The sequence below is a fragment of the Erpetoichthys calabaricus genome, chromosome 4 (genome assembly GCF_900747795.2).
Source record: "Erpetoichthys calabaricus chromosome 4, fErpCal1.3, whole genome shotgun sequence".
Lineage (NCBI taxonomy): Eukaryota > Metazoa > Chordata > Cladistia > Polypteriformes > Polypteridae > Erpetoichthys > Erpetoichthys calabaricus.
In genome coordinates this window covers 127,300,487-127,361,434 of record NC_041397.2, presented here as the reverse complement: position 1 = coordinate 127,361,434, position 60,948 = coordinate 127,300,487, and the positions used below count along the sequence as shown (strand labels likewise).

At 39.9% G+C, this 60,948-nt stretch overlaps 1 protein-coding gene across 1 annotated transcript; it reads left to right on the top strand.

The window, feature by feature from the left end:
* The first annotated feature begins 7,887 nt into the window (after positions 1–7,887).
* nyx (nyctalopin) lies at positions 7,888–55,769 on the top strand. The gene is made up of 2 exons (XM_028801091.2): positions 7,888–7,968; positions 54,267–55,769. Exons 1-2 carry the CDS (start codon positions 7,947–7,949, stop codon positions 55,655–55,657), a joined length of 1,413 nt encoding a protein of 470 aa, XP_028656924.2. The 5' UTR covers positions 7,888–7,946; the 3' UTR covers positions 55,658–55,769.
* Positions 55,770–60,948: the final 5,179 nt, after the last annotated feature.

Below are 60,948 nucleotides of genomic sequence, written 5' to 3'. Positions count from 1 at the left end.
TCTAACATAAATGTTCTTAAATCAAACCTCTTAGTTTTCATGCTTCACATGATAGGAATGAGATGAAGTTAGACATGTGTATAGCTGAGACACCTGCCTTCATTCCATGATCTTGGGGCTGCATTGTATCAGATCATCACCACAGAAGAACCTGGAAAAAACAACAGAGAATAGTGGGGATTAGTACGGATTGCAGATCCCTGAAGAATTTAATAATTATATGCCCATACAGTCTTTTATAAATACAACTAAAATGTACAGTAGCTACATAAAAATGGCATATTAAAATAACAATTTTTTACCAGTTTTTTTTTTAAATTTTTCTACAGTACAGTATTAGCCCACCAAATTTCTATAGGTAAATATTCCAGATTTTAGATTCATAACAGCAAAATGCCATCTCACCATTTCTTTTCAGGTTGGCTCTTGGAACTATAAGCAAGATTGTTTAAAGTTTTATAAACCATTAGTAGTATTTTAAAGTCAATTCTGAACGGCATTCTGCACTAATTGCAAGCGTTTGATGATTTTCTTTAGGTAGTAATGTACTGTACTCCTTACCTCTGTTTATGTACCACTTGTTCACAGCTGCTCTCAGTGCCTGCAACTTTGTGGAAAAAATTGTGAGAAAAAAACTATGGTTACAGTACTGTTCTGTGGTGTGCAGAAGTGAGCCCAGGCCCATAAAACTGCAAAGCAGCATAGTGTATGACCTAGTATTTGAACAGACACAGACATGGATGCTGATCAATTATCTGAAAACATTGTCACCAGCTAGATTAGAATAACACTACCCAACAGAAGCAGATGGCCACTTTCATGGCTTGAGTGATTTCAAAATGGAGAATACACAGGCAAATATAATTGACAGGATGGACATCAGCTTTCAAACCCCCTTAATTCAGTTCAGGCTTGCCAGACAGCACAGAGCACAATCAATCAAATACGGCTATATTAAAGAACATTACCTGCATGCCTTTGAAATGTGGAAGAAAAACTGAAGATAAAATCCACACGGACACGAGAAGAATGTGCTGAGTTCACAAAGACTATGCCTGGGCCAGATTTCAATCCCAGTCTCCTAGATCCGTGATGTAGCCATCCTGTGCAACAATGCTATCCCAATTATTACTGCTCCTGTGAGGAAAAGCAAGTCATCAATTAACCTGTGAGACAAAACACAGTTGTGGGTTTGCTCAATGAGAAGAGGTTCTTTCATTGGACAATGAAGTAATGACAATTTACAAACCTTTTTTATATTTACAGTGTACACAGGGGTGGCCCAGTGGTTGTTGCTGCTGTCTCACTACTCTTAAAACAGTTACTTGCATGTCCAACCAACACTGCACTGCAGATACAAAACTACTACTCCAGGAGATGGGCCTTGAATCCCTGTCTGGTCACTGCCTCTCTGGTGTCTGTAACTTATCTTTAAGTCTGTGTGGGTTTTCCTCCCACATTCTAAACAGGAGGCTCTAAATCAGACAACAAACCTAGGACTGGCACCTCATTCATTGCTGGCCACTGCCTTCTCCCTGATAGTACTAGGGTAGCTTCCAACTTCCTGGATTAAGTGATTCTGAAAATGGGATGATGATTGATTAGGCATCAAAGATTCAATAAACGTACATTTTATCATCCATCTTCAGTCCCACTTTGACGCAAGCCACAACCCTGGGTGGATAACCAAAGTGTCCCAGGCCACAGTCGTTTACTCACCTTGACACTTGTACATAGCCAGTTTAGACCTGCTAATCAGCCTATCACACTCATCTTTAGGATGTGGAAGGAAAACCAGAATACCTGAAGAAAAAAACACACATGTCCTGGAGAGAACAGGAAATCTCCATACTGGCTGGCTGGGAACTGACACTACATAACAGTACACGAGATCCAGATATGCAAAGTCTAATTAAACAGGAGTATATAAATAATACTCATTTTAAAATATTATAGTTGTCCTTAGCAGTAGAAATGCAAGCTGCTTCTTGTGTGCAATGTAATCACAGGCGCACTGACGTCTTATCAGTCGGTGTTATTCATAAGTACAGCTTAGTGTTATCAGCATTTGAGTGAATATTACAGATTTACAGCATCATTACTGTCACATGTACACAATACAGTAAAAGTCTTATTTGCATGTGCTAATCAACAAGTGACATGTAGCCATCCTCTGCTGCCATGATTAGTGAGTATGGTTATTTTACCTCAAATCGTCTGCCATCTCAGAACTGAGGAATCCAGATGTCACTGTGTGTCAAACCTCGAATGTCTCATATGCCACTTAATGTCAAACATCTTCAATTTCCAGTGCCTCTGACCTTACGATATGCCAGATAGTGATGTAAACTGCATTATGAGTTTGTTCAGATACAAAAGATGGAAATTTTGTGGTAAAGTAGCTATTTAAGGTAAGGAAGATAGATGTTTTGGGCGGCACGGTGGCGCAGTGGGTAGCGCTGCTGCCTCGCAGTTGGGAGATCTGGGGACCTGGGTTCAATTCCCGGGTCCTCCCTGCGTGGAGTTTGCATGTTCTCCCCGTGTCTGTGTGGGTTTCCTCCGGGTGCTCCGGTTTCCTCCCACAGTCCAAAGACATGCAGGTTAGGTGGATTGGCGATTCTAAATTGGCCCTAGTGTGTGCTTGGTGTGTGGGTGTGTTTGTGTGTGTCCTGCGGTGGGTTGGCACCCTGCCCAGGATTGTTTCCTGCCTTGTGCCCTGTGTTGGCTGGGATTGGCTCCAGCAGACCCCCGTGACCCTGTGTTCGGATTCAGCGGGTTGGAAAATGGATGGATGGAAGATAGATGTTTTGAGTTAAGGCTGCTAATCATGACACTGGAGAGTGACAATGTGCTGCACGATGATTTCACTGTACACTATGAATATGTGAGAATAAACGTATAACATAGCTGTACAGTGTTGAAAACAAGCCATAATAAAGGCTTCTTTAATAAATGTTTAAACTCACTATACTGAACTGTCCATTAAATAATGCAATAAAATATCAAGTTTAAAGTTAAAGAAACTGTAGTACCTAGCTACTACAAAAACTGTGACCCTTAAGTAGCTGCAATAAAGATAAGTTACACGGATGTTTTCTTTCAAACAAGGCCTGCTAACAATGGCTTGCTCAAACTCAAGCTAGTATTTTAGCTGTTGAAATGTTTAATTGATATCTTGCACTTTTTAACTGATACTGCAAAGTGATAGCTATTGATTTAAACTCTGAAACTTTGTAAATAGAACTTTGAATTTTTTATTCAGTCCATTTAGAATCCAAAAAAGAACAAACCACTCGGTGTATCAGTTAATATTTTTGAACTGTTAAACAACTTGCTGTATGAGCTTCAGCCTGGGAAAAAGAAAATAATTTAGTTATAAGATTATTGATTATTAATGTAATCTTGTTAACACCACATGGACAGAGGCCTTTAAGTTTAGAATGCACGCTGGACAGAAATAACACAAGAAGAAAAGAGAAGATTGTCAGCATCACTTACACTAGACATCTGCATTCCCACTGAGATTGGCAACATAAAAGAACTCTGCGGACTGAAGAAACGTTTAAGCAGCCATACACTCAGGCTTGAGGGACTCATGTTCCTCATCATTTTTATTCTTACTTATCTTTCAATAAAATACATTTTGTTACAAATATATTTTCTACTTTTTGCTACTATTGGTTTTGCTGTGTTTTACTAATTTGGCTTTATCATGAGAGCAAGTTTATTGTTTGGTTCAGCCAAGGTATAGTGTTAAGATCACCTGGTGTGAGTGATAACCATATTCCCAAATATAAAAATGCGGGACACCTTTGAAAGAAGCAGCACGCTGAGCAGGCACCTGTTTTGGTAAGTGGCACAGGTGTTGAGTGACGCTCTGAAGATGACCGTTTGGTCTGCTCAAGTCAGCATCAATACAATCTTAACTTTATAACAGGAAAATCACCTGAAGCTAAGCGTATTTGTGCCTCTACATTACTTGGATGGGAGACCAACCAGGCAAGGTAGTGTTGCTGCTGGGATGTGATTTTTTGGGGCAGTCTGGTGCTGACCCTGTGGTAAGTGTGTGGATTATGATGCCAGAGTGCAGTGACATTGCCACTGTGCTGTAAAATTGTCACCATACTTGGGATGAAAGGTAACACTGAGGTCTTGACTCTCTGTGGTCAAAAAAGATCCCTGGGCATTTCTCAAAAAGAGCAGGATCATTCCCGACGTCCTCACTAAATTGCCCACCATGGTTTTACCCATTCCAGCCCCCTAATCATCCATCCATCCATCCATTTTCCAACCCGCTGAATCCGAACACAGGGTCACGGGGGTCTGCTGGAGCCAATCCCAGCCAACACAGGGCACAAGGCAGGAAACAATCCTGGGCAGGGTGCCAACCCACTGCAGGACACACACAAACACACCCACACACCAAGCACACACTAGGGCCAAATTAGAATCGCCAATCCACCTAACCTGCATGTCTTTGGACTGTGGGAGGAAACCGGAGCACCCGGAGGAAACCCACGCAGACACGGGGAGAACATGCAAACTCCACACAGGGAGGACCCGGGAATCGAACCCAGGTCCACAGACCCCCTAATCATCCCCTGTCTATTTCATCTGTTCACCAGGAATGGCTGCCATGACATCATCTATCTATCTATCTATCATCCAGCAGGATGCTGCACAATGGTGGTGGATGAAGTGGTTCACCACTGTATGTATAATGTGCTTTAAGTAGGTTAGAAATGTGCTATGTAAATTTAATTAATTATTGATTATTAGTAAGTCTCCTCACTTGAGGCACCTGTCCATGTGCAGATGAAGATGTATGTATGGGATGCTGTAAAGCAGCTAGTAAGGAGATCATGGGTTTGTGTCCCGGGTCCTTCCTGCATGAAGAGCACTTTGAGTATTGAGAAAAGCGCTATATAAATGTGAACAATTATTATTAATATTATGTTGAAGTTTCATATTCTATTTCTCATCCCGGTGCCACAGCTCTACTAACAAGCTGATTTCCTGAATATGGAAAATTCATCTCACACAAAGGACTGTTAGAATCACTGGATGGAACAACTCTCTTATCAAACTGTACGACCAGAACAGGCTCCACTATAGAAAGCCCAAGAGGGGGTGAGCAGACAGTTGGCCAAGGTCTTCGTGACTTTGGCTGTGTATGACTTTGTTTTTGACTTTCCTTTTTATAATTTTAACTTTGTCCAATATCAACTTTCCACATTTGATCAATTAATTAATAGAGATATTGTTTTTATTTATGTTAATCAGTTTCTGCTTCTGTGTATTTTAACACATCTGTATATTTATACTGTATGCACTAATTCTGTATTTAGTCATTTGTGTAATCTATACTTGTATTTTACCTAAGAATTTCTTCATAGCCTATACATATAGAGGGTCCGCAGCTTCAAAAAAAAAGGCCAGATTTTAAATCCATAGAGCCGTGTCGCTCTCCGTGAGCTCGATTGCATGACCACGGGGAGTTAATTGAGGTAGTTGGAGCAAGTCGCACCTGCACATGTGGGTGCACTCGTTCTCAATTGCTTCATTGGCTTCCTGCGGCGTGTGCTTAAGGTGCGGTGCCCATGGAGACGGGGGTGTATATATACGGGTTGGCACCAGAAAAGGGGGGATGGGTCGAGAAAAAAAAAGAAGGTTAACGGACATGAAAGGCAGTCTTGGAATGGACGATCTGGCCACCTGGAAGGAGGAGACAGCACGACCTGGGCCCCGCGAAGTAGCGTTTGACTGTGGCGCTCTAGGGGCTAGTCCACCCCACTGAATGTTCAGGTGGAGTGGGGTGAGCAAGGCAGGTGTCCTCCCAATGGATCTGAGGAGAAACTACGTGATCGCGAAGGAAGAAGGGAGGAGAGCCGACCTTGAACGGTCTGGCGGTGATGCCTGGAGGCAGCCAAGACGAAGGTTGGCCGAAAGGAGCTTGTTGCTGTTTGGTCTCCGCTGGGTCTCCACGAGCAATGGGTGAGCCTCGGAGAATGACAGATGGAGGTGTGATGAGATTGACTGCATTTTAACTTCTGATTTTAACTGATTTATTTATTGCTTTTTATCCCAACGTTTCACTGTTTTCGTGGATTTATTTATTGGAACTGTGGAGTACTGCACTTTCTGTTTAGACACAACTGTTTGTTTTAATAAAAGCACCTTGGCACTTTTTGCACTACCCCCTGGCCTCATTTGTGAATTGTCCTCATTTGTCGGCTCATCTCGGTGACATTACCGACAGTGTCGGGTTCAAGAGCTCCCAGAAGTCAGATGGGAGCATAGCGCTCCGTGCCTACATTCAGTGAGGAAAGTATACAAATATAAGTTGCATTGCATTTTATATCGCTTGAAGCAGCTGTTCACTTCTGGGTAAGCTGTACATGTGAGGCGTCACAGAGCAGCTACAGAGATGTCTCAGTTTGCTTAAGGTGGCTGTAGTTGTGCAGAAAAAAACATACATGTGAGATTCTATAAAATGGATATACCTAGCATTCATACACACACTTTAGTTATGTAAAACTACATGGCACTGGTAAACCAAAATAACCAATGGAGGAATGTCTATGGTAATACAGTAGCATAACATCCTCTAAACCCCACTTCATCCAAATCAAGGGGTGAGGGCTTGTCCAGGCAACACTGCGGACAATAAAATATATTTATGAGAGACTGAGTGACTAAAACAAAGTATAACGTGAGATGGTTGAGTAGCAGGTGCTTGGGATGGATGTTAGCTTCACTTTGTCCAAATCCCTACACGAGGTGCCTGTGTGATGCTGGCATGTTCTCCCCATGTTACTGTAGATTTTGCACTTGCTGCTTCGCTTTTCACATCAGTTGTGCTTCACTGATCCCGTGTGTTTGCAGGGTGTGCACGTGAGTGCGCTCCGCTCTGCTCTGGCCTCCTGTCCGGGATTGGTTCCAACCTTGCGCCTTCTTCTCGAGGGACACTGAACTGGACTGAGGGGGTTCAGTGAAGGATTCTAAACATAAACACTGAATATACTTAAACATTGTTGGTGGGCTTCAAACCGGACTGCGCGGAGACTCAGGTAGCTTATTGACGCCGTGCGCATCCGTACAAGACTGATGTGTCAATGTCCTTGACGAGCGCACGGCTTCAATCCGAAAAGAAGCAAATTCGTTTCACACACAACCGATTATTCTGTTAGCTTTTCATTTACTGATATTTTTACATAAAGCTAAGGTTTGCACACATGCTGTGATAAACTTGAAACGTTAATGTTACTCTAGTAGATGAGAAAGCTGCATGCCGCTGCATCCCTTGGGGTTTGGCATCTCCTCTGCGGCTGCCCCGTCCTCTACAGCCTGGCGCGCAGCCAAATAGCGCGGGATCAACTAAAGGAGATTTGCCGGCGTGGTAATCCCGGGTAGCGGCAGCAGCCTTGCTCGCTCACAGCCCTGATCTGGGACCAGCACTTTTACTCTGTTCACCTTTAATCCTTCGTCTGATCCATGCGATTTTGGGGCCATTAAGCGATAGGTTTTTGTGGACTAGAAAAAAATCAACAGGCAAAGAGCAAACGTCAAACTTCTTCAAACGAAAACAGACACCAGCCTTGTGGACATGGGCGACGAGAAGGACTGGCAGGTAGGACAAGTAGGTGAGCTGGACGCATTCGCAAGACAATACGTGGACTTGTCCTCTGCTGTCTCACCTGTGTGCGTTTTTATTGGAGCATCCTACAAAAATAATAGTATTTGAAATGTGCTGCTTGCTCGGTTTGGTCACGAAGAAAACGGTGATTATGATTATTATTACTATTATGTTGCTCTGCATTTTGTATTTTCATTTTTCGTTACACGCGATACATGTAACATTGTGCGTGTCTTTTCTGTTTGCAGATTTTCTTCCGTTTTACCAACGCCATTGGGCTTTGAAATGCCACAAGCGAAGAGCCACCGGGATGCTCCTCTTAATTCTGCACGGTGAGTTTCAGCTCGCGCATCTTTTCAGTGAAGTCTAAATACGGTGATTATTTCCATAAAAAATAAAGAAATTTGGACTTTGTGTGATTACTACTACTGTGGAGTTCACGTCACCTCCTCACCTAGCAGTTTTCTTTTTTGTGTTGTGTTTCGCGTGATTTTCAATGCTCCGCCTGTGCAGCCAAGTTGCTAAGCATTTTAGTGTGGACAGGAACACTCGTTACCTTGAGCCACCTGCTGCTAGGTCCGGGAGCCCGGGTAATGGAAAATGTAGACGTTCATGGGTGTCTCGCAGTACTATTAACTAAAGTAGCAAGGGAGGCGTTTTCTTTTTCTGAGATCATGTAATTATTGTCAGTGGCGTGGCTAGAGTTTTTGTCGACCGGGGCGATCTTTAAGTTTCCAATAGATGATACTTCTCTTTGAGTTTGCCGCCCCTCAAACGCAGCTAGAAAATAAAACATAATACAAAAAATGAAAACGACCAAAGTTTTAGCTGCATTTTTAATCAATATTCACGATCGAGTTTTTTCAATAATGCCCCTTTATTCTTTTTTTTTTAATACTTCTTCCCTCGCCTTTTTCTTTTTTCCAAAAGCATCACCGCTCTCTTTTTGTTCGCTTCATTGTAAGATTGAGAGAATAATAAAATAATAATGACATTGAAGGGTTCGTGCATTTCGGTTGTAGTAAGTCGGTGAACTGGTCAAGATTCGGATTTGTAAAATATAACTTTGCAACATACAGTGCATCCGGAAAGTATTCACAGCACATCACTTTTTCCACATTTTGTTATGTTACAGCCTTATTCCAAAATGGATTAAATTCATTTTTTTCCTCAGAATTCTACACACAACACCCCATAATGACAACGTGAAAAAAGTTTACTTGAGGTTTTTGAAAATTTATTAAAAATAAAAAAACTGAGAAATCACATGTACATAAGTATTCACAGCCTTTGCTCAATACTTTGTCGATGTACCTTTGGCAGCAATTACAGCCTCAAGTCTTTTTGAATATGATGCCACAAGCTTGGCACACCTATCCTTGGCAAGTTTCGCCCATTCCTCTTTGCAGCACCTCTCAAGCTCCATCAGGTTGGATGGGAAGCGTCGGTGCACAGCCATTTTAAGATCTCTCCAGAGATGTTCAATGGGATTCAAGTCTGGGCTCTGGTTGGGCCACTCATGGACATTCACAGAGTTGTCCTGAAGCCACTCCTTTGATATCTTGGCTGTGTGCTTAGGGTCGTTGTCCTGCTGAAAGATGAACCGTCACCCCAGTCTGAGGTCAAGAGCGCTCTGGAGCAGGTTTTCATCCAGGATGTCTCTGTACATTGCTGCAGTCATCTTTCCCTTTATCCTGACTAGTCTCCCAGTCCCTGCCACTGAAAAACATCCCCACAGCATGATGCTGCCACCACCATGCTTCACTGTAGGGATGGTATTGGCCTGGTGATAAGCGGTGCCTGGTTTCCTCCAAACGTGACGCCTGGCATTCACACCAAAGAGTTCAATCTTTGTTTCATCAGACCAGAGAATTTTCTTTCTCATTGTCTGAGAGTCCTTCATGTGCCTTTTGGCAAACTCCAGGCGGGCTGCCATGTGCCTTTTACTAAGGAGTGGCTTCCATCTGGCCACTCTACCATACAGGCCTGATTGGTGGATTGCTGCAGAGATGGTTGTCCTTATGGAAGGTTCTCTTCTCTCCACAGAGGACCTCTGGAGCTCTGACAGAGTGACCATCAGGTTCTTGGTCACCTCCCTGACTAAGGCCCTTCTCCCCCGATCGCTCAGTTTGGATGGCCGGCCAGCTCTACGAAGAGTCCTGGTGGTTTTGAACTTCTTCCACTTTCGGATGATGGAGGCCATTGTGCTCATTGGGACCTTCAAAGCAGCAGAAATTTTTCAGTAACCTTCCCCAGAGTTGTGCCTCGAGACAATCCTGTCTCAGAGGTCTACAGACAATTCCTTTGACTTCATGCTTGGTTTGTGCTCTGACATGAACTGTCAACTGTGGGACCTTATATAGACAGGTGTGTGCCTTTCTAAATCATGTCCAATCAACTGAATTTACCACAGGTGGACTCCAATTAAGCTGCAGAAACATCTCAAGGATGATCAGGGGAAACAGGATGCACCTGAGCTCAATTTTGAGCTTCATGGTAACAGCTGTGAATACTTATGTACATGTGCTTTCTCAATTTTTTTATTTTTAATAAATTTGCAAAACCTCAAGTAAACTTTTTTCACGTTGTCATTATGGGGTGTTGTGTGTAGAATTCTGAGGAAAAAAATGAATTTAATCCATTTTGGAATAAGGCTGTAACATAACAAAATGTGGAAAAAGTGATGCGCTGTGAATACTTTCCGGATGCATTGTATGTACAGTATTTGTAACGGTTTTTAAACATTAAAAATGTTGTAATTTTGGCATAGATAACACACATTAGCTTGTCAAAGCCCCTACAAACACAACTGTCCTAAGTCTAAAAAGTCAGTCAGTCAGTCATCTTCCAACCCGCTATATCCTAACACAGGGTCACGGGGTCTGCTGGAGCCAATCCTAGCCAACACATGATGCAAGGCAGGAACAAATCCCTGGGCAGGGTGCCAGTCCACCACAAAAGTCTAAAAAGTCTACTACTAAATGTTATAACAAAAAAAAGTGCAGCACAGGGCACACCACCCCCTACGCCTACCAACAAGCCATGCCCCTTCTCAACCCCCTAAACTCCCCCCAACCAACCAACAGGTATGCCAATGGTTGCAGTAAATACTGTGTGATGGTCCCTTATCCAGGGTTAATTCTCGTGTTCGGCCAGTGCCACAACCCTGAATTCGTTAAGTAGTTTGGAAAATATGTTGTGTCTTCACTTCGGTGAAACCTACATCGCTACCTCAAAACTGCTCAGGGTCACAGCTTCAGATGCAAGGCAGGAACCAACCCTGGACAGATTTCACATTGGTAGTAACCAGGTGGAGGATTTAAACCCCAGATACTTGATCAATGAGGCAGCAGCACTAACCACTGTGCTGCCATGCTGCTCATATAATGATGATATATTTTACAATTCAGATATCAGGCAACATTATTTAGCAATTTACCTTGTGTTTCCAAACAAGAAGTTGCCTGGTAATTCCCTTGACTGAACTGACTAATTTTACCCTATTCTAAATTTAATAATTTAATACTAAATGTGCATTTTCTGTCATATTTTTATTTCAAATTAATGAAACCCAAGGGTGTTATTTTTATGTAGTACTATTTTAGGTTATAAAGACTTATGAGAAGAAAAACTAAACTCATGTACCCCAAGTGATATTTCAGTAAAGTTTATGCAAGACTCTAAATTACAGTTGCATGACTGGCTCCCATCTTGTATCTGTGCCTGCAGAGCTGCAGCCCAGTACTGGAAAGGTTTTGCATGGGTAGTTGAATTGCAGCATTGTTAATTACAGAGGTCTGTCACTCTATATAAAAATGATTAGCTTCTAACAAAAATTGTCTCTGTGAACTATACACTTTTAGTAGGTAAATTCTGGATAGATACACATTATAAAGGCTCACTTTTTAGAGTAAACATTTTTAACATCACTAAGATCTTCCTTGTCCTTTGCCTGTGTAGTGTTAATCCTTTTTCTAGCTCTGCTGAAGGCATTGCACCCAGACCAATAGACCTTAGTAGCTGGAGGAGCTGCAAAGTTAGCAATCTCTCAGTTGCTGCCTTTCCTGTACTGCTGCTGCAACTAGCGTTCTAGGCCTTGGTTCTCAGCCTTGAAACGCTTCAGCAACACTTCATAAGAGCTCAGCAAGTCCAATTTGGGTCTACAAGGTACTCGATGCTTTGCTAAGTCAGACTTTAGGTCCTCCCCTTGTCTTGCTTTTCACACCAAGGTAGCACTGTGTGGGTAATTTCTAAGTCTCTCTGCCAATAGATTCATGCTGTTTACATTGCTCTTTTAGGTAGCTTATTGTCTTTGGAAAGATGTCTCACTGTTGCTGCACTTACTGTAATTCATGTGACTATAGCAGGCTTGAGTTTTATAAACTGTTCTCCTGCTGGCTTTGATTGATGGAATACCATCTCGTACTGTTGGTGACTCATTACTATTTCACAACCAGGCTGATGCAATTGTCGTTACTATAGGACATTAGAGCATTAGAAAAATTTAGATAAGAACAGGCGACTAAGCTCAACAAAGCTGGCTAGTCTTATCCACTTAAATTCCCCAAAATAACATCACATCTAGTTTTGAAGATTTCTAAAGTCCTACTGTCTACCACACTACTTGGCAACTTATTCCATGGGTCTATAGTTCTCTTTGTGGGGGGAAAAAAACTTCCTAATGTTTGGGCGGAATGTATCCTTAAGTTGCCAACTATGTTCTGTGTGTTTTTGATGAACTCATTTTAAAGTAACTGTCTCAATCCACTGTACTAATTTATTTCCTAATTTTAAGCACTTCAGTTATGTCACCTCTTAATATCCTTTAGCTTAAACTGTAATCTTTCCTCATAGCTTATCCCCTGTAGTCCTTAAATAGGTCTAGTTGCTCCTCTCTTGACTTTTTCTAGTGCTGTGTAAAGACACTAGGGGTTGCTGTTGCCCCTTCAAACCCAACAAACAGACGCCCTGGACACAGGTTAAAAGCAACAGGAAGATCCTTTAATCCCTTTCTTCCTCTAATAGTGCCTTTAAGCACATCCACCACAATTAACAGGCAATACACAATACTATAATAATAAACAAATTCTCTCCTCCACACCTCCCAGCAAGCTCTGTCCTACACCTCCCAACTCCAGCTCGCTTTCTGGGTTTACAGCAGTCCTTTATATAGCCTTTGACCTGGAAGTGCTTCTGTCCTCCCGACCACGTGACTTGTTAGCACTTCTGAGTCTAAGGAAGAACTAGCTTTTTCTTCAGCCCTGAAGTACTTCGGAACTTCTGTCCTTGTGATTTGGGAGTACTTCCGGGATATGGATGAGGCATGGCTCCTATGGTCCTCTCATAGCTCCTCTTGGCAGTACCCAACAGGGCTGAGAAACCGCACTCCAAGTTCCAGGATGCCCTGTGGAAATCTGGGGCACTGCTACACTCCAGGGGTGCTGCCATCTAGCATTTTGGGGGAGGCAGTATCCACAAGTAGCTGCTTCCCCCCATCCTTCCGTCCTCAGGGTGTCCTGGCCTGGTTGAGCTGCCGGCCAACCATCACAGCTGCCATGTGTTTTTTTGTATCCTGAAGACCAAAACTGCACACAGTACTCAACGTGAGGCCTCACCTATGCGTTATAAAGCTTCAGCATAACCTCCTTTGACTTGCACTCCACACATCATGCTATATAACCTAACATTTTGTTAACCTTCTTAATGGCTTCTAAACACTGTATGGAAGTTGATAGTGACAAGTCCATTATAACTTCTAAATCCTTCTTATGAGGTGTACTTTTAATTTTCAGACCTCCCATTGTTTACTTCCTTTGTGTATTACTATACATTTGCTTAAATTAAATTTTGTCTACCACAAATCTGCCCCAGCCTGTATGCTGTCTAAGTTTCTCTGTAATGATTCAATTGATTCTAGATTATCTGCCAGTCCAACCAGTTTGGTATCTTCTGCAAACTTAACCAGCTTGTTATTTCTATTCCTCTTCAAATCATTTATATATAAAAATTGAAGCAGCCCCAGCATTGATCCTGAGGAACAACACTCTTGACATCTGATAAGGTTCCTCGCACCATAACCCTCTGATTCCTGTGTTTTAGCCAATTCTGCATCCATCTACAAACTACATTTTGTTTTCTCACTTCTTTTAGTTTGATGCCCTATCTTTCATGTAGTACCTTACTAATTTTTTTCTGATGATCAAGATATATAATATAATATAATATAATATACACTGCTCTTATCATATCTTTCTGTTGCATCCTTACAGCATTCCTGCATGTTAGTTAAACATGACCTCCCTTGTATAAACTTATACCAACTGTTCATTAAAACTCCAGTTCTTGCCATGTGTTGCTCAGTCTTAACCTTAATAATTCCTTCCATTAATTTACCTATGATGCATGTTAAGGTTACTGGCCTATAGTTACTTTGATCTGCCCAATCAACCTTTTTATATAACTAGGGGGCTTCGTCCCTTGCTTTCTTCGTTCGCCAACTCCCCGGCCTGTGCTACGCGCCAGCCACTTTGCATCTCTGCTGCTCACGTATGTGGATTTCACTTTCACCAAACAACAAATCTTTTAATTCTCGTGGATACACCTCTTCATTGGGAAGAAACACTACTTTTCCCTGATGGCAACATGAATTTGACAATCTACAAGTCTCCGACTTAAAGTTTAAATCTGAACAATATATTCGATCTCTTTTCACTGTTCCGTTATTTCACCGAGTAATAACATCCGTTTGTTTGCACTAATGCGATCTTTACTATAATTTTTTTGAGACTTGAATTTTAGTACTCTCATTATCTCTAACCTGCTCTGCATGGGTATCGCACCAATGTTTTTGAGCCTCTTTACGACATTCTACTTTGTCATCTACTCTTTGTCTTTTATTTCCGGCCCCGGGCATGGTTAAATCTCTTGGCTCAGTCTCATCTCGTGGGACATGAAAGTATCTCTCTGAAAGAGTCATGTCTCGTCCCAGGATTTTTTTTATATAATAGAGAGATGTGATAATATTTTACATTCTTTTGGAATTTCCCCAGTGTTCAGAGATCTCCTAAAATTTGTGTCATGGGTTTATACATATACAGTAATCCCTCGCCACTTCGCGGTTTACTTTTCGCGGATTCACGACTTCGCAGGTTTTTAAATACAAGTGATTGCCCGCCTATCGCGGAAGTTATGTTCCAGACCCATCAGCAACAGGAGAAAATCCGCGATATAGAAAGACCATATAAATAAACATTTTTATAGTTTAAGCCTTAAAATACCCATCCCACATGCTTTAAACACATGTAAACCTAAAAAACACACTTTGTTAACACATATGATATGTGGATGTCGGGCTAAGGATATGAGTAACATCTCACTATTATAAAACATTTTAACTTCACGCAAGACAAGACAGTGAGACAGGAAAATAGGTGCTGTACAGGCTTTTAAATTATTGACACGCAGAGCGACAAGCAGCACAAAGCCAGCACAAAGTCCACTTCTCCTTAGCGTTCATTCAGCTCCCCACCCCCTTGACAATGCGTACTGCGCCTCCGGGGAGGGGGGTTTGAGCGAACGTGCGTTCAGCCCTCACACACCCCCACTCCTCCTCCTCCTTCCGAACACGCAGAGCGACAAGCAGGCATTTTGGCAGAAGCAGCACAAAGTCCATTTCTGCTCTGCTCAGAGTTCAGCTGCCCCCCTTCACAAAGCGAGTGCAGACACATTGACGTCTGATCGCTGCGTGCAGTGTGCAGTGTTGGTCTGCGGTGTTTAAGAATGCAGAAAGTGTTTAAGAGCATAGGAAGTGGGAAAGGTTAACAAAAGAGTGAGAAAGGTTTATAAGAGTGTGGGAAGGGTTTATAAAGCCTTAAAATATGTATAAATAATAAAATAAATATAGGTCGCTACTTCGCGGATTTTCACCTATCGCGGGGGGCTCTGGAATGTAACCCCCACGATAGGTAAGGGATTACTGTATTCACTAATTTCCTTAAGTACTTGAGGATAAATATTATTGGGTTCTGGTGATTTGTTAGATTTCATCCTATTTAATCTTAGCAATACTTCTCCCTCTACAATTTCCAAATCCCTCAGTACCTCCGTAGTAGTCCCTGTCACTGCTAGGAGGTTATCCACTTCTCACATGAGAAGATTTCATAAAAATGCAAATTATTGCATTCACTATTTCACTGTCTATATATTTTATTTCCCCTTTACTAATCCTGATACACTTCACCTCCTCCTTGACTGTTGTTTTACTGTTAACATACTGAAAGAGTTTCTTTGGGTCATCTTTTGCTTTATTTGCTATATTCCTCTCTAACTGCATTTTAGCTTCCTTAATATCCTTCTTAATGACTGCCCTCATGTTCTCCTATACCATATGATTAGCATTAGGGTTGTTAGTCTTATATGCCTTATACACTTGTTTTTTTTTCCTTTTCAGTAGTGCTGGGCTGTATGACCAAAATTCTATATCACGGTATTTTTCTAAATTATACTGGTTTCACGGTATTCAACGGTATTTTTTTCCCATGAATAAGTGGATGTTAACCACATTTTCCACTGCAATTACTGCAGTAGACTAGCTAAGAATAACCTATTCCACTGTCATGAGAATTGCACATTGTACAAAAAAACGTTTTAATGTGCACACAAGTATTAATACAGGTTTGCATGGCCCCATAAAGTTTTCAAGGGAGTGGCACTAATGAAGAGAAGGAATCACATTGCATGACAGTTGCAGTCAAGAGATAGAACCTTTTTATTGAACACATTTTGCAAACAACTTAAACTAAAACTTTGACAACATATTTTCAACCATCCAAAGAGGCATTTAGACTTAGTAAAATATCCAGAGGTGCTTGTCAAAAGTTGTATTACACTGAACATGTCTTAGAAAAGGAATAAATAGTAAATATTTTTTGTAAACCAACTACACTTTGTTAATGTTAACAGTCTCTGTCCACTGACATGTTTAAGTGACTTTTTAAACAACTTTACCATCATTAAACTGCATAATATTTAAACTAATAAATAATAACAATAAAATAAATAATAGTGCAACTTCCAGTAATAATACTGTTACTTCAAGATTTCATGCCCAGATGCATTACGCAGTATTCACCAAATAAAAATAAAATAAAATAAAGCAAGAGCAACTTGGTGATGACATCTTTACCAACTGAACCATCATTAAGGCAAACTGCATTAATATGGACCTTGCTTCAAGCTAAGCTATATACATAAATAATAAAACTGCAACTTGCATTTCTAATCGTATTAGGGCCACGGTGAAGAAAAAAAAAATAAGGACACAGTGGGAAAAAAAACAAACTATATGTTGAGAATAGTCGACATGTTGACTTCAGTCTCGACGCTTATGTCGAGATTAAAGTCAACATTTCCACTTTATTCTCAGTTTATTTTGTCATTAAAGTAGAATGTTGTAAACTAAACTTCAACCTAAAATGAATATTTAATTTACTAGATTTTCTCAAACCCCGTCATAAGTTATGTAGCACATTAAATGCTTTGTGTAGTGTTCCCCGAGCCATGTCAATTGCTACATGCTTCTTAAACTGACTTCCTCTTGCACTACGAGGAGGCGCAGGCAGCGATCACCACACAGAATACATTAATTTCATGATATTCCTGCTCCCTGAACATTTAGAATGCTAAGATAAATACTTGATATCATTTTCACGATGAAATGCATTAAAGCATGTATTAATCATGTAGGGGCACGGTGGCATGGAGAGTGCAGTGCTGCGTCATAGCAAGGGTGTCCAGGGTGTTCCCTGCCTTGAATTTGCATGTTTTTCTGGTGGGTTTACTCAGTGTGCTTCATTTTTTTCCCAAAGTCATGTAGGATGTGGGGATTTGTTATGCTATATTGACCCTGCTAGTGTATGTATTGCTCGTATTCACCCTGTGATGTGCTGGCGCCCTGTTCAGGATTTCCTCCTGTCTCACACACAATGCTTGCTGGGATAGATGCAACCCTGAATGGATGGCATAATTAAACATGTATAACGAAGATTTTTTTAAAGTTCTGAACACTCCGTGGTCTAAGTTTATAACTAGTTTTAATTTCACAAAGGCGTTTGTCGTGTGGTGATTGGTTATGTGGAGAAAGAAAAAGGAAAGATAGGAGCTGAGTGTTTGGTATGTTAGACAGAGACAGCACGCCTGCAATAAAGCAAGCCCGCTCAGAAGAACATCCATTGAATTCTGTGTTCGTGTCTCCGACCACCAGATCACAAACCCAATATTTACACGATATTTAAGTTAAACCTGTATGATACCCATTCATACATCCAGTTTTTTGGAGCCTTGTCACACCTGCCATAAATTTTTCTACACTGAATGTACACCTGGGGACCCCTTACTGCGAGGGAGCAGCATTACCGTGCATGTTTAATACCTGGTTTAATGCATTTCATCATGAAAATTTATCTTAGCATTCTACATTTTCAGAGAGCAGGAATATCATGAAGTAAATGTATTCTGTGCGGCGATCGCTGCTGGTGCCTCCTCTTAGTGCAGAGGAAGTCAGTTTAAGAAGCACGTAGCGATTAACAACTGGGTCGGGGAACTCTTAACACAAAGCATTTAATGTGCTACATTAACTTATGACGGGGTTTGAGAAAATCCTAGTAAACATTGATTTTAGGATGAAGTTTAGTTTACGACAATCTACTTTAATGACAAAGTAAACTATGAGAATAAAGTGGAAATGTCAACTTTAATCTCGACATATGCGTCGAGATTAAAGTGGAAATGTTGAGAATAAAGTCAACATGTCGACTTTATTCTCGACATATAGTTTTTTTTTTCTTCACTGTGTCCGTATTTTTTTTTTTCTTCACAGTGGCCCTAATACATTTCTGTAGGGCTATACCACAAATAGCATTATAAATGCAAGTTGCAGTTTTATTATTTATGTATATAGCTTAGCTTGAAGCAAGGTCCATATTAATGCAGTTTGCCTTAATGATGGGTCAGTTTGTAAAGATGTCATCACCAAGTTGCACTTGTTTAATTTTATTTTAATTTGGTGAATACTGTGTAATGAACCTGGGCTTGAAGTCTTGGAAGTAATAGTATCATTACTGGAAGTTGCACTATTATTTATATTGTTATTATTTATTAGTTTAAATATTATGCAGTTTAATAATGGTAAAGTTGTTTAAAAAGTCACTTTAACGTGTCAGTGGACAGAGATCGTTAACATTAACAGAAAGGGCAGTTGGTTTACAAAAAATATTTACCATTTATTCCTTTTCTAAGACATGTTCAGTGCAATACAACTTTTGACAAGCACCTCTGGATATTTTACTAAGTCTAAATGCCTCTTTGGATGGTTGAAAATATGTTGTCAAAATTTTAGTTTAAGTTGTTTGCAAAATTTGTTCAATTAAAGGTTCTATATTTTGACTGCATCTGTCATGCAATGTGATTCCTTCTCTTCATTAGTGCCACCCCCTTGAAAACTATCACTTTATGGGGCCATGCAAACCTGTATTAATACTTGTGTGCCCATTAAAATGTTTTTTTGTACAATGATCATGATAGTGGAATAGGCTATTCTTAGCCAGTAATTGCAGTGGAAAATGTGGTTAACATCCACTTATGCATGGGAAAAAAATACCATCCAATACCGTGAAACCGGTATAATTTAGAAAAATACCGTGATATAGAATTTTGGTCATACTGCCCAGCACTAGATATACCTGTCCTGAATTATATGTAAAATGTTTTTTAACCAGTTCCACTGCTCTTCAACTGTCTGCACACTTGAAAGCTTATCCGAGTTTACCCCTTTTAGACTGTACCGCATCTGTTCAAAAATTTGCCTTGCCATAGTTAAACTTGCATCTGCATTCTGCCAAAACACTGTAGAACTGTGTCTCATTATGGTCCCTCAACCCTAGTGGTTCAGTCACTTTTACACCCTGAATTCTATCAGGCTTTTATGAACTCTTTAATTCCACCAGGGGGGGTAAACGTTAATATTTAACATTATACATAGTTATTGTCTGTTTTTTTTTTTTTTTCACCTTTATTATTATCATTCTTTAATTTAATATTATTTATTGTATCAGTATGCTGCTGCTGAAGAATGTGAATTTCTCATTGGGATTAATAAAGTATCTATCTATCTATCTATCTATCTATCTATCTATCTATCTATCTATCTATCTATCTATCTATCTATCTATCTATCTATCTATCTATCTATCTATCTATCTATCTATCTATCTATCTAAACTACTAGTCAGGGTTCCCCCTGCATTGGTGCTTTAACATGCTATGTTTAAAACAGTCACTGATTAAATCTACAAACTCTGGCTCTTGTACTCCGCTTCAGTGAATATTTCTGTAGTTTAAGTCCCCCATGACTGTAATATCTTCCTGTAAACTTATCTTTTTAATATTATTAAAAAATTGCACATTGTTCTGTATCACACTCCCAAAGTAAGGCTTCTTTCCCTAAGGCTTTCAAGATGAATCCATACTTCTGGCTAAGATGTGGCTTCTCATCCAGCTGAAGAAGAGTTGCATTTAAATTCTGTTTTACATTAATGCACCTCTCCTTTTGTATTCTGTCTATCCTTCTTAAAAATTTGTGTTCATCTACAGTATGTTATATTCATCACCATCCTTGTTATTTAGAATGGTTTCTTTTATAGCTATAATGTCATAATTATGCTCTTGTACATGCAACTCCAACTCACTTGTTACTTCTAGCATATAGTAAGCTATTTTTAATGTGCTACTTAAATTATTTTTGCACTTAAACTTTGGATTAGAATTTGCATTACTATGGATATTTATTTTCTACACTATTTTTTGTCCCTTCTTATACAATTGTAAACCTGGCCTGTCCTAAATTTCCTAAAACCCCCCCATTGTTTAAACAATCCTGAACTAACCTACTCAAATTCCTCCCCAATATGCCAAAAGGACAAATACTTTAGGTTCCAGTCAATACTAATGTTATAAAAAATATAACAGTTCTAGCTTTTTTTCAGTATAGGTAGTTTTAAATAACAGTTGGTAGTTGACTAATGCATGATTGCAAGTAGATGAATTACTCTAAGAGACGAAGTATTACATGAGAAATACATGATGTGGCAGGCAGCCGGGGTCCATGCCCAGCCGGGACGCCCCTGCACACTATATTCAGGGGGAGCAGCCCTGGACAGTTCAATACCTCCCCCTGGACGCTAGATGGCCGCCCCCCTGGGTTGGAGCGGTGCTTCAGTTTCCCACAGGGCAACATGGGAATTGGAGTTGGATGCAGCCCTGTTGGGTCCTGCAGGCACCGCCAGGGGGTGCTGTGTATGGGACTCCTTAGCCCCTGTGGGCAGCATGTTCATCATACCCGGAAGTGCAGCCGGAACTCAGTGATCAAACACCTGGAGCACTTCCGGGTGAACTATAAAAGGAGCCAGCAACCAACACTCAATGGCCAGAGTCGGTGGGAAGAGGACAAAGCTTGCTAAGGAGGTGTGGTGGTGAAAGAGAGAAGAAAAGTGCTTTAGGGTTATTAGTGTGCTGTGTTTTGGGACTACGTATTGCCTGTGGAACACGGGGAAGACGTGCACCCACAGGGAAAGAAAAATATATAGTTATTTATTTTACACCTGTCTCCTGTGTCCAATCTGTGTCGTGTTGGGCGCTATATAGCGCCTATCTTACAATGAATAAGAAGTACATATAAAATGGCTCATGGTGAACAAGATATAGCACCACACCCCCATGTGTTGAAAAGAAAAAGAGAAGTCATGTCTAGAAATACTTTGTCTTCAAGACTGGAGAATTTCAACGCATGACTGTGCAAATCATGTTTATTATTATTTAAAAAAAAACACATACACACACATAGGCTTTAGTTATTACAACTTTTATACCATTATGGAGTTAGTTCATTAATAGCGTCATACATGCTTTGTGAGCGCAGTGATGTGAGTGATCAGATGTGAGTTTTAATCGTTCAACTTGTAGTGTCACTATGTTGTAAGAGAAGACAAAATGACGACACGAAGAAACTTATTTTAATGCTGAGTCCTATACAGACCCTAGAAAGAAACAAGGCTTCACATTTATTTTCAGATTACACTGAACACGTCCATGTATGTGCTTTTAAACATCTGTTTATCCATTTTTTAACTGGTTTTGAACATTTCATATTCGTAAGGGAAACCTTGCATGCACTATGCATATAGGACAACTGGATCCAGCCCTGCTCTGGACATGAGCCTATTCACCCTTCTAGGGAGGTCTTCCACCTGTTCACTCGAAAGGCAACACACCATATGAGACTGTCGGTTTCTGGAGCAAACCTGCGCTTCGATCCCCATAATGCTTGAGTTCCTCACTGTCATAATCACTGCCTTTGTGGGGTGGTATGTTGGGGTTCCTCATGTGGGCCTACGACCTTAGTGTTTTCAGAGACACTATCCATATCCACAATAACTGAAAATGGTTGTGACACTTCCAGTTTTGACATTGATACCTATGGACAGTGTGCCCCCTTTTCTATGTGCCTTGCGACTGAGACTCACCTATCTCTGTCTGGTGTGGAGTCCTCTGTCACGCCACTTTAGGGGTGCATACTATCCCTCTAAAGGACACCTGGGACAAGTTTGCCAATTCTCTACTACAAGGCAGGCTAACTAGATCATCCTGAGCTTAATGTTTTTGATCAGCTGACATCTCCTGCAGACAAAGCTTTAAAGGGGGACTGACTTCTCCAAGATGTCCAACATCCAACAGGACTTGTGCTGCACTGGCCTCATTGTTAAATTTCTTTTAGATTGTTTTTAGTAAATTTAAATGATTTAACTTAAATTATTAAACTTAATAAATTAATAGTTAAAGAGCTGCTGCAGTTAACACCTTCTGGCCTTGTAGGCTCCTGCAATACTTTCTCCATCGACTGCCTGCTGTGTGTCTTTCTTTGAAGTTATTAAACTTTACTTTCCCTGTCTGTTTTCTTTACTTATTTACGCTGTTTGTATTCCTTTCCTGTTAATAAACTTTTATGCTGTCACCCACTTAATTGTGCTGACTTTTCTGACTGCTAAGAAAGGCACACATTACTTCTTTCTTAATAAGAAAATTCACTCACTGATATCAGCTGCTAGTTATTTACTTATGCTCTTGTCTGTTTCTACCTCCACCGAGCTCCTCTGTTAAATTCTTTCATTTCAGCTGCCTACCTTTACTTAAATAAATGCTTTCTTTCTAAGGAATGAACACATATGCCCTGGCTATTTACAAGCACTAAATACTTTTACTGTAGAAGCTCTACTCGTAAGTACTGCACACAAGCACTGTAAAAATGTTCAAAGTTTAAATGTTATTTCGTAATTCCTGGCCCAGGCTCTGTCTATGTAATTTGCAAGTTTGTCTGAGTTGTCATGTTTATGTGAGTTTTCAAATCCATTCAAGTCTCAAAGATGAACTTAAGTGAAGTAGATTGGGAATTTTAAGTTAGCAGAGCATAGTTAAGTGTGTGTGCATGAGCGTTTGTACCCTGTGGGTAGATTGTTCCATTCAGTGTTGGTTCCTTCCTAGTACTCAATGCCAGTAATGGATTGGACAGAGTTTTGAACTGTTCGTCTGGCAGCAACATTCTTGTTTTTGAAGGGTGGGCTTTATTAGCTTTTTATAAAATGTTGTGTTGAGTTGGCTTCTTGTTCAGTGTTGCTTCTATCTTCTGCCATTCTGTCAGGTTTTTAGGAATGCCTGAAGTTTCTATAACATGTACTTAAAATGTGGGTTTGTAAAATGGATTGGATAGATTGAGTTGTGTAAGTGAACTTGGTAGGCAGAATTTACCAGTTGCTCCAATTAAGAAGTGACTTTGTTCATAGTTTTATTTCTTATCAGTTTACATTAGTTCGGCTTCATAAAGAATCCGGTACATTTTAGTCAATTTTAGCTATAAAATGTCTCAATAATGAGTCATAAAATACCATCAAGTTCAAACCATTTTCATACTTATGGTGGCAGGGAGGGGGTTTGGGCTTTTTTGCCTATTCTTTTCAGAGTGATGTTTTCATTTAAATAGTGCATATTGCTTCACTGCATATGGCAAACAGTCTATAGAATGTGCAAAAGTATGAAGTGCTTTTTTAATTTAAACTAACAAGTGAAATGTATTTATTTAGACACATTGTGCAAGTTTAAAACCCAGCCACAGGGGATGCACAAGCTAGTCTGTTTCTTTGTGCCCGTCCCAAGCCTGGATAAATGGGGAGGGTTACGTCAGGAAGGGCATCTGTAAAATTTTGCCAAATCAATATGCGGACAACAATACAGATTTCTATACCGGATCGGTCGAGCCCCGGGTTAACAATGACCACCACCATTACTGTTAGCCAACTGGGTGCTGGTGTTAAATTGGGCTACTGTTGGCTGAAGAAGAAGAGGGGGGAGATGTGTCCGGAGGCAGAAGGAGAGGAGGAAGGTAAAGAGAGTGGAACTGAGGGTAGGAACTTTGAATGTTGGCAGTATGACTGGTAAGGGGAGAGAGTTAGCAGATATGATGGAGAGAAGGAAGGTTGATATATTGTGTGTGCAAGAGACTAAATGGAATGGGAGTAAGGCCAGGTAGATCTGAGGTGGATTCAAATTGTTCTATCATGGTGTGGATGTTAGGAGAAATGGGGTAGGGGTTATTCTGAAGAAACAGTATGTCAAGAGTATATTGGAGGTGAAAAGAGTGTCAGACAGAGTGATGATTATGAAGCTGGAAATTGGAGGTGTGATGATGAATGTTGTTAGTGCATATGCCCCGCAAGTTGGGTGTGTGATGGATATGAGAGAAGATTTTTGGAGTGAGTTGGATGAAGTGATGAACAGTGCACCCAAGGGACAGAAAGTGGTGATTGAAATGGATTTCAATGTACATGTTGGTGAAGGGAACAGAGGAGACTAGGAGGTGATGGGTAGGTATGGTGTCAAGGAGAGGAATGAAGAAGGTCAGAGGATAGTGGATTTTGCCAAAAGGATGGCCATGGCTGTGGTGAATATGTATTTTAAGAAGAGGGAAGGAGTTGTATTGCATCTTTGTGGACCTGGAGAAAGCATATGACTGGGTGCCTCGAGAGGAGTTGTGATATTGTATGAGGAAGTCAGGAGTGGCAGAGAAGTATGTAAGAGTTGTACAGGATATGAACGAGGGAAGTGTGACAGTGGTGAAGTCTGAGGTAGGAGTAACAGATGCATTCAAGGTGGAGGTGGGATTGCATCAGGGATCAGCTCTGAACCCTTTCTTATTTCCAATGGTGATGGACAAGTTGACAGACGAGATTAGACAGGAGTCCTCTTGGGCTATGATGTTTGCTGATGACATTGTGGTCTGCAGTGATAGTAGGGAGCAGGTTGAGGAGACCCTGGAGAGGTGGAGATATGCTCTAGAGAGGAGAGGAATGAAGGTCAGTAGGAACAAGACAGAATACGTGTGTGTAAATGAGAGGGAGGTCAGTGGAATGGTGAGGATGCAAGGAGTAGAGTTGGCGAAGGTGGATGAGTTTAAAATCTTGGGATCAACAGTACAGAGTAATGGGGATTGTGGAAGAGAGGTGAAAAAGAGAGCAGGCAGGGTGGAATGGGTGGAGAAGAGTGTCAGGAGTGATTTGTGACAGACGGATATCAGCAAGAATGAAAGGGAAGGTCTACAGGATGGTAGTGAGGCCAGCTATGTTATATGGGTTGGAGACGGTGGCACTGACCAGAAAGCAGGAGACAGAGCTGGTTGTGGTAGAGTTAAAGATGTTAAGATTTGCATTGGGTGTGACAAGGATGGATAGGATTAGAAATGGGGACATTAGAGGGTCAGCTCAAGTTGGACGGTTGGGAGACAAAGTCAGAGAAGCGAGATTGCGTTGGTTTGGACATGTGCAGAGGAGAGATGCTGGGTATATTGGGAAAAGGATTAAAAGGATAATAATGGGGCAGCTTCTACTTTTTCAAGACAGTTGTTCCAAAAACACTGTAATTTTAACCAATACCAGATCTGTCTGCTTATTACTGTGAAAAACATTTATGAAACTGACATGTGGGTTGTGAGCACAACATAATTGTGGCTCCTATCCTGGGTTGGTTAGTGTTGTAATGTTTGTTAGACATATGTGTTTTTTATATCCCATCTTGGTTTTGAAGTTAATATTTTAATCACTACTTCTTGATTACATTTTAACAATGCAGGGTGCTGTGGTCACTCTGATTCATAGTCAGATTTTATATGAGTAAGAGGCATGTTAAGAAGGTTAGTCATCTAATTATCTACTGCCACAAGTGTACAGTGATGACAAATTGAGTTGGTCAGACCGGGCTTTCCTTTTGTCAGCAATAGTCCTCAAAGCATTCTGGAGACATTTTCAGGTCTTCTGAGACCGCCTGAGTGACACAGTTCATCTAGCATCTTCTTGATTTGCCAAATTTTGTTGCCAGGTATTCATATCATATTCATATCAGGTATTCACTTAGAATCTGAGTATGTACTGTATCTTTGAGGCATTACTGCTGCTAATAATGTTATAGTAGCCATTATTTAAAGGTTATGTCCATCGCTGAAAAAGCATGATGTGCTGATAGTCTTGCATGTGCACAAACTGCTGTAAGTGTTCTATGATTATGCAGAACAAAGTATGCAAGAATTCAACACAAAAGTAATTTAGTCACAAAGTACTACAGTTAGCATTTTAATGGTAAAAGTGAGCAAAAACAACTGTCAGGAGGTCTGAAGACAAAGATAAGAAATAACAGTGACAATAACAGTCTCTGCCTTCCCTTCCATTTTTTACAGTTTGCACCTGCACTCTAATTCTTTTCTTAGATGTCAAGGCTCATGTCCTTAGATGGCTGACTTTTAAATGGAGATGTTTGACTGAAGGAGTATTTTCTGTTTTGTCACTTTTAACTAATGTAACATCTGCTCTACTTCCACCAGTGCACTTCTGTCTAACAATCTACTTTACAATCTACATCTACAATAAACCCTTTTTACTTATCAATGCACTATGTTTCCCTGTTTTCACATAACCACTCCTATCCCTATTCTGAATTACTTGTTATTGTAATCTCGTGTTTGGAAATGCTGATTCTTGTGTAGATTGTGCACATTGAGCTGTGTGTGGTCAGATGAAGCCCTGAGGATAGGATCATTTGCAAATAGCAGAGATTCAACCATTAGATCTTTAGCTATGCCTTGGTATCTTATCTATGTCAATCACAAAGAGGAGAAGAAACCAAGCATTTTTAAGAAAATCCTTGAGCCATTTGAGATGGGTTTTTTCATTTTCATGGAGTATGCAGTCATATCCCACAACACATACAAAGACTGGATAGGTAAAACTCGCAAAGAATTGGTACACTGCTTCACGTCCAGGGCAGAATCTGCATTGCTCCTTTTCACTGAGGTTCTACAGTTGGTGGAATTGCTACTTCAGTACCTGGATTAAAGTGTTTCCCAAGGAGGCCGAGAAGTGCGATTCATTAGCACAAATACTCTTGTTCTTGTGGGGGAAGAAAAAAAAAATGAACCACTATTTCCAGGTTATGAAGTATTATGTCAAAATCGCACAGTAATGAAGAGGCACATTAACTAAGCTACCAATGCGGTGTCCTGGAGTTTAAACATTTTTGGCTCAATATTCTCTACACATGCAGCCTTACCACGCCTAATCTTTTTAAACACAGCAATGGCCTTGGACATAGAAGTGTACCACATTCTGTCTTATACTTGCTTCATTCAAAGCGTGTATATCCACTAAGTTTAGGAGTTCCTAATAGGATTTCTTACACCTCTCAGTCAGATTCCTCAGTTTCTCCACTCTTGCTATGAAGTGAATGGGCAATGTTCCATTTACTTTTTGCTGAATTATCAAATGATTTGCCAGTCATTGTGCAATATGTAGCCAGAATCTTCCCAAGCACCAGCTTTTGCTTTAGTAACAGCTGCAGCTACTGTCTTTTTGGCCTGCTGTATCTCTTGGAGAGATCTAGAGACGTATTACACTGTATACAAGCCCTCTTTGTTTAATTTCCCTCACTGTTCATTCCACCTATAAGTGCTTAGGTTGTTGCCATGGAAGACAATAGCTGTCTTTAAAACAGAGTTGTTTTTAGGGAAATCTGTTATAGAAGACGTGAACAGGGTAATTTTAGACTATTCCTGAATTGAGGAAGAATGTAATCTGAGAGTTAAGGTTCTTGATTAAAGTCCTCAACCAAGCTCTCCTTGGGCATACTTACTATCTGTTTTCTGGGTCTTTCTTGTCAATCATCAGAGCCATCTTAAGTGGAGATCAGTTGACAAGTTAGCCCCTCTTTTTATTCAAGCATCCAGAACATCTGGCATTTGGTTAGATGATACAACTACAGTGCATCCAGAAAGTATTCACAGCACATCACTTTTTCCACATTTTGTTATGTTACAGCCTTATTCCAAAATGGATTAAATTCATTTTTTCCCTCCGAATTCTGCACACAACACCCCATAATGACAATGTGAAAAAAGTTTACTTGAGGTTTTTGCAAATTTATTAAAAATAAAAAAAAACTGAGAAATCACATGTACATAAGTATTCACAGCCTTTGCTCAATACTTTGTCGATGCACCTTTGGCAGCAATTACAGCCTCAAGTCTCTTTGAATATGATGCCACAAGCTTGGCACACCTATCCTTGGCCAGTTTCGCACATTCCTCTTTGCAGCACCTCTCAAGCTCCTTCAGGTTGGACGGGCAGCGTCGGTGCACAGCCATTTTAAGATCTCTCCAGAGATGTTCAATCAGATTCAAGTCTGGGCTCTGGCTGGGCCACTCAAGGACATTCACAGAGTTGTCCTGAAGCCACTCCTTTGATATCTTGGCTGTGTGCTTAGGGTCGTTGTCCTGCTGAAAGATGAACCGTCGCCCCAGTCTGAGGTCAAGAGCGCTCTGGAGCAGGTTTTCATCCAGGATGTCTCTGTACATTGCTGCAGTCATCTTTCCCTTTATCCTGACTTGTCTCCCAGTTCCTGCCGCTGAAAAAACATCCCCACAGCATGATGCTGCCACCACCATGCTTCACTGTAGGGATAGTGCCAGGTTTCCTCCAAACGTGACGCCTGGCATTCACACCAAAGAGTTCAATCTTTGTCTCATCAGACCAGAGAATTTTCTTTCTCATGGTCTGAGAGTCCTTCAGGTGCCTTTTGGCAAACTCCAGGTGGGCTGCCATGTGCCTTTTACTAAGGAGTGGCTTCCGTCTGGCCACTCTACCATACAGGCCTGATTGGTAGATTGCTGCAGAGATGGTTGTTCTTCTGGAAGGTTCTCCTCTCTCCACAGAGGACCTCTGGAGCTCTGACAGAGTGACCATCGGGTTCTTGGTCACCTCCCTGACTAAGGCCCTTCTCCCCCGATCACTCAGTTTAGATGGCCGGCCAACTCTAGGAAGAGTCCTGGTGGTTTCGAACTTCTTCCACTTATGGATGATGGAGGCCACTGTGCTCATTGGGACCTACAAAGCAGCAGAAATCTTTCTGTAACCTTCCCCAGATATGTGCCTCGAGACAATCCTCTCTCGGAGGTCTACAGACAATTCCTTTGACTTCATGCTTGGTTTGTGCTCTGACATGAACTGTCAACTGTGGGACCTTATATAGACAGGTGTGTGCCTTTCCAAATCATGTCCAGTCAACTGAATTTACCACAGGTGGACTCCAATTAAGCTGCAGAAACATCTCAAGGATGATCAGGGGAAACCGGATGCACCTGAGCTCAACTTCAAGCTTCACGACAAAGGCTGTGAATACTTATGTACATGTGCTTTCTCAATTTTTTTATTTTTAATAAATTTGCAAAAACCTCAAGTAAACTTTTTTCACGTTGTCATTATGGGGTGTTGTGTGTAGAATTCTGAGGAAAAAAATGAATTTAATCCATTTTGGAATAAGGCTGTAACATAACAAAATGTGGAAAAAGTGATGCGCTGTGAATACTTTCCAGATGCACTGTATATAGTATAACAACCAGTGCTCAGCAATTTATTAGTTCTGCACAAGATATGAAGTTGAAATTTTTATATGGAGGATACACTAAAAGATCTGTATACCTAGCTTATAAACAAGCTTGAAATACAGAGACCTTTTTCTTACTCCATTGAACACAGGTACTGATTGCAACTGGTAGTTATATTCCTTGACTTATACTTAATTTACAAATACTATTTGTAAATCGGCACTAAGACACTGGCATATCCTTCATTTTAACCCAGTGTTTAATCACCCTCCTTTATTTTCATTAGCATGTGATAAAAACATTGGTGATTTTGGTATTAATACCATACACACCACTCTGCAACAATGACACCATCATTTTTACAACCTGGACTTTTTTCTTGCTTACAGTAAAACTATTACTATAGTTTTATTTACAAAGGTAACATCACTGACACTCCAACTGGTTGTATTACTCTGAGGTATAGTTGTAATTCAGAAGGTGTGATTCATTTATTTTTTTGTGTCCATGCCCACTATGTTATGTTGGTAAAATCTTCTTAAAGTTAAGACCTGTGTACAGTAATTGAATGCAAACTAAATATTCATAAATATGAAACAAAAATTTCTCTGTCTTGTCACTTTACAGAGGCTAATCATGTATTAAAAGATTTAAATACATCATCTTTTATACAGGTAATAACAGTTTGCTATTTCTATTAAGTTTGTGTTCATTGTTAATAACATATTAATATTGTATTTTTGTGTTTTTGTCGTGAAGAAGGGGGGTGACTCCTGAATGTGTTTGGCTTGTTTTTTTTGTTTTTCTTTTTTTTACATATTTGGACTTCTGAGTGGGTTACTGAAAACCACTTGATGTTTGCTAAATTGTCTCTTCCAATGTATTGTTACAAAGTTTATGCACTTTCAATAAATGGTATACTTTAATCCTGTAAAAATAATTTGAATGTATATTGTATGATATCTCTATTTTTTTTGTTTTGTAGCATTCTGTTTTACTTTAATAACATGTTTAGATTTATGACATTATTTTGTTTTTCAGTTGTGTAGTATGACTTTGTTTTTTATGTCTTTATTCTGGGATCTGGATTATTAGATAATCCTGGATCCTAGAACAAATTTTAGCTTGCTTTAACATGATTTCACACCCATGGATTAGCCTTTTCCGGAATACCACATTTCAATAAGCTCATGCAAACCCAGTTAAGTTGATTTGGTTTAATGTATGTTCATGGTAAAATTTACAAGCCCTCATGAGTCAAGCATTGAACAGTTGATCAACAGTGGACAACAAGTCTGAAAAATAGAGAGAACAGAGAGAGACAAAATAAAGGAAGTGGCATGAAGGTATATTGCTGAAAAAATAAATGTGTAAAACAGTTAATCAGTTAAATCCAAGTAAACGTTTTGTGGTAAACTGTTGCATTGTGCAAAATATACCCCTAAGGATATTACTGTACTTTATTTGAAATGTAATATGCACTCAAGTAAACTGTGTATTCTGTTTTTTGCAATAAGAGTGATACCAAAATGTCTGAGACCCATGGTGTTTATTGTCCACAATGTGTAACACTGAACATGTCATGTTTGATAAGGTTGCTCAAATATATTAAAGTCTGGGATGTAAAATGGTAATGTTCTTGCAGGCACGTCTCTGGGCATTTTAAAATGTTTGATTTCAGTCTGATTGTTTTTCTGTGTAGAATTTGGTAAAGGAGTTGTGCTTCTATGTTGATTATTTGTTCAGAACGTGGCACATTTTCAGTATTTTGTCTATTTTTTCTGTTTCCTAAATAGGTTGGCAGTGATCAGCATTTCTAATAGGACATTTACAACCTTTGATTTTATGATTGGATGCGCTGCTCCTTAATTGCTGTGGCCTCATAGTGTTAATTCTTCATGTTATACCTGCTCTTTTGCAGGTTAGTTTCAGAGCATTGGTTGCCCCAGAAACTGAGCTGAATTTCATCAAGTCTTTCTTTTTGGAACAGGAAAATCCTGATCCTGTTCAAAAAAGCAGGATTAACAAGTTATCTACGTCTTTGGCCACATGGGTTGTGTAATTCTATGTTATTGTGTTTTTCAAAAAATAAAAGAGCTGCTGATGTAGTAAGCAATAACAGTGATAATAGTATCAATGTAGTTGAAAATATGAACATTTTTATTTAAACTAAAAACAAATATAGTAGCCAATATTAAAAACACCCATTCACAATTCATAACAGATGATTACATTTCAGAGTGATTTTTGATTTGCATGCAAAATACAATTATTCTAAATAGTTGTAGTAATTGAAATGAAAAAGTACATGAAGAAATCCATTTATCAATTTTCTGAACCTGGCTTTTTTCATTGTGAGGCAAAACTGGAACCATCGCTGAAGGGGATGCTAGTGTATTACGGGGTGACATTCTACAAGACAGATTTCGTCTCAATGCTAAACCCAACCTCACATCTTCCAGAGGAGGTGGGGCTGTCTAGTGCAGGCTTGTCCAAGGTATCTGGATAAAAACTCAGTGTGGGGAACATGGGACAAATGAGTGGTAGGGTGTTAACAATTACAGGAACTGTCCTTTTATGTACCAAAGTATGTCAAAATAGATTGCTAAAGTGTTATCATACTGTAAGAGAGTAAGTCAATAAAAACATTATAGACACATGTCTATAAGAACCCAAAAACTACCAACAAGAGAAGACCCGGTTAAGGCTATCATATTCATTTGATAAACAAATAGCAATTTCAAGTCTATTGTCTCTATTGGACTCAGTAATTTTTTCTAATTTGCCTTGACCTTTCATGGATTCTGTTTTTAGTGAATGTCCTAGTATATGTGATATACTGTGAAGAAAAAAATTGCCTTTGCCTTTTCCCATAGTCTATTTTTGGATTCCTGCTACCATTTTTCAGACACATTGTCGGTGTACTGACATTAAAATGATAGGCAGTATGTAATCAAGATGAGATGCAAGTCGAGCAGCATATTTATGTTTGTCACCAATAGTAATGAGCAAACCCCACTGAATTCACTTCACCATGAATTTGGTGAAATTGTTGAAATACTTAGGAACTTCACCAAACTCGGTGGAATGCATTGAAGTCAATAGGGAAGGAGGAACTGAAATAGTTTTAAGTGGGTTATAATGGTGTAGTGGTCTTTTAAGTGTCCCTAAAGCACTAAAGAAGTGTCTAACCCTAAGCTGTGAGGCAGCAGTATAAACCACCATGCCATCCTGTCTCAAACAACAAAAGATGCAGACTGAGTGATAACCACAGATAAAATATAACAAATGGCCACAAAATAGCAGTAAGTAAACAGAAAATATATCATTATGCTCACAAAGTTAAAATATTTGGGGCACTTATTGTCGCTGGTAGCACCCTGTTGGCTAACAGTACTGGTAGCGCAAACTGATCTTGGTAATCCTGGCAGCTAGGTCCATATAAGGGAAGAGAATATTATGTGATGCCAAGTCAAAAGAAACCCTTTGAAATAGTAATAATGAAAGATCTATTACTATTTACAAGACTGTTATATCTTTTTTGATGGAAGGAGAAAGTGCAAAGCATCTGCACAGATAAATCAGTCTGTGTGCGCAGATGCTTGACACTTTTTTCTTCCATAAAAAATAAGTGCCTTGTACATAGCAACAAATATTTCTTTATTGTTATTATTTCACAGGGTCTCGTGTGTTTTTTGACTTGGGGAAGGGGAGAGGGATGGCTTCTTTAAGGTTCGTTTTGGTTGTGGCTATTTGTATATGCATCTAGCCTGACATTCTTTCCCTTATAGCAGTGGTTCCCAACCTCTTCTATGCCTTGCACCCCTAGAAAATGTGTGATTCATGTTCAGACCCTCTACAAAAGTAATATAACATGTGAAGATGAAGAAGTCAAATTTCTAACTTTTGAACTACATACAATACTGCAGTTGAACACATTGAACTAAAAAATAAGCTTTTAACTCAATGCATAAAATTTAAAAGTAAATTCAGCAATTTACCTTTATGAATCTCAAAAATCTTGTAAATGTGTTCCCGTGAAGCTTAGACACTCAGTTGACAATATGGAGGTGGGGGTATCCTGCAAAGCATCAAGTGCCGTGAGAAAATGAGAAACGATCAACGATCAAGGGGTTTGGGGGATTGGAGGCCCCTACGAAGCAGTGGGTACCAGTGTGCCGCTAAGCAATGAAACAGTCGATGAGCTTTGTCCACTGATAACACCTGCGCTGCAGTTCAAAAACAGACAAAATTGCTGTGCTACTGTCAGGACCTCTAGCTGAAGAGGTGGGCTGAGTGTAAAAAGTAAGTGTGTTGCATCCAATTCAGCTCCCCTTGTCCCCCCTTGTAAAAATGTCAATCAAACCTCAAAATCAGTGAAGTTTCACGATCAGGGCTTGCACAGAAATCAATACTAGACCTCATCCTTCTCTATGAATCATTTCAAGGTCCAAATTCCACTCTCTTCTGAAAGGTTATTTGACTTTAAGAATGCCCTGTCCACAGAAAGGAGCCCACAAGAACACACATTTCTGCGGTTCATTCATAGGTGACAATTGCACGCACAGTTTTAGTCTTTTATATCATAGAACAGGAGCACTAACTAATAAATGACCTACATAGCAAGGAGCATAACATGCTTAATCCAGCATAGAATGTGCAATGTAGAATTTTCATAATATTCTCATTATAGTCAACTAATGTACACCTCAGATGAAAATCCTGTAAGTTTTTTTTTTTTTTTTTTTTTTTAAATAAATACGGAGTTCAAATCCAGCTGGAGTAGTGACCTCATACATGTGTATAACAGATCAGGCAGTGATCTGTGAAATTGATTGAAATTACTTGATTTTTCTTGCTACAGCTATTGTTAGCATTGCCAGTGTTTAGTTTACCCTCACATGCCTCAGTCCAATATGTGTAATTGTAGATGCATGTGCCATTTCCCCGTGATGGACATATATAGACATGCTCATTGCAGTCAGAGAATGAATATAGATGACTCCATTCTTTTGTTGGGAATTCAAAGGTGATTCATTTCGTCATCACTTCATCTCCTCTTAGAAATTTGTGACACTCATTGCGGTCTCAAAGCATGTGTGAATCTATTTCTGATTTAACTCCACAATGAGGTAAAAGTGGCAATAGTGAAAGCCTATGTCTGTGTGTGAGTTTTGCTATTTTTTTATAATTCCTGCATTCACTTGCTGAAGTTTTCCTGCCTCTATCCAGACATGACTTATGCTGTTCTTATTTTCAACATGTGTTGATGCGGTGCTTCTGAAGTAATAGGCGAACTTGCCATCAGGCATGAGTACAGTACCGACTTTCACTCAGAACTACAGATACCATAAAAAAAACTAGTACCACAATGTTTTTGGAATTTTGGTATTGTAGTATTGGTTCTTGTGACATCCCTAGCTTGGAGTTAAATGTGTAGTCACCAATGTGATAATTTGATAGCTGAGTTCTCCCAAAGCTTTCCTTCTTGATTTTGTAAAACCCTGTTATATAACACAACACACATTTAAATTTTTTGGTATGATTTATGCTGTCAAGAACTGTTATTAGGTCTACTTGAGAGATTTTCTTGACTGATGACCCACAACTTTCTTTGGTTTTTTAATTGTTTAGAATTTTTAGTGGTCCCTTCCATTCACTTTGATATTACTTTGCAAACTTTATACTGTATTGACTTGGTCTGTGTATAAAGTCGTACCCATAGTTTATAACTGTGTAATATATTGTTAACTTGACTAGCAGTCTTGCAGTGAACATGCAGTACTTTCTGGTTTTAGTTTGTAAACCTCATATTGGTACTTGATTTTTGACATTTGGCAGGAATAATTTTGACATTGACCTGTTATCTGTTAATCTTGCAATTTTTTTTAACAAGTTTACTTGCAGCATTTTTTTTAACTGTTCAGTTTGTACGGTTGATACTGTGTTGTAATCTCATTCGCTTTATAAAGCTCTTTGTCGTGGTGTATGCTATTATTAACAGTAGCATTCTTATTACATTTTTTAGCACACTTAATCTAAATATGGGTTGCAGGATGTTCAAAGTCTATCCCAGTAGCATAAGAGGCAAAACTTGGAAACAACCCTAGACAGAGTGCCAGTTTGTCACTCGGCACACTCCCACACGGAAAATGGATTCAATTTAGAATCATTAGTTCACCTAACTACCATATCCCTGAGAATGTGGGAGGAAAAACTAGAATATCAAGAAAAAAACAGGAATATATAGAATAAAAAAGAATGGAATTTTTGATTCCCAAGCAGAAATGTATATGTTCCAGCAAAAAATGAACATAAGGGTTTTGTAGATGTGATGCAAAACAGCTAAAACAAAATAAAACGCACAGCCAGGGATTAGCACAGAGGGGTTTAGCCCTATACGTAAGCAGTCTCTGTAGATCCCTTCCTCTTACAAACAAACTTTTCATTCTGGGCTTTGAGGACCATCCAAACCAGACCCCCACCCCCAGGAGGGCCCTGGGTAATCATTCCCCTTTTTCCCTCCACTATGACACCCATGTCCAGAACTGTTCACATAGTGTCCAGGATATTTTTAAACAAACATTGAACTTATGCCATTTTGCCTGTTGCAGCTGGTTAGGATGAAGGCAGGCATGATTATAGGAGGCACTGTACAGTCAAATGGCTTTAGACAACAAAAAGTCTTATTAGCACCTCTTTGCATGCTATGGTGGAACAAGTTGGTGGCAAAAAGTGCTCCAAGACAATACGCTCTAGACAGGATTAACAGTCTGTAATTGTGCCATTATCATTTTTTCTGCCATTTGTTCCATTGAGTTCAGAGTTCAGAGAGTTTCAGCCTGTAATGGCCTTCCTGATCAGTTCATTCAGGTTTCTGGCATTTTCTCATGTGGAGCTACTCCCCTAGCATTCCATGGTGCAAGAGTCATACACTGGTCGAACATCCCTAGGAGCTTGTTTTGCACATTTATTTAGAGTCTCCAAAGGAAGAAGGTTCTACTCTGCCAAATTATACGTATAAGTTTTGTTTTTTATCTCCAGTTAGTGTTCATGTGGACTTCAGGGATTTTAAGACTGTACCTTCATGATGCTGATAATTGATCTCTGGGCCTTCCCTAGAATGCTGCAAGTCAACCACCAACACTAAAAGTAATTTTCAGCTGCTTCTAGTTGTGACAAATTCTTCCACTTTATTTACTTTGTCCCATCTGTTGTCAATGCAGCCTACAAGTAATTTAAGAATTTCATTAATGATTTTATAAATTTGGTTGTGTAGATGTGCGATAGAGAAGAACACAACAAACATATTTGGGGTGACCCTGTGTTGCTGAAAACAATTCTCAGACACACACTCTTGGAATTTTAAACAGTTACCTGTCAGTTGGTGATCCAGGAAGGTTTAGGGCCATCAACGATACTTGCTACACCTTTAACTTATTCCCCAACCTGAGAGGTCTGAATAGTGTTAAATAATGTAGAAAAATTCATTAACCATGGAGGCTGAAGGAAGACAATAAATTTGGAGTTATTTGTGATTTGCTTCTGAACTGTTTTGGTACTTGTACTGAGGTCTGAAAGCTAGTATTGATACCAAAGTCAAATTTTATTACTGATCCAACACTAATATACCATACATAAAAATCATCTAAAGTTTCATGAAGGAGAATGAAGGAGTTGACGATTATAACTAAAGTTCGGTCCAAGTCCACTTCCATATCTAGAAGTAAGGAGTTATAGATACTAGTCCTTTCAGGTTGCAGAAAAAATAACATTTATTTGCAGGCTGCAGTTTGAGTTCCCTTTTTTTTTTGCGGTGGTTGTGATAAATATTGGCACCATCCCGACACAGACTGACACCAGAGGTACGGGCTAAATAAACAAAAAGTCTTTATTTTCTTCAGCCATGGGACACGTCTTTTCCATGTTCCACTGGCCCTACACAGTCCCCAAACACAAATTCACCCAATACTTCCTCTCTTCTTTCTTCCACTCCTCCCAGGGCAGCTTCTTCCTCTTCCTCCCGACTCTGGTGCCCTGAGTAGTGGCTGCAGGCTCCCTTTATACTCCACCCAGAAGTGCTTTAGGTGGTAATTAACCTCAATTACGCTGCACTTCCGGGTGTGGCTGCATTGCCACCCATACGGGCTCAGGAAGCCTTGCAGCTCCCCCTGGTGGTGGCCACGGAGCCCAACCAGGATGAGCTCCAGTGTTCCATGCTATGGGCCACGATGCAACCCAGGGGGGCTACCACCAAGTGTTCCGGGGGATGTAGAGTGCATTCCATGGCTGCTGGAAGGGGCGTCCCGGCTGGGCATGGGTCCTGACTGTCCGCCATAGGGAGTATGTGTCACACGTAGTACTTCAAAAAGAGACAAGTACAAGGCACTACAGTGATGTTTATGGGTTGCTTTTTTAAACACCTTAAATGTTTTTAAAGGCAGATGTTCAATAATTACCAACCTGAGCTTCGTTTCCCTACTGTCACAGACCCCTTCAAAAATTTACTTTTAGATACTACCACACATACTTCCCTTTACCCTGTATTGAAGTAACTGATATAAAAAATACATAGATATTCTATACAAATGCCAATTTGGAGAATAATTTTGAATTTTTTAAATATTTGACAGTGGTAGTGACACTGATAATATGTAATTGAAATTTTAACGTATGTCATTTACATACAACATCAGAATTGAACTGACCATTTCTGTTGTAGCTAATTTTATAAATTGGACCCCCACAGCTGTCTGTGTCAGTTTTTTTAGTGATAGCCAGTCCTATTCCTAGAAGGCCAGCTTTTGTTGTTATCAAGTTCAACATTTTTTCCTGCAAAGAACAACATTGCTCGATATAATCTGTAATTGCTTACAAGTGAATTAAAAGAAATAAGATTTAAATATTACTGTTTTCTCAAGGTATTAATGTAGTGTTTTAAAAACCATAATATTCAAGTGTCTAAAACAGAGTAGGCCTTGCCTTCAATCATTTAGTAAATACTCGTCAATGAAACTTATTTCTCCTTTAAAATAATTTCACTACAAGAGCAGAGGAAAATAAGCTGTTTAAGTGGAATCTCATAAAATAGTGATACTATTCAATAAACAAGTAAAGCTCAACAATTGTTTTTCATCTCATCTCACTTTATTTTCTGAGACCTCTTTTCCTAGTGAGGGGCTTAGTTCTAGCAGGCCATGCAGGTCAGCCTAGACTTTCCTGTCTTCATCTATAGATTCCAGCTCTACCTATGAAATTCCCAAGCCAGCTGACAGATGTAATCCCTCCAGTATGTTCAGGGTCACTAACTAGTGAAATGTGTATGGAGCAATTCTAGGGGGAGCCTCCCTGGGAATGGAGTGTCATTACAACATGCCCAGAGCACCTCACCTATTTCCTCTTGATCCACAGGAGCAGCAAGTTTAATCAATCTCATTCTTTCAGTCATTACCCACAGCTCTTGACCATAGGTGAGGACATGGATGTAGATCAACTGGTTAAACAAGAGGTTTGTATTTAGACCAATCTCCTGCTTCACCACCACAGCCTAGTACAGAGTGTGCTGATGAACAACTGACACTGACCCAGTCTGCTTGTCGATTCCACAGTCCCTTTTTCCATCATTCGTGAACAAGATCCTGAGAGACTTTGAACTGTTCCACTCAAGACAGTTGTTCTCCCCTTACTGAAAGAGTACCATGACCTCAGACTTGGAAGTTCTGATCTTCATCGCAGTTTCTTCATACTTTGCAGTGAGTCACTCAAGTACAAGTTGAAGGTCACAGTCAGATGAGGCTAACAGGACAGTTATACTCTCAACAAGTCATAGTTGTGTTGAGTAAACCATCTACCCTATTGGAGTAAAGTTCAATTGCACAGTTCTTAACCTGGGGCTTGTAAACTTCCCCACACTGGCCCAAGGTCTTTCACACATCAGAACTCCAGAGTAAGAGAGCAACCACTCCCAATTAAGAAGTTTGATTCCAGAACCCATGATGTGTCTGGATGTGATACCAATTGTATCTAGTGGCTACTTTTCCACCTCTAGAAACCTCTCAGGGTCCTTTCTCACCTGAGAGGTAATGTTCCAAGTTCCCAAAGACACTCTCTATTGCCAATGTCTTCTCCTCTCAGATCTTTCCTGCCTATGTCTGCTACCAAACAGGCACCATACCCAATCCTCACCTCTTGTCTGTGCAGATAGAGAGCCCACAAGATGGTTCCACATTGATGTTTTGGGCTGAGCCCAGCCAGCTTATGTGGGTTGCCTGACCACCAGGTGCTTGCTGGAAAATGCCACCCTCCAACCCTGGCTCCAGGAGTGGGTCCCAGTAACACTATCCTGGGCAGGGTACTCTGTTTTTATAATTTGTACCATCATGAGGGTCATTGTGAACCATTGTCTGTATGACCTTTTAGCCCAAACCTGTTTGCCAACAGAGAACTAACACAACTAGGAGCAGAAAACTTATGATGAACTGGCTCTGAGCATCCCTAAACCCACAATTACATTAAGGTTATGGTCCAGAGTACAGTTGTTTTTTTATTTCCTTTAAATACAAGCTTTAACAAAAATATGTGTTAGAAGGTTGATGCCAGCTTTTCAAAAGCATCTTTTAAATGTTTAGCCTCAACAATTCTTTTAATGGGCTTGTTTGAAGGTCAATCGTACAAATGATTCTCTGGCTTTGCAGCTTTTAATAATCCCTATTAGATTTGTTTTTAAAGACAACGGATGTAATAAAATCAGCCTGCAAGTCTACAATGACAATCTAAATTAATGATTAAAAATGAAAGCAGCTTGAACTTGTAGTTAAACAAATTCATTAGGATGAAGTGAACCCAAATCCCTTCTCAACCTTGTCATGCTACATTGAGTTTTACAGCCAATCAGTTTACCCCCTCACATGTTTATTCAGCCTGTTAGGTCTTCTAGGATTATATAACATGAAAAATAAGCATTTATTATATCCTTTTAGCACAACCTTCTGTTTGCAATCTAATAAAAAGCAGTTCTGACGCATGCTGATACCACTGTGTTGATGTTTTAGCTTGATTGCCATAATGCTCACCTGGAGTAGTGTGCAAAGCTAATTCTGGTGTATGACATTAACATTGATGCACCAATATTTGAATCTTTAAATGTCCTGGTTATGTTTATCTATGTGAGATGCTTTTTTTCCTGTCCGTTCCTTATGCTTGGTATAGTTCTCAAATAATGCACAAGAAAGGTATTTGACTAAATGCAAAACATTGTGCTATAGACAATCTGTTATTTTCAAAAATGAAATAAAAAGCAAAAATGGATATCTCTCTTCTTAATTACAAAGCAGTTTATTATAAAACAAACACCGATTACTTTGGTTGTCCATTGCTTCTTTAGTGTCAAAGTGTTTTTTTTTTTTAGAATTTTGGGCTCTAAGGATACCAGATCAAAAGGATACTAGATATGAAGTGTTTCCAGGAGCCTCATGAGTGGCCGTTCTATGTCTGTCTTAAAATTATTTAATGTTTTTTATTGTTATTCGTATATAAGATTTTGTAGTTGTGACAGTAAATATGAGCAAAATTATTTAGTTAGTGGTTCATTGTGAAAAGTTAAAGGTTTACTCTGTTTTTCCATTTTGTTCTAATTCTAAAGTGAAATAGTAAAAAACAAATATTATATTTTAAATCTAATCTTATAATCCATCATTATCCGACCTTCAGCACAACACTTCCAAGAGGTATGGTTTTCACTTTCCTGATTTACACATGTTGATTTCTGGGATAGAATCCAGTGGCCCTGTGACCCTGCCCTGGATAAGTGAGTTAGGAAAATAGATGAATATAGCCTTATCATTTTATTGAAATGAATGTTTACTATAGAAAAACTTATATTTGACAGTAATGTAAAATAAATAACAGCACACTGTTGGCAGTTACCAGACTTATAGTACATAACTCATCACAAATAAGATGAAATAACAAAAAATTGCGATCATCTTTTCCAGTTTCAGTGTTAGAGTCATGTATAAAACAGCAGATCCATGAATGTGTCCTAAAATGGCATTCTAATTTAAGGGTTTCATGGAGCCAAATCCTATCCTTCAGCACTGGGTGGAAGCCAATCACAGGTAAACTCACACAGACACACCCATGTTCCGTCATACTTGAACAATTTGCAGTTATTCTAAAGTGCATGTCTGTGGAATGTGGGAGGAAACACCCACTCAAATATAAGGAGAATATACAGACACAATAGAGACAGTGACTAAGCTAGAATTCTAACCACAAATTCTGGAGGTGCCACTGTACCACTCTGCTGATTTCAAGGCTTTATTTCTTTTTCATTTTGGTTAGAGGCTTCCTCTTTAAAAAATATATTTATTAATCTGTCGCCATATTTTAATTTCAACTGTAAATGCTGTATTTTCACAAACACAAATGTATAATTTTTTAATATTTACCCAGGAAAAAAACAATAGACTATAGATCCACTGAGTACAAATATTTTAACATCTTACATAAATAATATATCTACATAAGTATTCTAAGAAGATTTTTGCATTCTTCTTCTTCTTTCTGCTGCTCCCATTAGAGGTCGCCACAGCGGATCATCTTCTTCCATATCTTTCTGTCCTCTGTATCTTATTCTGTTATCCACTACCTGCATGTCCTCTCTTACCACATCCATAAACCTCCTCTTAGGCCTTCCTCTTTTCCTTTTTCCTGGCAGCTCTATCCTTTACATCCTTCTCCCAATATACTCAGCATCTCTCCTCTGTCCAAACCAACACAATCTCACCTCTCTGACTGTGTCTCCCAATCGTCCAACTTGAGCTGACCCTCTAATGTACTCATTTCTAATCCTATCCATCCTTGTCACACCCAGTGCAAATCTTAGCATCTTTAAATCTGCTACCTCCAGCTCGGTCTCCTGCTTTCTGGTCAGTGCCACCGTCTCCAACCCATATAACATAGCTGGTCTCACTACCGTCCTGTAGACCTTCCCTTTCACTCTTGCTAATATCCATCTGTCACAAATTACTCCTGACACTCTTCCCCATCTATTCCACCCTGTCCACACTCTCTTTTTCACCTCTCTTCCACAATCCCCATTACTCTGTGCTGTTGATCCCAAGTATTTAAACTCTTCTACCTTCGTCAACTCTACTCCTTGCATCCTCACCATTCCACTCCCTACTATCGCTACAGATCACAATGTCATCAGCAAACATTATAGTCCACTGTGACTCCTGTCTAATCTCATCTGTCCACCTGTCCATCATCATTGCAAATAAGAGAGGGCTCAGAGCCGATCCCTGATGTAATCCCATCACTCCTACCGCAGACCTCACCACTGTCACACTTCCCTCGTACATATCCTGTACAACTCTTACATACTTCTCTGCCACTCCCGACTTCCTCATACAATACCACAACTCCTCTCGAGGCACCCTGTCATATGCTTTCTCCAGGTCCACAAAGATGCAATGCAACTCCTTCTGGCCTTCTCTATACATCTCCATCAACACCCTCAGAGCAAACAGCACATCTGTTTAAAACAATCTGGTTAAAAACTCCACTGCCATCTCTCCTAAACACCTCCATGCTTCCACAGGTATGTCATCTGGACGAATGGCCTTTCCATTTTTCATCCTCTCTATAGCTGTCCTTACTTCCTCCTTGCTAATCCATTGCACTTCCTGATTCATTATCTCCACACTATCCTCACTATCTCCTTTGTTTTACTCAATGAACCTAATCAGGGCAGGTGTGAAGTGAAACTAACCTAGAGGATAAAATTGTGGTCTCTAACAACATTCCTCAGACTGACGAAGCTGCTTGGATGAGCAGTGAAACATATCTACCTAACAAGAAAGAAGTCCAGTTGTCATGACTCAACTATTAGATAATTTCACCTGGATGACTGAGAATCTTCACAGACATCTTCTTTCTCTTGTTCTCATTCATCAGCCTCTCAAAGTACTCTTTCCATCTTCTCAACACACTCTCCTCACTTGTGAGTATGTTTCCATCTTTATCCTTTATTACCCTAACCTGCTGCACATTTTTCCCAGCTCGGTCCCACTGTCTAGTCAATCGGTGCAGGTCCTTTTCTCTCTCCTTAGTGTCCAACCTCTCATACAACTCATCGTATGCCTTTTCTTTAGCCTTCGCCACCTCTCTCTTCACCTTGCACCTTATCTTCTTGTACTCTTGTCTAGTTTCTGCATCTCTCTGACTATCCCACTTCTTCTTTGCCATCCTCTTCCTCTGTATACTCTCCTGTACTTCCCCATTCCACCTAAAGGTTTCCTTTTCCTCCTTCCTCTGTCCAGATGTCACGCCAAGCACCATTCTTGCTGTCACCCTTACTACATCTGCTGTAGTTTCCCAACTGTCTGGTAACTCTTCACTACCACCTAGTGCATGTCTCACCTTCTCCCTAAACTCAACCTTGCAGTCTTCCTTTTTCAACTTCCGCCATTTCATCCTTGGCTCTGCCTTCACTCTCTTCCTCTTCTTGATATATACACTGTATCTACATAATATATCTACATAAGTAATAAAAGAACCAATTATAAATAAATAAATAAATAAACATATCACATAACAACAACAGACTGGTTACACCCAATATAGAAAAATCATATAATCTATATATAAAAAGTCAATGTATGTGTGTGTGTGTGCATGTATGTATGTTCCAGCATCACTTCCAAAAGACTGGAGCAAATTTCATGAAACTTGGTAGACATGTTTCTCATTGATCGACTAAAAATACTGTAGGGCAAAATCAACCCTAACCCACCCCTTTCTGGGTAGGGTGGAGGGTGATCTTGTGGTCTTGTATGGATGTTATCATCCAGTTGACGCTCAGAATGTTTCTGGTGTGCTCCGTAAAAGCAACCAATGGTTTTATCATGAAAAATCCGTAGTATTATTTGTTTGTCATTTTAATGTTTGTTTTTGTTAACTATCTTTCATCTTGCATTATTCTTATTGTAACAATGTTGTAGTGGTAATAGAAATAAATCAACCTAATAATATTAATTTAATTGCCTTTTTTTGTGTCGTCAAAAATTCTGCATGTAAAAACTTAATACTACACCTCAAAACAAAAATTAATCTGTCAAAAAACCTTAAAAAAGGCTTTTCTATTCCCATCATTTTTACACTACTACTTTTACCTTGTCCATGTTCACAATGCATATTGAAGCATCCTTATAAATGGTGTAAAAGAAGCACAAACACAAGTAGTTCACTGATCCTCAGCATCAGGTAGGCATCAAATTGGGAGACCTGATTAAAGCAGTCGAAGTCATTACATAACCTCCAACTCCCATCAGGACCAGGGTTTGTGGCTTTCTTCAATCACACCCAGTTCCAACATTCGCTTGATCTCCCACTCCACCTCGGCCTGTTTTGCCTCAGGAAGTCTATAAGAGTTTTCCCGAATGATTACCCCAGGTTCAGTCACTATGCCAGCTCAATCAGAGAGGTCCGACCAGGTTTTTTGCTTACCACCTCTGGGACAGACAGGATCACTGCTTCCAACTCCCCTCATTGGTTGGGCGTCAAATTAGGGCCAAGATTAAGGAGACCTTTTTGACAGATAAGGGAATAGGGCTGGTTGGAGGAGGCCTCTGGGTTCCTATCCTTTCACTGCTTTAGCAAGTTCACGTGGTATAACTTTGCTTGGTCGACGATTTGGTTGTTTAACCAAATAATCGACAAGCCCTTTTCTTTCCTTAATCTTGTAAGGGCATTGCCAATGGGCCCATAATTTAGAATGGGAGGTGGGCATGAGGACCATAACGCGATTCCCCGGGTAGAATCCCCAGAGAGTTGTGCTATGGTTATAATAGTAAGCCTGTGCTGACTGAGCCATATCCATTTGTTCTTTTAGTATGGGTCAAATTTTGTCAAATCTATCACGTAATTGTGCAATATATTCCAATATGTTTGTGGAAGGGAGGGCCTCCTCTTCCCAACCTTCTTTTAGGATGTCCAGTATTCCCCGTGATTGTCATCCATATAATAATTCAAAAGGTGAAACTTCTGTGGAGGCCTGAGGGACTTCATGATAGGCAAATAATATGAGGGGAAGTAATTAATCTCAATTTCTTCCGTCCTCTCTGACCACCTTACACAACATCTGTTTAAGTGTCTGATTAAATCTCTCAGTCAGACTGTCTATCTGAGGGTGGTAGACAGAGGTTTTTAGATGTTTTACTCTGAGTAACTTAGCCACCTCCCTGAACGTTTCCAAAGTAAATGGCGTTCCCTGATCTGTTAGGATCTGCTTGGGGATGCCGAATCATGCAAAGACCCCCTACAAGTTCCTGTGTGATAGTTTTTGAATTGGCTGAACACAAAGGGACAGCTTCCGGATACTGGGTAGCATAGTCAACTATAACTAAAATATATTGATGACCTCTGGTTGAGGGTTCTAGGGATCTTATGAGATTGACTCCAACTTGTTCGAAAGGGATATCAATTACGGGAAGAGGAACTAGAGGAGCACGGTCCCTCATAGTAATCTGTTGCAGCTGGACATGAATTACAGAAGCGACGGGCCTCCTTACTTTTTGAAGGCCATTAAAATCAGAGCTTGGTACGTTCGAAAGTTTTATCGGCCCCTAAATGGGCCTAAGAGTTGAGTGTGTGCCAGTTCACAGACCTGCCGCTGGTAAGTCCCGTAAGCACAAAGTGTGGTCCTTGTGGCATGGGATGTTGCGTGTGTTGGCTATCCACTAGGACAACTGCATTCTTTGCAAAATCATTGTTCCACTGCTCCCTTGTAAAGGAGGCCGGTGACTGTGTAAATTTGGAATGTAAAGAAGAAAGAGGATCAGGATCAACCTCAATGGGTGGAGCTTCAGCCTGCGATGTCGCTCTGTCAGCAAAATTCACTTCTGGTGACGATGTTGTGAGTTCTGCTATGTCACATTATATGGCCATGTAACTCCTTGTTGCCAGTTGTAAACACGTCGTGGAGGCCCAGTACTAGACCCAATCTACTATTAGGAGTGGATTTTGCCATAACCACTTTTATTATTAGAGCAATCACACCCCATGATGACTGGATAAGGGGGATCAGGTAGTACCACTACCGTGAGCATTCTCAAAGAGCCCTCATGGTGGATCACACATGTGGCAGACCTTGTCGAAGCGAAAAATACGCTGAAGATTCTCACTTTAAATGAAGGCTAAAGGAGTCGAAGGATAGGCAAACAGAATAATTGGATTTATTGCAATAAACAATAATGCGGACTCAACCCAATTAGTCCAAATTAAGCTGAGACCCGAACAAGCAAAAAATCACAGTTTATATAATCATTTCTTATCATCTTGACCTCGTTTGAAACAATGCCTTTGCTGTTTATTCTGACTCACTACTCCAGCTGGCTTCTCACGTGCCTTCCATGGCCATAAACATTTTCTGTATTTCATCATTGTATCATTCCTTGCTTCCCGGCCTTCAAACAACAGGTGTTCTCCTTATTCCCCCTTCTTTTGTCCTCAGGTAGTTTCTGTACGTCATTCTCTTCCTGCTCTATCTTTCCAAGTTACACAATATTGGTGATTTTGCTTCAAGCTTAACTAAAAAATGAAATATGACTAATGCCTTTTATTTAACTATTTGCTTGACATATCTTATTTGCTTGAAAGGTCTAATTTATGCTAAATTTAATGCTTACAGAAGCTGTTAATTACTTTTACGTCTATTTATGCTAATACATACATTTTTATTTTCCATAACCTGTACCAGTGAGACAAAGTGAAGGAAGAGACAAAGTGTTAATAAGAGCACAATACCTTTCTCATTTTGCCCAGGAGCAATCCATAGGCTCGCTGAGTAGAGGGCAGGCTGAAACGATATGTCCTACCTCCCCACACTTGAAGCAGAAGGGAGGGCTAGGTTTTTTTTTCCGGGGTTTGGTCACGGGCTCTGTATAGCAGCAAGTGGGCTCAGGATGGGCAACATGACCCTGTTGGGCTACACAAACAGATTTTTCTGCCCTCTCCGCTTGGTAAGCCGCCCAGTGTCACTTGATCTCCTCAGTTAAGCTCTCCATGTTCTTGTATGGTTGCCTTTGGACCTGCTGAGCAACATATTCAGGGAGGTGTTTACGAGGGTCGCACAAGCGAGTTATTCTATGACTTACCTTATGTTATTTATATCCATAGCCAGCGCCCTGTTTTCCCCCAGATTTCAAAAGCTTGTGCCCTGGTTGGCTGCTCAGGGTTGAATTTTTGAAGTGTGCCACTCCCTTGCCTGCTGATCCAAGGTCATCACATATCTCTGTAGAACCTCCGCCTTTAAGGTGTTGTTATTGGCGGCCTGTTCCTCGGGTGGTTATAGTAGGCCTGCTGCACATTACCTTTCAATTACGCTGGCAATATGTTGGCCCATTCTGCTTACTCCCTGTGGTGTCGAGTGGCAGTGCGCCCAAATATTAAAAAATAAGTTTCCATATCGTCATTTTCTGACATAGGTAACAATACCTGGGATCGAGCGTTTGGCTGGTCCTGTTGTACAGCTACCGATGCTGCAGCCCATGCCTCTGACTTAATGACCGGAGTGTGGGTTTCTCTCAACTGCATCTTCAGGTGGCAGAGGTCTGCCACAATGGTTGAAAGAATAGTGTTCAGGTCCTGCTCTTCTGACATTCTGAACACAAGGTAAAGTTTTTGGGGTCCAGCCCGTATATTGAAGTTGAGTAATCTTAAAAGACTGATATTGGTCAATTCTGGACAGGTTGAAAGAGTGAACTGAATGGTTTTATTGCAGGGAACAGGAAGGGCGTGTTGAAGGGCAGGAAGTCATGTGAGGTCATTTGAAGGGGCCAGAAGTGAAGTCAGGAACAAGTGGAAATGAGGTGTTCAGTTAGGTTTTTCTTCTGTAGGTCTGTGGTAAGAGAAGGAGAGGTATTAGTGCTTAGTGCCAAGGCCCAGTCCGGCGTGTCAACACCCTGATTTGAACACTTCTACTGCCTCCCAAAATAAAACTAAAGAAAGGGGTATACACATCATCACATATAATGTAAATGAGCCATAGCAAGTATAAACTTAAACTAAGCACTAAAAAACTGAGTTTACCTTAACCATTCATGTGAATAAAAGAGAAGAACAACTATCTAAATGGGGGAGGTAATGGGGAACAAGCCAAAGCTCAGAGTTATATTACAAGAAACACACCCAATCAAGTGATTAATTTAATTAAGCCAGAGGAGTGTGAAGTGTTTAATTGGAAAATCCAGCGTGCTTCCCTGCGTGATAACAGGTTATCAAAGTTACCCCGACAGGGATGTGGCTTGACAATTTTGAGGACGGTAAACCTGAGATTAGAAACTTTATTATCAAGGGTAATAAAATGCCTGAACATGACTTTTAATGTAATTTTTTCCTAATATTACTTCTATGTTCTGCAATTTGAAGGAGAATAGACTGAATAGTTTTGCCAGCATATAACATGGGACAGGGGCATAATAAAAGATAAACAACTCCTTTAGAACTACAATTAGGTATATGTTTAAGTGTAATATCGCTCTGTGGAGTAGTGACCAGGTATACCTTTTAAAACATTACCATAGCAACTACAATTTAGACAGGGAAAATGGCCAGCAGGGATGGAATTAAGATATTTGGAAAAAAAAATAGTGGTACGTAAATCTTTCATTACATGACTCTGAAGATTCTGACCATGTGAAAAAGCAAGCAAAGGTGGGTCAGATAAATTAGGATGTAAACCTAGTATTTGTCAATTTTTTAGAATGACCTGCTTGCTTTAGTTAGCATAACTAGTTAGCATCACCTAAGACATCCAAACTTCATGCTGTACTAGCTGACTTTGGCCTAAATGGACCTAAAAGGGTTTTGGCATTAAAAGTTTAATATATATTGTTACTATCCCAAAAATTGCACAAGTACATATAATATACCTCTGTAGGGAAAAGAAACCATAAAACTCTGGCTAGTGAAATCAATCCAACAAGTAATTTTTATAAATGAAGAGTTTATTTCATATTTAGTAAGAAAAGTACAACCTAAAGGCAAAACAATTTGCCTACAAATACTATCCAGGGCAACCAACTTCCAGTACACATTCAAGTAAACAGAATCCTAAAAAGAAGTGAAAATACAAGTAAACCAGAAGCATTTACTACTATTCCAGCACTTGTTCTCTTATCAAAGTAACTTGCAAGTTGTTATTCAGTCTGATTTTGGAAATGCTCAGTATATCAGAATTTGAAAGAGGAGAAATGTGGCTTTCTAAGGCATATATGCTTGCCACTGTATTGCAGATAATGCTTGGTAAGAGAATTTATTTGTCAATACATGCATGTGATACTGTAGCCTTTGTTGTCAGCTCAATAGTGCATTTCAAACTGACAGTTCCTTTACCCAAAATTTAACTGTAAAGAGCCTGCACATGTTTCTCTTACTCCAGAGATGCAAGGTCCTGAAAAAATTATAGGCCAAGGACAGCTCAAAAACTGCATGGTGGCACAAGAAACCAGCCTAATACCTGACCTATACAAACTGGCACACCAAAAAGCAAGGAACTGGGTCCCATTTTGAGATTTGAGGGCAACGGATTAGATAATACTATCAAAGAGCGTGGGAGTGGGGATTTCCCTTAGAGATCTGAGGGCAATAAAGTAGGTTTAAAGATAGAAAGAGCAGATGAGTGAAAAATGCACTAATAGACCAGAGGAGAGGGTTTGAAAAATAGCCCAAAATACCATGTAATTTAAAAAAGAAAGCCCAGAAATGCTGCAACCCATGGAAGACAATTTTTCCCCATGGACACAGATCAAAAATAGCACAGTTAGATGGGAAAAAAAGGACTTAGCAACACTGTCTGGACCTTAAGTGAATCACACTTCAATATGCAAATAAGAAGTTTCCCGAAGTGCCTACTTGGACTTGTGAAACCAAAAGTCGTTTCTTCTTGTTTATACAAGAAATCTTAATATATTTACACATCCTTACAAACCAGGAAAACAGAGATATTTCTCTCTCTCTTATATAAAAAAAACGGGACGAGACAAGACCTGTTCAGGGAGACGAGATGTGATCTTCTCAGAAAGACAAAAGACACTTTAACGTCCCACGAGACTAGACTTTGTGCCAAGAGATTTAATCACGCCCAGAGCCAGAAAAGACAGAGCAGATGACAAAGAAGAACGCCATAAGGAATTGAAAAACGTTGGCGCGATACACATTCAGAGCAGGTTAGAGATAATGGAAGTAGGAAAATTCAAAAGTCTTAAAAAAATTATGGTAAAGATCGCATTAGCACAAACAAACAGAAAATATTACTCAGTGAAATATCGGAACAGCAAAAAGAGATCGAATAGTGTTTGAGGATGTCTGAGGGAGAACAGAGACAAGGCAGTGAGACAAAAGGACTGCTGCTGTACAGGCTTTTAAACGTTCGAAGCACCACGTGAGATGCAGATCACGCGGCACAGCAGCAGCAGCAAGCCAGCAGCTGATCAAGCAAAGAGGAGGTTAAAAAAAAAACTATTTGTTTCCCATTGTATCACCATTTAAGAGGGGTTTGGAGAAACGACCACATCTCCCTAGGGTGCGTTCAGCCCCCCTCTTCACAACGGTGCGTAGCGCAGGCGGCTGGTGGGTGAAGCCCCCTAGTACTTTTACAAAGAAATGTAATGAAAAAGTCTTGATTTTTTTTTTTGCAACATTTGTGTATGATGTGCTCCTTACCAGCCCTGTATAATCTGTGAGAAAAACTGTCAAACCGGTAAAAAAATTAATATAAGCAGACACCAGCAAAAGCAAAAGTATAAAGCTTAGATGTGCGAGGGGCAGACAGAAGTTTTTCAGTGAATGAAGTCATTTGGCTAAACTTATAAGAAAAAGTCAAATCTGTTGGCTCCCAAAATGCTTTTTATTCAGGACAATTACTGTTTTAAATGTCTGTAAAATTTTCCAATATTATGACTTGGCAATTATTATCCTTATGTTGTTTCTGTTATTAAAATGCATTCAAATGCTAATTCTTGTTTTCAAGCCTACTTTCTTAGCTTATTCTCCTCCCTACTCTTTTGCACTTGTCTTCAGAATCTGCTAATGTGAGAAGTTAGTGTCCTCTCATGACAAGTGGAAGTCTGGGTGATATGCTCATTTAAACATTCCAGTAGGCTATTACGTTTAATAAGCAGGTACTCTTTCTTTCAGCCATCATAATATGTGCAAATCAAACTGGCAAACATTTTAAAAGCCAAACAATTGTAAGAAATAAGTAAAGCTAGATAAGTCTATGGCAAACACACCCCGGTTATATAACAATAATAATATATATTGAAAAGTACATATTATACATATATATATGAAGATAAATACTTTTTAATTTAATTAAGTTGAATTAATACACACATCCCACAGGATATATATGTGTGCACTGATTCATTTATTCATGCATTAATCCCCTAAAAAAATTCTTAGTTCATATAATAATGAGAGGAGACTGCATAATATAATAACTTTGTTGTCAGTGAAGTTTATTCTTCATATTTAAGTCAACATGGAATATATTATTTTTATGATGATCAATTTCACAATTAAGCACCTGTGCACACAGCCCGTAAGAGAGTCACAAATGTCAAATGTCTTTGAACTTTGTGTTTATTTAAATAAAAAAAAAACTGCCCTTTTACATGTTTAAATGTTAAAATTAAAATGTACTCATTTTAAAACAGACTAGCAATATCGGTATGATACTGTATGTATCGGTAATCGGGCATCTTTGCTGTCCACATACTATTATTGTTTCTGTTATATTGTTTAAAGATTACTTGTGTTCTGTGAATTGTATTGTATTGACCCCCTTCTTTTTGACACCGACTGCACGCCCATCCTACCTGGAAAGGGGTCTCTCTTTGAACTGCCTTTCCCAAGGTTTCTTCCATTTTTTTCCTTACAAGGGTTTTTTTTTGGGGGGGGGTAGTTTTTCCTTGTCTTCTTAGAAGTTTCATGGCTTGGGGGGGACTGTTAAAGCCCATTGTGGCACTTCTTGTGTGATTTTGGGTTATATAAAAACCAGCAAGCCCCCGATTCTCGAAAGAATCGCAACTCCAAGAATGGCAATCACTTTCAGTTCCCTCGGATACTTGGAGGGATGAAATATCATGGAGGGTGGGTGCGTCCTGGGACAGTTCATTTAATTAAATAAACATATTTGTACTAAAGCGGTTTCTTTTTGGAGCTGTGACTCAGTTGTAGGCGTTTATTGTTTTTAGCCATGCAGTCTCCTTTTTGTTTTTCTATGGCTGTACCGTCAGCGAGAAGTCGTTTGCTGATGGCGGCGGATTCGCGTGCTGAAGTGACCACGGCAGCGGTTCCGGGCATGGAGGGCCACATTACTAAACAAACGTAGTATATGCGGTGGTGTGGGCGGTCGCGCTCGGGCGGCTGTACACTCTGGCGTGCACGCTGTACCTCAGGTGTAGTGTACAGTTTGTAGCCATGGTTAAGGTTTCATTTAATTAAATAAACATATTTGTACTACAGCGGTTTCTTTGTGTAGGCACCGTCGTTCATTCATTTTATTCATACGGGCTCGTTTACAGGTCGTAGCCACACAGGCTTGTGTTTGTATTTAGTTGAGCGCTTTCATTGTGGATTCCATACGGCAATACTGTAATGTGATTCAAATATGCGCTGAATCGTTTCGGTCTTGTTTTCTCTGTGGCTGTGTCGTTAGCTATGGGCTCGGATTTGTACAGCCTAAGCAAACGGCCGAGTCTGGTACATCTAGTCTTGCGGGTCATCGTGCGTGTGCCAATTAACCGTTATGTAAAATCTATATGGGTCTTCAAAGCGATCACACTGGTAGGCGGGCGATTCGTGACATCCGTTATGTGATCTACATTACTGGCACAGTGGATTAGAGCAAGTGTAGTTTACAGGTGGTGGGCTCGTTGCAGTGCGGCAGTGCGCGTGACATCCGGTTTACAACCTTCTCGTTTCTGTTTTCTGTGCAGTGCGCGTGCGCCTCAATGTGCTCAGCGCCCTGCGTCCATATCCGGTTTACAACCTTCGGTTAGTAAGATGGAAAAATTGTATCAGTCTAAAAAATCCATATCAGTCATGCCCTAAATGAGACTTTTCAGTTTGTTAGTTGTATAATTTGTCTGTGGTCTATTTGTCACTTACTGTGTATAATCTGTAGTATCAGATTCTGTACTTGGTAATGCATTGGTCATGTGAAGATGTTAGCAATAGTAAAATGTAGGTATTTATGAAATGGAAACCTAAGGAATTTATGAAGTGTTAATGAGAATATTTCCCAGAGCAACTTTTATATTCTTCCTTTTTTTACCACCAAACCTTTGGAATGTAACACACGTTTGTAACTTGCTACACTTTTGTGAGCTTTACTTGTCTGCTAAGAACTCTAAACTATGTGATAACGTAAAAAAAATGTTTTTTTGGATTAAGATAGTTAGATAATTGCTGAATGAGTAGATGGATGTTGTCTTCCTTAGTTATGTTTCATAATTTACACACTTTCTCTAAACATGGCTTGAGATGCTACTAATTGCTTTTTCTCTCTTGCCCCCTCTTAACCTTTCCATCCAGTTTCTTCCCACCTTATTTCCCTTGTCCTTGCCTCCTGTACCCGCTCTTGTCCATCCAGCTGCATATGTACCCAAGAAAAGAGCTGTGCTGTGCTATGTGATCGCTCTAATCTGTTGGAGATTCCCAGAGAATTCCCATGTGAGGCGTCTTCAATCAATTTGGACAAGAACAACATCAAATTCCTTTCAGAGAGAGCATTTGGCACTCTGCCCTCTTTGCGTTCTCTCTCTTTGGCACATAATAACATCTCATTTATCACTCCAGGAGCCTTTAAGGGATTACCCAGCCTTCTAGAACTAAAAATGGCACACAATGACTACATCCGTTATTTGCATACTCGGACGTTTACAGCCCTGAAGCGTCTTGTCAGACTGGATCTTTCAGACTGTAACCTCTTCAACATGCCTGACCGCATCTTCCTGGAACAGTCTTCCCTTCAAGAATTCCTCTGCTTTGAAAACAACTTTCGCCGCATCCCAGGGGCCATTAGAGGAATGGAGAATCTGACTCGTATCTATTTGGAACGAAACCGGATTGAGGCTGTGGCTTACAATTCCCTTCAAGGCCTGAGAAATCTAAAGTACCTGAACCTACAGGAGAATAGTATCAATGTCATCCATGACCATGCTTTTCAAGACTGTCGTCAACTGGAATATTTCTATTTAAATGACAACTTGCTGAGTGACCTTCCACAGTATTCTTTTAAGGGATTGAAGCACCTTAAAATGCTCAATTTGGGTGGTAATCTTCTGAGGAATGTCTCCAGCACATGGTTCAGCAACCTGGTAGAACTTGAGGTACTCTATCTTGACAGGAACCAACTTACATTCATTGAGGAGGGTGCATTTGAGAACTTAACTAGCCTCATCTTTCTCCATCTAAACAGCAATAATCTCACCACCCTGCCCCTCTCTGTCTTTCAGCCTATATTTTTCCTGGGCCGGCTTTATCTTTTTCGCAATCCTTGGGAATGTGACTGCAAGATGGAGTGGCTCAAAGAATGGATGCAGAACTACAAACTGGTGCGAGATGTTCCTTGTGCCTCTCCTTCACCTGTGGCAGGAATGGATCTCAGTGAGGTGGTCTTTTCAAAGTCTTCACATGGTCTTTGTGAGGATCTTGCTGAGACCAATGTGACCTCTACATTTGTTAAGCCAACTGCTGGAATTGTTGTGACAACAGAGAATAAATTCAGTAGTCTTATCTCAAAACTTATGCAGCAAGAACTGAGAGAGGAAGCCACAAACTCCTCCCAGGGTTTTAGGAATGTTTCATTATTAGATGGACTCAACAATGAAGTGTCTGCTGGGACTTGTCACATTAATGATAATTTAATACTATGGTTGGCTTCATTGGTTTTTGGTAAAGCTTTGAGTAAATCCTGTTCCTAAATTGTTTCACTCGTGTTTTAGCTATAACCCACAAGAACATCAAATTTATTCTTGTATGACTTTGCTGAAGTGTTAGTGTTTATAAATATAGAAATGTCTACATTTGCTTAAAACCTCCACTATCATTCATGAATGTCTCCATTTGTATGATGCTTGTCATTGATAAAGAGAGGGGAAACTGATGTAAGTCTTGCACCTATAGCTCTCATTTGAAGTCAGTAAACTGACAAAAGCAAGGTCTTGGTCTAAATGAACAGGAGTTCAAATGCATATCTACATTGTATTAATATCGCTTAATTTAACAATCATTTATACTTAGAGAGTAATCCCGCATGAATAAGACCATTACAAAATCTGCAGTATCTTGTAAATCTGTAAATTTATGTTAGCTAAATGGTGTTTTCTTGTGTTATCTTTACTTTTACTCATCATCTCCTAATTCACAGGTGTCGGACTCCAGTCTTCGAGGGCCGCAGTGGCTGCATGTTTTCATTCTAACCATCTTCTTCATTACTGAGCCGTTTTTACTGCTAATGAACTTCTTTTGCTTTAGTTTTAATTAACTTGACTCAGGCCCCTTAATTGACTCTTTTTCCTTAATTGGTGGCCAAACAATAATGAGACATCAAACAAGCCACCATATGACAGAAAAAACAGAAAAATCAACAGATTTAGAAATGTCTGCTGTGGCAGAATGAGAGCAGAAACAAGCCATTGAATTAAATAACGGGCTTAATTAACAGCAAGAATCAGCTTCTCATTAAGAGACTGGTTGGAGTTTGAAATCCCAGTTTAGCTGGTCATCTGTTGGCTCGTTTCACGTCTCATTTCTGTTTGGCTGCCATTTAATGAAGAAACAAATCAATTCAGAGGACTGAATCCTTAAAAACAGGGCTATTAAAATGAAGGGAAAAGGAGTTAATTAGCAGTGAAAACTGGTCGCTGATTAGGAAAAGGGTGAGAACTAAAACATGTAGCCACTGTGGCCCTCCAGGCCTGGAGTTTGACACCCCTGTCCTAATTGGACTTGTTCAGACAGTACTTAACTAAACCAAAACCACATGGTATCTGTCAATAAGGGCGCGTGCATAAAGGCGACCTTCAAAAGGGCGACCTCAATTGGGCGCGGCGAATAAAAGCGCACATAAATAAAAGCGATCTTCAAAAGGGCGACCTCAATTGAGCGCCGAATAAAGCCGCGCGCAAATAAAGGAGTGCTTCAAAAGGGTGACGTCAATTGGGCGCAGCGAATAAAGGCAAACGCAACAAAATTACAGAAAATTTATTAGATAAAGGCAATGATTGAACGTATAAAAAGGTGAAAGCAAGAATATTAAAACATCCAATTAATTAATGCATGAACTTCTAACAAACTATTTCTAAAGCTCTCTATATTTCGTTGTTTTCAAAATTACAGAAAATTTGATTAAGGCAATGACTGAACATATTTCGTTGTTTTCAAAATTACAGAAAATTAGATTAAGGCAATGACTGAATGTATAAATAGGTGAAAGCAAGTTACACTTGAAGCTCTAGATTATGTGCAATGCCACGTAGATATTCGAGATGCGGTCTATTAGCATACTCAAGGACAATTAATTTAATTCGCTCCGAAGGTCATCCTTTTGAAGCACTCCTTTATTTGCACGCGCATTTATTCGGTGCTCAATTGAGGTTGCCCTTTTGAAGATCGCTTTTATTTATGTGCGCTTTTATTCTCCGCACCCAATTGAGGTCACCCTTTTGAAGGTCTCCTTTTTGTGCGTGCCCTTATTGAATAGAACCAAACCACATTGCCGGGTACTGAAATGCCAGCTCACAGAAATAATTCTCACCAGTGGGCTCTTGGTCTCCTCATGCGTCTCCTTCAAGTGGGCAGTGTTCACTTTATCTTAATTGGGATGTACCCAGTGGTCATCCTCACTACATCAACAAGTCACCTCAATTGGCTCCACCTGATCTGGATGAGCAGCAGTACTACTTTAAGATCCTCCTAGGTTTTCCAGCGACACACATTGTCCTGCAGAGCGAGCCCAAAAACTTTGCAACATGTGCCTGTTGCCCCAGTACTTTAGTCATTACCCAGAGCTTATGACTACAGTCAAGTGTATGATATAGATTAATCTGGAAATCAGTAGCTTTGTCTGTGGACTTAACTCTGTCTTCATCATTGTTTCTTTATGGCCTGCAGTACACTTGTGCCCACCTCCCTCTCAGCAATGCCAATAATGTGTGCCTTGATAGCAGCAGTCATTTTGCCCAGCAATGTGCAACATCTTCTATCACAAAACCCGCTCGTGGTATCAGTATTTCTTCTGTCAGTTTTAAGATCAATTTTTACTCACTTATAAACTTAAGGGACTTAAGCTCTTCCTGTTGGTGAGATGCTTTTTCATTACCTATATAAGTTGTGTTCAGTCCCCTTTTTGTGGGCTCCTACAAATATGCATTCTTTACCCTAGAACCTTAAAAAAGGAATATGTATTAAGGCCTAAAATTACTATGGTGAATGGAATCCCCCTTCACACTGCTTTACTCATGATAAAATAAATATGAATTAATAATAAATAAATAAATAAAATAACTGACACAATTGCAGAATTTAAATGCCATTGAATTAACTATAGGGCAGAATGGCAATGCATATACATTAAAGTATAGATATAAACACAAAACACATCTTCCCAGCAACAGCACATAAGTAAAGAACATTAAGCTAAGATGCACAGTATGTACAGCAATAATACAGTATGTGATTGTCTGTTGCAGAGTCCTGGTATTATTACTGAAAACAAACCTGGTATAGATGTGGATTTGGTAATAGTATGTGCAGTACAGATGAAGTGAAGAACTGCTTCTAAAACTGAGAGGAGAATAATGGTCATAAGCAGATCTGGGCAGGGGATAGCTACATGTAAACAAATATGTTCTTCTGCAGGAATAAGACCATGTAGGTTTTTACCGATCTGTTATATTGGTGATATTGAATCACAAAACTAGTGCTTCTTACAGAGATGGTAATTTTACTCCTTATGGCCAGTAACATTCTTTTCCTAATCATATCAACTTTTCTTAAGACTGAGCAGGCACTTCTTGATTTGCAGTTCAACACGAAAGGTCCTTTGGAGACACAGAGAGACAATAATTGGATGGGACCAAATCCACCACTAGGAGGACGTCCTTACTGTATATACATTATAACATGTGAATAGTAAATGATCAAACAGCCTGTCATAATACAAACATTAGTGATGCTAAAAGACAAAAACAAGGCAGATAACATTACTGTAATTCCCAATGTATCTTTTTTTTTTCTGGAAAAGGAGCATGACTGCAAATTAAAAGAATGAAACACCTACATTATTGGGTGCTGATTCTCATCACATGGTTATAAGCCATTTCAGTGTGATCATTGTAAGATTTGGCTATGAAGATATAATCATCACAGAAATGCAACTGTCATGTCCCTACCTGTGCCTTTATGGTCTGTCCACAAAATCTCATGAAAATGAGAGGAGGTGAACCAAAACAGAAATTTTCCAACATTTATTTTGAACAGATTTAATCAAGTATACAATTCAATTGTAACAATGGAAATACGGACACTGAATGAAGTCTCAATACCTGTTCAATATCCATGCAAGCACAAAGAGCTGGTCTTCTGTTCCACAGCCAATGTAGAATCTATATTGTAGGTCCATAAATCTGGAAGTGAAGTTCAAATCATCCCTGCTCCACTACCCTAACATAGGCTTTCCAAGAGAGATGGATAATTAGAACATACCCTCTTGTCTACTTTTTTAGAATTAGTATACCAACTCCAATCTGCCAGTGTTTAGACAGTATTTCTTCATTCCAGTCTGCCAATAATGTACACTGTTTTAAGCATGTTGGGCTGGATCTCATCTACCCCTACAACATAACCTTCAGTCACAGTAAGGTATACAATCTGAGCATATAGCTCCAACATTGTTATTCAAGGGCGACACGGTGGCGCAGTGTTTAGCGCTGCTGCCTCGCAGTTGGGAGACCTGAGGACCTGGGTTCGCTTCCCGGGTCCTCCCTGCGTGGAGTTTGCATGTTCTCCCCGTGTCTGCGTGGGTTTCCTCCAGGCGCTCCGGTTTCCTCCCACAGTCCAAAGATATGCTGGTTAGGCGGATTGGCGATTCTAAATTGGCCCTAGTGTGTGCTTGGTGTGTGACTGTGTTTGTGTGTGTCCTGCGGTGGGTTGGCACCCTGCCCGGGATTGGTTCCTGCCTTGTGCCCTGTGTTGGCTGGGATTGGCTCCAGCAGACCCCCGTGACCCTGTGTTCGGATTCAGCGGGATGGAAAATGGATGGATGGATGGATTGTTATTCAAGGAGGTTGGATCAAAAAGTCCCTCCTGATAAGGATAACATTTCCCTACATATGCTGTGAAATGTTTGTCAAAATCATGTTAACTTCTGCATCATTAAAAGGATTTCATTCATTTTCCACTTCTTCACAAGATGTCTCATATTATCAGGGGCACTCACTTCATCTTGTGCCACAGCTGTCCTCTCCTTGGCCTCTCTTTAGTAGGTGTGTTAATCAAAGTGACCCCCAAATTCACATAATTAGTCTCTTAATGAGAAGAGCTAGTTATGAGTTTGACTTCTTTCATTTCTGCTCATCTGAAGCAGATCCCTTCCCTGATTCTTTTTTTGGTCTGTATAATTATGGAAAACTGAGCTGCTGTTACTCAGTACCAGCCCTGGAAGTGCCACAGTACCTGCTGCATAACTAATTAGTGGGGCAAAAATGTCTACATTGAAATTAGTTTGTTTAGTTATTCATGCAAACTGTCAAATCGGAAGTAATGAAAACAAAGATAGAGAAGATACACCCCAAGATGATGGCCTATAAAGGAGAGATTGATTCTTCAGAACATTTCTGGAGATTAAAAGGTGATTTATGAGATGTTTATTATCAGTAACTGTGTATGTTAGGTTCAATTCAGGAAACTGACCATGACTGCATGCTTTCTTGGGATAACATATTAATTGGTTAGTCCCAAGGGATAAAAACTACAGTACAGTGATAAAATGGTTCACCTGCTGTATAAGACACAGAATTGAGCAGATGGTTCTGTTAAGCTTTATGAGGAAATATAAATGAAGAGGCAAATGGCTCTTGTTTTTATGGAGGCATTACACACTTTCAGGGAACGAGAAAACCTTAAACATTAGAAAATGTCAATTTCCGCAATACGTTTCTGTGTAGGACAGATGGTACCACATGCTTGTGTGCCCTGTTTTATTATCTAAATT

Excerpts from the sequence above, each read along its gene's own strand:
- nyx (XM_028801091.2), top strand. The coding sequence starts at position 7,947 with ATGCTCCTCTTAATTCTGCACG. Across the intron at positions 7,969-54,266 it reads GCTCCTCTTAATTCTGCACG|TTTCTTCCCACCTTATTTCC; the intron begins GTGAGTTTCAGC and ends CTTTCCATCCAG.